The 72,089-nt window shown below is 41.8% G+C and overlaps 1 protein-coding gene across 6 annotated transcripts; it reads left to right on the top strand.

Moving 5' to 3' along the window:
* The first annotated feature begins 18,298 nt into the window (after nucleotides 1-18,298).
* Mab21l3 (mab-21 like 3) lies at nucleotides 18,299-43,011 on the top strand. 6 transcript variants are annotated; one of them, XR_007110144.1, is made up of 8 exons: nucleotides 19,221-19,368; nucleotides 19,708-19,953; nucleotides 28,170-28,310; nucleotides 31,428-31,719; nucleotides 35,500-35,678; nucleotides 36,108-36,302; nucleotides 39,929-41,206; nucleotides 42,097-43,011. XR_007110144.1 is itself a non-coding variant. In XM_047563591.1 (7 exons), exons 2-7 carry the CDS (start codon nucleotides 19,708-19,710, stop codon nucleotides 40,160-40,162), a joined length of 1,287 nt encoding a protein of 428 aa, XP_047419547.1. In that variant the 5' UTR covers nucleotides 18,299-18,353; the 3' UTR covers nucleotides 40,163-43,011. The 6 variants fall into 6 exon arrangements, 5 of the variants coding, with proteins under 5 accessions (XP_047419547.1, XP_047419458.1, XP_047419372.1 ...); XM_047563591.1 differs by lacking the exon at nucleotides 19,221-19,368 and adding an exon at nucleotides 18,299-18,353 and having other exon boundaries at nucleotides 39,929-43,011; XM_047563502.1 differs by lacking the exon at nucleotides 19,221-19,368 and adding an exon at nucleotides 18,747-18,820 and having other exon boundaries at nucleotides 39,929-43,011.
* The last annotated feature ends 29,078 nt before the right edge of the window (nucleotides 43,012-72,089 follow it).

Genomic DNA, 72,089 nt, shown 5'->3' with positions numbered 1-72,089 from the left:
TTGTACAGGGGAAGGGGGACAATGAATCAGGTAGAACATAGACAGCAAATGTGGGCCCCTGGGAGTTGACTAGCCAGGTTGATAATGGTAATTCTATGAAGAACCCAAGCCCCATTTTGCTCCTCTGGTGCTGCGAAGATGCTCGTTTTTACCATGAATAATCAAGGCTTTTGCAGAGCTGTAGAATGAAATATGGGACAAGTTAAAACACCACAAATGTCATTCTTCTTATCAAGATCCAGCTATATTTCTTGAACAAATGCTTCCTAGATTATTGTAAATCTTTAATTTCCCAATTTCTAAAAAAAATGATTCTGTCACTTCATGCCAGTTTGCTCATTACTTCTATAGATCAGGGACTTTTTGAAGGTCTTTCCTCTGCCATTCTTATTGACTTCTCTGGCCTCCATGCTTTTTAACCTGTTTTGTTTTCTGCAGCATCCTTCCCTTCCTAAGCTTGCTCATGAATTCTTGCACTGTGTCATGACTCAATCTACACGTTCCTTCTTCAGTGAGGTTTTAATTAATATTGCAGCCAATATTTCATTTATACTTACCATCACTTCCAGTTCATTCTCCCTTATCACTATGACAGCCTTCATACTTACCTAAGTGTCTGTGTCTTGCTTGACATTGAAATAGATTCTTTCTGTTGGAGCCCTTCAGAATGGAGCCACATTTATTCTAAAGAAGTGTTGCCAATTGTGATGGTGCATGCCTATGATCCTGGTAGCTTGGGAGGCTAAGGCAGGAGAATTGCAAGTTTAAGGCCAGTCTCAGGAATTTAGTGAGGCCTTAAGCAATGGAGCAAGACTCTGTCTCAAAATAAAAAATAGAAAGGGCTGGGGATGTGGCTCAGTGGTAAAGCACCTCTGGGTTAAATCCCTGGTAACAACAACAAAAAAAAAAAAAAAAAAAAAAAAAAGGAAGGAAAGAAAGAAGGAAAAGAAAAGTTTTATCCATGTTCTATATCTTCACTTAGATGCACACAGCTATCCTGAGAGACTTGACTTAAGACTTTAAAGAGGAAAATGTAAAATCACTTACCAAGAGAATAAAATCAAGTTATTGGTAGACCTCCAAATGGCAGACAGATATGTCAATTATGTATTCTTCTGTCCGTCTTACCTGTCTGGGAGCACTTGGTTCTTACCCAACTCTGGGTTATAACCTATGTGAAGAAGAATTGCTTCGTCCCCAGCTTGGAGAGAAGTGCTATTTTAATTTCTTAGTAATTCCAACCATGACTTGGTATATCTTTAACTGGGTCATCTTCATTAACCTGAAATGGTTTGAAAAGATATTTGGAAGCTTCTAGCAGTGGCTAATCAAAAGGAATTGTGTGAACTGTGCTGGTACCCAAGCTAAGGTACGGGAACTGCAGACTTGGTTGACCCATATGCCATTTTTTTTTCACTTCTTTTTGATAGGACCTACATCTGATTAGTTTGCTTCCCTCTGTCATTCAACATTGCATTTTATCTTAGATCATTCTAGTCTTACTTAATGATTGAGGCAGAGACTAAACAGGGAAGCTGAGGATTTTTGTAAGCTTGCTCTTAATTGAATGTTCAAAAAGGAACCAGAATTCAAGCAGGCCTTGGTGCCAAAAGTCCTGGAGCCCTTGGATCCCTCCAGGGCTAATAATTGGCTACCCAGTGTTATAGTGTGGCAACAATTCACCAAGAGACAGGGTCATTATTTGAAAGAAGGCCACATGAGCTGGAGATAATGACTTCCTTTTTATTTCTGATTGATAGTGGCCTCACTGCCTATGATTTATAAAGGTTGTCATAGTGATAAGGGAGAAGGAATTGGGAGGTGGCCGTGATAGGCATTGCATTATGGAAGAAGGGAACTTCACCTACATATTGTTTGTTAATAGGACTTTGTTAATAGCCTTTCTCTGATTAGGGCTTGGAATGTCCTATTGTCCCTCCTGATGGCAGTGAAAGTATTCTACAGTTCTCCAAATCAGACTTACCTTTGTCTCTACTTGTTTTCCCCTGACCCCAGAAAGTCTAGGTCCTGAGGGCACAGACTTAGTAGCAAGAAAAATTTTAGTGTTTTTATGACAAGTTGAAGAACTAAAGCCAAATGTAAAATGGCTATTTCAATGGGTACTAGTCATCAACACTGTGTTCTACTAGTTACTTTTATGAAATGTTTAAAAATAAAGACTAATTGGTGTTTAGGTATCAAACGTCATTCATTGCCTTTCTGTTCTTTCCTATCTTTGTTGTTGTTTTGTCTGAATGAGCTGATCCTGATCACTTTAATTGAAAGAGTCCCTGCCCAAAAGGCCAAATTTTATTTTTTTCAACATTGATTGTAGATTACACACTCCCTGAAGCCTATGGTTAGAAGCCACGTTTTCCTTGGCATTTGATTTCCTCAATCATGTTTCAAGAACAAACACTGTGGTTTCTGAGTGGTGAAACTGAGTGGGGTCTGAATGTTCCTTTTGGTGATGATGCCTCTGACATTCGGGTTAAGAGGTTTTATCTTTCTCAGAAAAGGGAGAGTATGATTTTCAGTGAAGTCTTTGTAGACTTTCTTAGCTTCCTGAAACCCTTGGAAGAAAGCTTTCACTTTAGTAGATGTTTAATTTGGATGCTATAGTAATTCACTTTTCATGACTGTAACAAATACCTGAGGCGAGGTAATTCGTAAAGCAAAGAAGTCATGGGAATGGACAGGGCTACTAGATGGGGTGTGAAGGTGAGCAAAAAGTAAAACCCCATCGTCAGGTAAGGAGGAACTGCAGCAAAGAGATTCAGTGGAGGAGGAAGAGACATTGAAAGTGAAAGAGATGGAGAAACCAGAAATGCCACAGAGACACAAGTGTTTCTGAGATGATGGGCACAAGTGTTTCTGAGTGGTCGGGGCTTAAGGTGGACCTCACTTTGGTAGCAGTGCATATTCCAGAAGCCTGATAGAGAAATAAGTCCCTCCCCCAATTTCCTTTCCACCACCAAAGGAAATGATTGCCAAAAAGCACCTGCAGCTTCTTTCTAGGACAACAGAGGACAGGTACTTATAAGAACTGTTAGCTCTCAGGCTCACACACCATCCAGTGGGAATGGAAGATGCTGAGATCAATCTATGGAGAAGCCATGCCATAGTTTTCTGTCAGAAGCATCACTAAGTAACTGAATGGAGTGGATCTATCAGAAAAGCCCTTGCTTGCGTAGACATTGCTCAGGATCTCTTAGAGCAGTTCATTCCGCGTAAAGTACAGAAGATGTGTTTCTTAGACCTCTTGTCTTCTTTTCAGCCCTGCCGACTTTGCTCAAAGATCAGTGTATAACGTGATCACCTCTGAACTAGCCCCCCAGCCTCTACCTGACATGCAGGCTGTGTCCTGCACACATACCTGAGTGAGGGGCAAGTTGGGCAGAAATCTCACAGGCTCTTCTCACTAATCCATGAGCACACGTGTGGTCAGCTTAGTGAACCTTGGCCCTGGGGGAGTAGGTTCACCCACAGAGGCTGCCTTTTCCTATTTGCACAGTGATGTTGGAGCAATGAGTCCCATGACAACATTGAGCTAGACACAGTCTCTGTTCTGAAGTTAACAGATTAGTAGAGGTGGATAATTCCATAGACAACTGCAAAGTAAACACTTCAAAGAGCAATTAATATCACATCAGTATACCGTTCAAAGTCCTCAAATGCTCCCTCTTGCTTACCTTAGCCTTGAATTCAGAGTCTTGTGCCATCTCTCCAAGCTAACCTGGTAGCCTCCAGGTATACTGCTTTGACCACTGTTGCTGAGCAAGCCTCTAAGTTGTTACCGCTGTACAGAAGTTGTCTCTGGCTGAGGACACCTTTCCACCTACCTCTCTTGGCCTTCACCTCTGTGTGCTCAGCCTTCTCTTCTAAGCTTGCTTGCAGCTTCTCTGGGGAATTTGGGACTTGGCCCACCAATACAAGGCTAAGGATGCCCCTCTTTATGCTTTGACCTTGACTCAAATTTCACCTAAGCAAGGAACCTATGAGATCAACAGGATCATTGCATTTTCAGCGCCCAACACAAAACTTGTACCAGGTAAAAGTACAATGAGTTTGGTTGTATTGTCTGAAAAGTATTTGAAAGTTTTCCAAAGTATTTTCAGGTATTTCTGTTAAATGCTTGTCCTTGAAATTGTATAGCAACCTAGAAAAGTTCGAAGTGTACTGAGAAATGATTTATGAATGTTCTATTACTGCCTCCTACCTACATATATTTTTGTTTCTTTTTTTATTTATGTCTTTCCTTCTTCCGCATGATACATCTTAAAAAGGAAAAGCAACACCAAAATACATACTTCACAGTCATGTTAATAATATTTTCTTACTTCACATATTTATATGTTGATTTGGTCTATTTTCTAATTATGCAGACTAAAGTTGGCAAAAAATGGAAAGCAAATTAAAAAGAAGCATCAAGAAACAAGTGCAATTTTGCTGTATTTTTAATAGCATTTGTAGCTTTCACATCTTGTTCTAATTATAAGTAGAACATGCTCATTATAGAAAATGTATAAAAATAAAGGAAAAAGGCCATAATTATTCCACTATCCAGAATTAACAACTTTGATCAGTCTGTGTTCTCTCTCCCTCTCTCTTGCTCTCTCTCTTCTCTCCTCAATCCCTAAGAATTTCCAGAATGCCTGTTTATTAAAATGTGTATTTAGAAAGGACACTGTTCCAGACAGTCTCAGTACATTTTTGTATCCAGATTGTTCCTCTTGGCTTTTCAGTTACAACATTAGACTTTCTTCTCTAAATATGTTAGCTGTCTGATTTAAAAAATCATCATTAACATTTATTTACTAGCAGTATTTGAGATCTAATGAAAATTAAAAATAGTGACTATTGTGTTGCTTCACACAGTACTGGTATTTCCCAACCAAATAACAAAGAAAACATTGTTTAAGGAAATTTATGAGTCAATTGTAGTTTCATTATAATCAATATCCTTAGGTAGCTTTATTTAAAATGTACCATATGGGAGCTGGGATTGTGGCTCAGGGGTACAATGCGCACCTAGCATGTGTGAGGCCCTGAGTTTGATCCTCAGCACCACATGAAAATAAAATAAAGGTATTGTGTCCACCCACAATGAAAACAAAATATTTAAATAAATAAATTAATTAATTAATTAAAATGTACCATATGGTAAAACTTACTTTTTTTTTTTTTTTTCGGTGAAAGGTTCTGAGTTGTGCCACAGGTATAGATTCGTGAACATCAGCAGGGTGCAGAACAGACTCCCTCATGTTTCCCTTGATAGTCAGACCTCATTCAGCCCTCACCTGGTAATCCTAGATCCGTTATCTATCATTGTAACCCTGTCTTTTTAGAACGCCAAGTAAATGAAATCCTTTAGTGTGTCACCTTCTGAGATTGGATTCTCCTACTTAGTATGTCTTAAAGATTAGTGTGAGTCATGTGGATTGGTTGTGTGCTCCTTTCCTTGTTGAGTAATATTGTGTGGGATGGAGGTACCACATTTTTTTATTCATTTGCTGTTTGAAGGACATTGAGGTAGTGCCTAGCTTATGACCATCAAAAATAAAACTGCCATCAGTGTTCATGTACAGGTTTCTGTGTAAACTAAGTTTTCATTCCCCTAAGTTATATATTTAAGAGTGGGGTTACTGGGGATCATATGTTAATTATATATTTCATTTTGTAAGAAATCACCAAACCATTCTCCAAAGTGGTTATATCATTTTGCAGGCCCATTAGAAATGTGTGGGCATTCCAGTTGTTCTGTATACTTTGTAGAACTTGGTATGGTCAGTATTTATTTTAGCCATGCAAATAGATATGTAACTAATTGTGTCTTATTGTGTTTTAATTTGCATTTTCCTAACGGCTAATGTTAACCATATTTTCATGTGCTTTTTTGTTATCCTACCCATTGAAGTCCCTTACCAATTTTTTATTATGATTGTTAACATATTAATTATACAAAATAATGGGTTTCTTTGTGACATTTTCATAAATGCATATCATGTACTTAGATCATATCTATCCCTTTACCCATTTTTAAATTGTGGTGTTGAGTTTGAGACTTCTTTCTATGTTCAGGAGACAAATCCTTTGTTGAATATGTAGTTTTCAAATATATTCTCCTAGTCTGTATCTTGTCTGTTTGTTCTCATGACTGTAAGAACAGAAGTGTTTTGTTTTGTTTTGTTTGTTTGTTTTTTAGGGTGTTTGAAGACTTGTATCCATCATCATGAAATTAACAATTTCTCAATAACTTTCTACTGATAAGATTGTTAGTAATATTAACAAATGTGATTTTTGATACAGTACATTTGTAAAATATGTATAACTTTGTGAACTATATTTTCCAGAAACTAAAGCATGACACACAATTATGCATAAGTAAAAGAGGCATTCAAATAGGACAATGAATTTTAATGTAATGGGTTACTAAAAGTTTATTGATATGGTTTTAGATTACATAATTAAACTAATCTTTAGGAAACTAACACTTTTTGAGATTTGGTTAGTATCAAAGAATTGCCAATGATCTGAAATAATTGAATGACTGAAGTGATATAAAGACTATTTAAATAACACTTTTTTTATTCTTTTAAAATTTTAATTGTTAATGTATATTAATTGGAGAAAATAATGGATTTCATTGTGACAGTTTCACATGTGCATAAAGTACTTTGATCACGTCCACCCTCTTCCTATTACCCTCTCCTACCATCCCTCTCTTTTCCTTCTGATCCGCTACCCCTTGCTTAATAGTCCCCCTTCTACTTTCATATCATCTTTTTCCCCCTACATTCTACATATGTAGTTTTGTTTGACATTCCCTGAATGTCTAAAGATGTGGTTTTTTTCATACATTTATTGGCTCTTTGTACATCTTTTTAGAAGTGTCTGTTCATCTCATTTACTCATTTATTCATTAGATTACTTATTCTTTGGTGTTAATTTTTTTGAGTTCTTTATATATTCTAGATAATAATCCTCTGTTAGATGAACAGGTGACAAAGATTTTCTTCCATTCTGTAGGTTTTCTTTTCATTTGTTGATAGTTTCCTGTGCTGTGCAGAAGTTTCTTAATTGATGCCATGCAATTTGTCAATTGTAGTTTTTATTTTCTTAGTTATTGGAGTCCTGCTCAAGAAATTGTTTCCTGTGCCAGTATCTTGAAGTGTTTTTCCTCTAGTTTTTTCAGTCTCAGGTCTTATGTTTAGGTATTTGATCCATTGTGACTTAATTTTTGCACAAGTTGAGAGAGAAGGATCTTCTACAAGTGGAGGTTCAGTTTTCCCATTACCATTTGCTGAGAAGACTGTTTTTTTTCCAATATACTTTTGGCTCTTTTGTCAAAAATCAGATGACTGTAGATGCATGGGTTTATTCCCAGGTCCTCTATTCTATTCTGTTTGTCTATATGTCTATTTATATGCCAATACCATGCTTTTTTGTTTGTTTGTTACAATGGCTCTATAGTGTATTTTGAAATTGGGTATTAAGAGGTGTCCACCAAAAGCTCATGTGTGAGACAATGTAAGAATTTTCAGAGGTGAGATGATTAGAATAGGGGCTGCAACTGAATTGGTGGATTAATCCACTGATAGGGGATTAGTGGGCAGTAACTGTAGGCCGGTATGGTATGACTTAAGGAAGTAGGTTATTGGGGGTGTGACTTTGGAGTTTATATTTTGTCCCTGGTGAGCAGAGCACTCTCTCTCTCTCTCTCTGTTTCCTGGCCATTTCCTGAGCCGCTTTCCTCTGTCCCACCCTTTTGCCTAACCTTAGGCCCAGAGCTATGGAGTTGCCGATTATTGACTGAACATTTGAAACCATGGGCCAAATAAACTTTATCTTCTCTATGTTGTTTTTGTCAGATCTTATGGTCATAGTGATGAAAAAGTAACTAAACGTTGGGTATTGTGATGCATCCAGCATTATTCCTTTTACTCAGAATTGCTTTGACAATTCAGGGTCTTTTGTGTTCCCATGTGAATTTTAGGATTTTTTTTTTTTTTTTTTTTTTTTTTTTTTTGCAGTTTTGTGAAGAATGTCACTGGTGTTTTGATAGGAATTGCATTGAATCTGTAGATCACTTTTGGTATGTGGCCATTTTAACAAATAATTAATTCTCTCAATCCATGAACTTGGGATATCTTTCCATCTTCTAGTATCTTGTAGTGTCAATTTCTTTCTTCTGTGTTTCGTAATTTGCATTGTAGAGGTCTTTTACCTCCTTGGTTAGGTGTATTCATAGGGTTTTGTTGTTATTGTTTTGGTTTTTTGTTTGTTTATTCTGTTGTCTGTTTTGAGGCTGTGAATGGGATTGTTTTCTGATTTCTTTCTCAATGAGTGCATTGTTGGTGTTTAGGAAAGCTAACAATTTTGGTATGCTCATTTTGTATCCTGTTACTTTGCTGAATTCTTTTATCAGTTCTAGAAGACTTGGTGGACTCTTTAGGATTTTCTAGGTATAGAATCATATCATCAGTAAACAGGGATAATTTGACTTTATTTTTCATATATATACCTTATATTTCTTTCCTGGCCTGACAACTAAAGTTTTTTCTAGTACTGTATTGAATCAGAGTGGTGAGAATAGACACTTTTGTCTAATTGCTGATTTTAGAGGAAATGTTTTCAGTGTCTCTCCATTCAGTATGATATTAGCAATGGGTTTGCTGTCTATAGCCTTGATTATGTTGAGGTATGATGCCTTTATATCATTTATATATTGCCATGACCAGCACAACCAAACTTTCATGTCCAGTGAGAGGCAAAGGGGGATTGGAAAATAAATATTCACAGACACACATCTTGAATATTAAACTGGGATCAGATGGAGCTCTGCACTCTGATGGAGATGCAGATCCAAAGAGTTACACCAGCAATTTTTATTTATATGTGTCTCATTATTAGGTTAAAGATTATGAAACCATTATTCTTTGTATTCAGGAAAGTTACAGAAACTAGGACATCTATGTAACTTTTCCACAGTTGCAATTCACAGTTTCAATGTGCAATGTTAGGAGCTTTGGGTACCTCTCAAGAAAGTCCATTGTTTAAAGTTACTGTAAAGCAGGCAGGTACTGGAGAAGTGGAGCTGGTAAAATATTATGGTTGTCTACATAAGAATCCCTTCCTTCCCAGGAGCTGTGTGCCTGAGATCAAGGTCAGAGCTGATAGGACTCTTGCACAGAGCCTTCTCATGAAGGGCATCGCCACAGCAGCCACAACAGCTAAGCATCCTGTGCCCTTGCCCAGGAACATTCCCAGGCACTGATCATGCCACAGCCATGAGGTCATCAGAGACCCCCAATTTTAGTCACTGCTCTCCCATCCTCTGTCACCACTCTCTGCAATATATGTTTTTTATCATGAAGCAGTGTTGAATTCTTTCTGCATTTATTGAGATAAGCATGTGGGTTATATGCTTGATTCTATTTAAAAGGTGAATTACATTTATTCACTTGCATATGTTGAACCAACCTTGCATCCCTGGAATAAAACCAACTTAATCACAGTGTATGATATTTTAAATGTGATGCTGAAATCAGTTTGTAAGCATTGTGTTGAGGATTTTTGTATCTGTGTTTATCAAGGATATTGGTCCTAGTTTTTCTTTTTTGTTGTGTCCTTATCAGGTTTCGGTTTTGGGGTAATCCTGGCTTTTTAAGATGAATTTGGAAGACTTCCTTCTCTTACTACTTTATAGAATAGCCTGAGAAGCACTGGCATTAGTTCTTCTTTAAATGTACAGTAAAATTCAGCTTTTCTTTCTTGGGATACTGTTAGTATTCAGGGCTATTAATGAAAAGAAATGAACTAGTTTTAGTCATTTTATTACTTCCTCAAATTTCATTGATTATTATTGACCTGTTTAGTTTTTTTTTTTTTTTTAATCCTCTTAGTTCAATTGTGTAGTTCTGTCTTATGGGTCTAGAAATTTGCCCATTTCTTCCAGATTTTCCTGTATATTGGCATATAATTTTTCAAGATATTCTCCAATGAGCCTTTGGACTTCAGTGGTATCTGTTGGAATATTTTATTTTTATCTCTAAGTTTATTTATTTGAGTCTTCTTTTCCTTTCTTTTGGCTAGTTTTTCTAAGTGTCTGTCAATTTTGTTTATCTTCTTGAAGAACCAACTCTAGTTCATTGATCATTTGTACTATTCCTTTAGTCTCCATTTCATTTATTTTTTTCTCTGATCTTTATTATCTCTTTTCTTCTAATTTTAGGTTTGCTTTGTTCTTGTTTATAAGGCTTTGACATGCATCATTAGGTTGTTTGTTTAAGATTTCTGTTTTTTCTAACATAGGCACTTATAGCTATAAACTTCTATCTTATAATTGCTTTTGCTATGTCCCATAGGTTCTGGTAGGTTGTCTTGTAATTTTCATTTGATTTTAGGAAATTTTAAAATTTGCCATCCCTGCCCCTGATATCATCAATGACTCACTGCTCTTCAAAGGTCTATTATTCAGTTTCCATGTGTTTATATAATTTCTGCAAATTCTCTTGTTGTTGATTTCTAGTTTCACTTGATTATGATCTGATAACATGCAAAATATTACTTCAGTGTTATTATAGTTGTTAATATTTGCTTTGTGGCCTAAAATTTGATCTATTTTGGAACAAAGTTCCATGTGCTGATGAAAGGAATGCACATTTTTTTAGCCATTGGATCAAATATTGTGTAATCTGTTAAACCCATTTGATCTATAGTGTAATTCAGCTCTGCTATTTCTTATTTTTTTCATCTGGAAGATCTATCTTTTGGTGAGAGTAGGGTATTAAATGACCCATTATTATTGTATTGGGATCTATCTTCCCCCTATGTTCAATAATCTTATAAAAGTGGGTGCTATGATGCTTAGTGCAAATATACTCACAATGACTATATTTTCATAAATTGTTCCCTTTATCAGTATGTAAAGACCTTCTTTGTCTCTTCTGACCAATTTTGGCTTGAAGTTTATTTTCTTGGATATGAATATAACTACCTCTATTTGTAATTGTATTCCATTTCATTGAAATATAATTCTCCATCTTTTTACTTTGGGTCTGTATAACTTGACTGGTGAAGTTTTTTCTTACAGACAGCAAATGGTTAGATCTTATCTTTTAATCCAAGTAGCTTGTTTTTTGATTGGAAAATTCAGACTGTTAATATTTAGGGCTATTATTGAAAGATGAACTAGTTTCTGTCACTTTATTGTTTTTCATTCAGTTGCTCTGAGAATTCTATATTCATTTTTTTCTTTTTAGAGGTTTGATGATTTACTAAATTAATCTGTTTAATTCTTTCTTATTTCTCATTTGTATAACTGTTCTTGTGATACCTATTCTTTACAGAACTCTTATGGTTATGTTTATTTTGCTTCCTCATCTGGGCGTAGGATTCCTTTGAGTAATACTGGGTTAGTGGTCTTGAATTCTTTTAGTTATCTTTGAAGTTCTTTATTTCTTCTTTGATTCTGAAGGATAACTTTGCTGGATATAGTAATTCAGGTTAGCAGTTATCTTCTTTCAGGAATTGAAATGTGTCGTTCTATACCCTCCTGACATTTTGAGTTTCTTCTGAGGAATCTGCTGCTACTATAATGGGTTTACATTGATAAGTGACTTGGCACTTCTGGCTTGCATTGTTTTCTTTCTTGTTCTGTACTTCAGGAAGTTTAGCTATAATATATCCTGAAGAAGATTCTTTTTCTGGGCATGTTCATTTGGGGTTCTAAAATGCCTCCAGTAGCCTGAAGTCATTCCCAGACTTTGGTAATTTTTCTGGTATTATTTCACTAAATAGGTTTTCTATGTCATTAGCCTCTAGATTTATTTTCTTCTCTATGAGTCAAATATTTGGTTTTTAAATGTTGCCCCAGAGCTCTTTTAAGTTCTTTTCATCATTTCTTTCTCTCCTTCTCCTCTTCCCCCTCCTCCATTATTGTCTTAATGTGCTAGTTCCTTCACCTTCTCTTAAATACCCTTCTGATATTCTTTTTTCCATTTGATCTAGTCTATTGGTGAGGCTTTCAATGAGTTTCTTATTTGATTTATTGAGCTTTTCATTCCCAAGATTTCTTTTTGGTTCTTTATCAGAAAGTCTATATTTTTACTGAATTACTCATTACATACTGCATTGTCTTCTTTAACTCATTCCACTGTTTATTTTTATCTTATTTGAATTCATTGATTATTTTAACAATTTTAAAAATTCTTTGTCTAACACTTTATGCAATTCAATGTCTTTGGGTTCAGTTACTAAGAACTTATGAACTTTTAGGGGAGTAATACCTTTTTATTCATGTTTCTTGTGTTTCGTTTTGAGATTTGCACGTTTGTTAGGATGTATATCTCTCCTACATTTGTGTGAGGGCCTTTGTAGTGAACAGTCTTCTACTCATGATGTGCCCAGGGATATTGGTTTGTTGTGGAGTGTTGAGTTTAATTCCAAATGGACTTTTTATTGTATTTTTCCCTGTGGCTCTTTAGACTGGGCTTGGTTTTGACTCTGTGTGCACTGTGTTGGAACCTGAGTTACCAACCCACTTTCTCTGTAGGAGTTGTGTGAGTAGGTGAGTAGGTTCATTCTGCTAGTTCAGGCAAGTATGACATAGACAGTGGAGTACATGAAATGTAATCTCTATGGTTACTCCTCTGGACTTCTCAGTACTGTGCAACCTCTGCGGGTTTGAGAACAACCTATGCTAGGGCTCCACATTGGTGGGATGGCCACAACAGTTGTGTTAATTTCTCTGTTGTTACTAAGGGGTGAACATCCAGTAGCAGGTCTTCAGGTCTCCTCACAATCTGTGTCTACTTGGGGATGAGTCATCAGCAGGGGTCTTATGTCTTCCTTATTCTTTATGTTGAGGTGTCCACCAAAGTTTGAGAAGGACTAGGTTATGGATAAAATAAAGTGTAATTTCTCTTAGCTGGACTGGGGATATAGCTCAACAGTAAGACATTCACCCAATATGTTCAAAGTGCTGGGTTCAGTCCCACTTTGAGAGGAGAAAACCACTAGTAACAACAATTAAAAGCAAATCGGATGTAGACATACAGTAAAAAATATTTAAATTTTTAAAAATATTAAAAACAACATCTACAACACCACTAACCAGAGAAGAAAGGAGCAATAATAATACAAAGTGAACTAAAAAGTGAAGTATTAATGAAAGTAAAAATAACAAAATAAAATTTTTTGAAAGGAAAAGTAGGAAATACAGAAGTGAAAAGAGAAAAGTAAAAGGATAAAATGAGTAAGAAGAAAAGAGGGGAAAATCTAAAAATTAAAACCTACATAAAGTTAGATAACAGTATGAAAAAATAGAGAAAAGAAATAATGCTGTCAGAAAAACAAAAACAAAAATCAAAGATTTCTTCTTGCCTAGGTATTTGGAATGGGTGCTACTTTCCACAACCTCTAATTTTGTAATCCTCCAATTTTGTAATTCTCTAATTTTGTAATCCTCTGGGTCTGAAGATGAAAGGTAGTTAGGTGGGGTTATTGAGCTATCGCTATAGTTGGTGTGTTACTGCTTAGTGCCAAACCAGCCAAACCTGTTAGGGCCACATGCAAAATGAGTCCCCTCCCTGCCCACTGGTTGTAGCCTAAGGCAAAGTTGTCTGCAGCAAGGCTGCAGAGGTCTTTGGATTGCACCAGGGATGAGGCCCCCCAAACAGTATAAGCTGCCTGTGAGCCAAGTTAACCTGCATATCCAGCAAACCAATAAGTTGCATCCCCTTGATCCAGAAACCCTCAGTCCATGTGCTGGGAGGTATGGCAAATGCCCAAGCCTCAGGTGCATATCATCTGCCTGAGAGCATGTAGCATCCAACCCAACCAAAGGGAAGCCATGGGAGGCAACCATTGCCTGGATCTGGGAAACGTGCTCCTTGCCTCATCCCCTGTGTGAATCTACACCGAGCTGGTCTGGCTCCTCTCCCTTCCCCTTGTAGACTGTTGTGTCCCACTGCCTGGAGTTCTCTGTGGATTTGTGTCACAGTCACTTTCTTGGGTCCAAAGTGTCTCTCCAGATAGGGCACCTACTGAGCCAATGAGAAGATGAGACTGTGGGTCCTGGAGATGTAAAAGGTTCAGGGACTCTGATCTTACAAGGAGCAAGTTAGACAATGGAACCCTTCCTATGATGGCTTTCCATTTAGGGGTACCATATGAATACGCTAGGAAGTACAGAGACCCTCTCTCCAACACAAGTTTGCTGCACAGATCCAAGGTCTCCTGTGTGCTCAGCGGGCACCGTACTCAGCACTGTCCTGGAGATCATGAGGGTGGGCTTTCTCTGTTCCATGGCCCCACTGAAGGGGTGCTTTTCCTCCCTGCAGATGAACATTGGGTATTGGAATGCTGTTTCTCTTATTATTCTAAAACCAATGTTCCTGGGTTCTGCGTGGTCATTGCTTCTCCACTGATGCACTGCAGCACTTTCCTATCCCTGTCCACACCTCAACATGCAACGATGCCTCTGTTGTTTTGGTTCAATCTCATGGAGCAGCAGGTGAGTGCTTGGTGCCTCTGATCCACCATATTCCTGTCTCTCAGAAGTGTCTTGATAACTGTCTTCTTTTATGAAAAATCTGTTTGATGTCATTTCTAAGAACTCTTTCTAATTCCAGGTTGCAGAGGTTGACTCTAAATTTTCCAAGATCTTTATAGTTTTACATTTTGCATTGAGATCTATGATCCATTTTGAATTGTTCTTTATGTTAGTTGTAAAACTTCTTTTTCTGTGGAAGACCAATTGTCCCAAAACCATCAGTTGAAAAGAAAATCTTTCTCTACTGAATTGTTTATACTTTATAAAAAATCAACTGACTATATTTGTGTAAATTTATTACTGAACTTTCTATTTTGCTTAATTGACATCTGTGTCTACATCTTTACTCTGGGTCTCTTTTGACTGAAAAAAAGATGGACAAATTTGCCATGTGTCATGAGTAATAGAGGGCAGAGCTGGAGATAGGGACTGTCCCTTTGTGCCCAAGAACTAGCAGCAATTAATTCCTTTAACTGGTTCTTTCCTTCCACCTCCTAACTCAGAAAACTCAGAAACTGAGGTGAACAATTCAACAGAGTTGCCAGTTAGCTTCAGATATAACAAGTAAATAAAATCAAATGTCTTCTTCCTTAAATGGTTTCCTTATTCTCACAATTTTTCTGGTGGTGACAACCTAAAAATAGACTGGCCTTGCATGATTCAGGACAGAGGGAAAGGGGTCACACCCTGACTTCAGGAAAAATTTTCAGATGATTTTTTTTTTTTTAACCAATCAGGAAGCTGTGGAAATAGAAGCAGCTTTTAGTATTTGATTTGAAAATAATGTGTCATTCTAACCGTAACAGGAGTTTCGTTACAATGACAACTGTTCTCTGTTAAAAATTTGTTTCTGGGTTGCCTTCTGGCATTAATTGATTGAACAAGAAAACTCTGAGGTGCACGAGATATAAATGGATGGACACATGGACACATGGAAACAAATCTAGATATTCTCCCTCCTCACAGCCCAAACTGGAATCATTTATTACATACTATTTTTGTAACTAAACCAGGCCATCTTTGCTGCATGGAAAGCTGGAGTTGACAGTTTTCCATCCTTCATCATCCATCACAGGCTGTAGAAGTGATAGGACTGTTGCTGTTCAGTAAACATTTGTTTTCTTCCTTTGGGCTGATGTAGGAGGGCTAACCCTCTCTCTGGATGTATTGGAATAATAATTGTTGCTAAGAAGTAATGTGCTTTTTTATTGAAATGACCAGATGGAGCTATGACTTTTACAAAGACATGTGGGGTTTTGGCTTCCAGGACCCACATGGCATGTTCTAATTATTGGGCAGTTTTTCAGCATTCCTGACAGCTTTAGTCTGTGAATAGCGGCTTCCTTCAGGTGCAAGCATATTTTATTTTGTTGCTTTGCTCTTTCTGAGTGGAAGTCGGCTTTTCCAAGACATTTCCTTATTCCCTTTCTATTTTTTAACTGTGTTTCCAGACGAACCAATGAAAGTCTACTCATTATTCATCTTTTATTTCTCTCACTTTTTTTTTTTAATGCCTATAGGTACAATGGGATTAGATTGTTGGTGTAAAAGGGGAGAGGGCATCTTAGTTATTCATTGGTTCATTTTTTTGAGCACTTGCTATATACCAAATACTGGTTTCAACAATGTAAATTGTTGCCTTCCATAATCTTATGGTACAACAAGGAATAAATGCAATTAAACCAGAAAAGTACAGTGTGGTAAGAGCTAGAGCAGAAATTTAGCACTGGACGACTCAGGAACATCATATAGAGATCCCTACTCAGTCTTCAGAATCAGACAAGGGCCCGAAAGATAGACCAATCTTGAAGGACCATCTTGGAGAACTTGGCCCAGTGAAGAGGGTGGGGAGACGGAGAAGGTGTTTAGGAAGAGAGAATTGACTTTGAGAAGACCTAGGGTCCCTGAGAAGACACTGGACTCACTCAGGGAACTGAATGTTTTAGTAGGAGCATACAGTGCAGGGAGGGGTGGGATAGTACAATGTCACTTTAAAAGAAGAAACAAACAAACAAAACTCTAATGACTTAGGCATATATTCTTGAAATCCACCCCTTTCCATTGTTCTACTTTATCCTGATTTATTTTATGACCTGCCTGACCCAAGTAAGTATTTGAATTTGGGAATCCCCTACCTCTGAACCTAAACAAAGATGGAGATCAAACTATTTCAGTGGTCATTTCTGGTATGAGAGAAGAGGACATCGGCTTTTTGATGGAACCATGATGAACTCATTGAAAGATCTCACCCACCAAGAAAGACCAGAATCATTTGCATACAGTAAAAGGAGTCTTTTCCCTCAGTGAACAAAGTGGATTATGAAGACAAATATTTGCTAAGGTCTGATCCTGTGCCAAGTTTTATGCTAAGTTCTGTTTTATCAGGCTTTCCTATAAAAGGAGATAGTAATTTAAGCAGTCATAGGTACATGTCTGTAATTTAATTTATAATTTATAAAGTGATTTTTATGCATCTTAAAACATTTTTATTAGAATGCCACTTTAATGCAATCAAACGAATATTCAGTAATATTTCCTGAGGTCAATTATATGTTAGGTTCTGAGGCTTCACTGAGATACAGACGAGACACCGCCCCTGCCTCAAATTGTTCACTACTGTGGGTTTCCTCATAGCACAGATGATTATCTCTGACTGGTCTTCTGAGCTGTGGGAGTTGAGTCACTCCAGGATTAAAGGAAATCCTTGAGGGAGTAAGTCAGAGTTTGAAACCCTGGAGAAGTTCAACACATTTGCACATTTAAGATTCAGGCTGGGTGCAGTGGCACAATCCTGTAATCCCAGCTACCTAGGAAGCTGAGGCTGGAGGATGGCAAGTTTGAGACCAACCTGGGCAACATAGTGAGGATGACTCAGAACAAAGGAACAAAAAGATGGATTTGGATCAAACCTAAAGTTCTTCTTGGCATGAAAATCTCAGCCATTCTGCTGGTGAACAAGAGTAAGCATGATCTTCCTAAGACTCTGCATGTTGAAGGTTTAGGTTCAACATAACACTTTGAATCTCTTGTTAAACTGACTTTTAAAAACAAGTTCTTGGTCCTCACAATAGAAATTGAGCCAAAGCCAGTTTACATTTTTATACTTGCATTTGGTGTGAATCATGAAAAACAAAGGTGTGTATTTCCTGAGGAAGGAGGAGAATCTAAATTAGCTTTGAATCCCCTTCGATGGCCTCAGGCACCCTGTTATGCAATCATTTTTTGCTGATCCATCACTCAATTAGCCAGAGATCTATATCTACCAAAAAAGTTTGTCTTCACCAACCTATCTAATAACTGCCAGAAAGTCTGTTTGCGGGAGACTGTCCTGCACTGTGGAAACTTTGCCTCTAAAGAGTAAATTACTAATGTGTATTCATGCAACACCTTTATTTCCTGGAAGTGCATCCTGTTGACACTATACTATAGTTACCTGCCCTGAGCACATGGTTCTTGGCTTTTTGCTCCTTGCTTCTTGTAGTCTCCTCGGATGGCCCAGTTCTTTGTTTTTTCCTTTGTACACCTGGCCAGGTGTCTTTGGTCAAGAGGTGGTTCCAGACATAATATTTTGATCAGCTGCAGAACTGGAGCAACCAAGATAGGGGAGTCACAGGTAAAGAAATGGTGAAAGTTTGTGCATCTGATGACAAGAACCCGGGGTAGCCTGAATTTGTTTGGAAAGTCCCCACCAGAAGAAAGGGACTCCCAAGTTAATGGTTCCAGTGAAAGCAGAAGGAAGAACAAAAACAGGAGCACATGGGAGAAATGACAAGACTTTGGTGAAGTTGAAAATGAGGTGGAGAGAGAATTCTGAAGGGTGGTTGGGAGGGGAAGTCTCTTGTTCCATCTGGGAGAAACTGATATGACAGTTTGGCATGATGACCTGTGGTTAGAGAAGCCCAGGGGAAAAGAAACTTAAATATTTGGGAGCATTTGATATAAAAAAAAAGGCGGGGGTCTATGATTACATAGAGATAAGAGGGAAATCAAGGCAGTTTTGAGGTGGGTAATGGAGGGTCATTGGAGAGGCTGTATGTAGCTTTTTAAGTTTTATATCAGACTACAGATTCATTGAAGATGTCTATAGAAGCCAGACTGAAAGCTGGGACCAGGGAGGTGGGTGGAGCACAGAGCAACCAGGAGTTCTGATGTGGCTTTCACCTGGGCAGAGTCTGGGAGGAAATGCAAATGCTGGGCCAGAGAAATCAAGTGACTGAGGCTCCAGCCAGTGTGGTGGCTGAGTCGTGGTGGCTGCGCTCAGAGGTAGGTTTGGAAAGACGCTTGCCTGAGAGGCATTGCTCAGAAGTGAGCTGGGCTCCCAGCCATGCTGTCAGTTCTTCAGATGGTCTGATAGCAGGCTGTGATGTTTACCAGCTGTACGGAGATCAAGTCATTGTGAAATTTTTCTTCCCTATAGTAAAACTAGTCCCAGCCAGTCAGACTGGGAACTTATTGCCTGAGCTGTTTTCCAACATGAATTTTACTGGCAAAACCAGACGCGAGTGTTTCCTGGACTTTCAGGGGACCTGTTTACACTGACTTCATTTTTAATGTCAGTTTTCAAGTGGGAAGAGGGAAATTATATTGAAAGGTCAGCAGGTGAGCAGAAGGATAGCTTCCCTGCCATTCCTCTGGATGTGTGGTGTGTGTAAGCATGCCTCTCTCTGTGTGCCTGTGTGCGTACGTGTGTGTGCCTGTGTGTATATGCTTTTCCAATGTCAACCCTTGAGCCCTGGTCACTTGTTTGTAGGCATAAGGATGAGTGCCAGGCTGTTTGTTTGGCAATTTTCTATTTGTTTATTGTAAAGAAGGTAAATCCATTTGTGGGATTTTCTGGATTGGAGGGCAAGGGCTATTTACTGTCAACAAAGTAAGGAAAAGGAGATAGAAAGATACTGAACTTCAACATGCATCTAGTGTCAGAACAAAAGCATAAAAAGGAGGGAGAAAGCCAACTACAGAGCTTTCTGTCTTGAGTGGAACTTTTAATTATCTGGGTGGGAAATACAACTTGGTAAACTATTCCCAGGTCGGAGCAGCAGCCAGTAGAACTGTAAGGTTGAAACAGTCACAGGTCAAATTAGATTGGATTCCAATTCAATTTCATCAACTCTCCTTTAAAAAAAGTTTTTTTTTTAATTCCTCAAAAGATGACAGACGAATTCTCACAATTTGGAAATAAGAACTTGAGAGACGAGTTGAAAAACCACATCTCTGGTCCATGTACACGTTTTCAGAGCAATTTCATCCAGAGACTACCATTCCTGGGCAAACTGCCCTCTGGTGTGGTCCTCCGCCGAAAAAAGCCCCAAGAAGTTGCTGCTCTACTCAGCATTGACCAAGAAGCCATGAAATCCTTTTCTGGGGGAGACTTAGAAGATTGCCTACTGAATAAGGTAAGAGCAGAGGCTATTCTTTCCCGTGCATGGGCTCCTCACCCTCCATCCCCACCTCCCACTAAGACTGATCCAGAGGCAATTTCAGGCAGCTTTAAAGATACATAAAATACTCCTCAGAAACCAAGGACCTTCACCCACAAGCATATTTAGGAACTTGACATTTTTCAGTCCTGTCTCTAAGGTTCTAGCACCCAGGGGCAAGTTGGGTATAAAGTAGGCAAGAGAACTCCATTGATACTTTTGTGGTCATGAAGCAAGTCACTTTACCTGCTTGAGCCTTAACTTTTTTCTCCATAAAATGGGAGTGATAATATTAAGGTTTTCATAGGGTCATTGAAAAAGAGCAAATAAAATTAACATAAAACTTTTCAAGAACTCTGAAACTGCTAGTTTAAAAAAAACCATTAAATTTTTTATCATATACCATTTAAGGACTAATTTCTTCTACATAGTGTCATCAGCTCTTAAAATACTAGGACTAGAAGGGATCTTAAATATACCCTAATTTAATTCTTGTACAGATAAAGCTACTAAGGAACAAAGTTAATATTTAAACTAAAATACTTCAATGAAATGTAAGGACCAATTTCAAGGTTTTGTCCCTTTACAAATAAACAAAGCAAAAAGCAGTATCATAGTGATGTTAGTGCATTTCTTAGGCAAAACCCTTAAGAGAGATAAATAGGAAAACTTAGGGTAATAAAAATTAGAGTAAAGGATTTCCCATTATTCCTCCTTTCAGGGAATCTGAATGGAAAGGGTACTAGCCGTCCTCTTCCCATGGATCCTGTATTTTCTTTAAAAAGAAAAAAAAAAAAAAAAAAACTCCAAATTTTTTTAGCCTGGCATTCAAGTACCCTCTGCTTCCCCAGCATTTCTAAAAGCAGAAATTCTAAATGGTTTCTCCATATGTAGAATCCAACCTGTGTACATGTTTCATTTGGTTTGCAGAACATTTTTTTGAATTTTTCAAAATTTTTATAAACATTTCAAAATGGTGAGATTTTGCCTAGAAATCCAGGTTTTTATCTTCTCTAGGGGGGAGGGGTAAGGGGTGGGAATCAGGATACCTGGCAAACTCAGGTCCCAATTTCTTGCCTGGAAGCCATGGGCTGAAGCTGAGTGTCTGTTAGACAGAACATGTGCTGGCCAGTTCTCAGGCCGCTGCCTCCTGGGTCTGACACCAGCCCCTGCTTACACTCTTTCTCTGTCCTGAGTGTCTTGTGCTCTGTCCTTGTAGGTGGTTGAGTCTCCTGTTTGTGCCCCCATGAGAACTGTACCCAAGCTGGTCTCAGGCCTCAGCTCCTCATTTCCACTTTACTGGTTTGCATGCATCCTTCAAATTCAGTTTGATTTGGGGATGTAGCTCAGTGATAGAACACTTACTAGTATGCTAGAGGCCCTGGATTTGAGCCACAGCCTGCAAGCATGCGAGCGCGCACGCACACACACACACGCACACACAAACAATGAAGAACAGTAACTCTTTTATATCTGTTCTATTAATAAACTGCTCTATGTTTTTGTTTTTTTAAAGAAGTTCAGCTCAGAGTCCACTTTCTCAAAAATAATTTCCCTGACACCCCAACCCCAACCATTTTTACCCTCCTAGGAGCTCCCATAATAACTGTTACTAATAGAGCTTATTGGGAAATTCATTGCACATTGACTCCTAACACGTTTCTTATTATGACTTTGGTTGGTGACTTCAATATTATGTCATTATGCTATTCATAAGTTTCTGGGGCCAAGAAAAGTATCCTCAACATTTTTCTTTTCTCAGACATTCCCTGCCTCAGCCTCCCAAGCTGCAGGGATTACAGGTGTGTGCCACCATGCCTGGTCATAACCTTCATTTTTACAGAAGAGGAAATAGTTTTATGGGGATGAAATAACTTGCCTCAAGTCTCAAGCTAGAATGTGAAGGTGCTGAGGCTTCAGCCCAATCCTTTACTAGGATATCTCACCTGCCAAACCCTCTGAATCTCTGTAGACACACAGTGAAGATGTGCTTTGTGCCAAACCCTGGGCTCTGGTTCAAGGGGAGCCCTAGGCCTGAGATAAGGGTGCTGAGAGAGAAATTCTAGGCCTCTTCCAAGGATGGGCCTGTCCTGCTGACAGAGTTCGCATCTATCTCCAAGGAGAAAGGAGGAAGCTCTTTGTGTAGACAGGCAAACCCTTCATCAACACATGGCAGATGCAGGGTCCCAGTGGAGGTCTTAACACAGCACCGGAGAACAGAGGGGCATTCGCTCTGGCAAGAGATGTGTGTTCAGAGAAAGGGGACAGAGACAAAAGTTTGGAGGATGGGCAGGGGGGTAAATAAGTGGGGAGGTACAGAAGAGATCCTCCAAGAGAAGGGAACCCCATTCATATATTTGAGGTGGCTTTCACTCTGAGTCTCCTTTGATTTTGGGTGACAGAACAGGGCAGTGGTTGCAGATACAGGCTTCAGAATGATACTACCTGGGTATGAATCCCTGTTCTGGAACTTACTAACTCTGGGACCCTGGGTGAATTACTTAGGTTTTCCAAGCTTCTAGCCCTCACCTGTCAAATGGGAACCATCCTGGTATCTAACATAAACAATTACTTGGAGGCTCAAATGAGACTGCTCTTTTAAACTGCCCTGCACCCAAGAAGGAGGCAATAATCCCAGTCCTCTAGTGCTGTTGCTGTAGAACTTCTGCTACATTTAGGAATTTTAAATACCCTGGGACCCAAGCATTCAACTCTTAGGAGAATCAGTCTGATAAGATAAGGCTAGGATGTCTCCTCTGTTTCTGTCACAGAATTGGTCTCCATCCCTTGAACAATTAGCTCCTGGAAAACAGAGAAGAGGTCTGGTTGTTTCATCTTTTAACCAATGGTTGGGTTGAAAGAGATTCCAGAACTAAAGAGCTGGCTTCTTCTTTCCTGGAAGGAAGTTCTCAGCTGTTTTCCCTTCCAAACACTCATCCCGGATGATGCTCTCAGAGACCGTCTGATTGTGACCAGTTCCCTGTGATATTTCGGCCTGGTGCTTAGCATTGCCCCTCCCCCTCCCTCAAGGAAGTGTGTTGCAATGTGAATGAGTCAGAGTGGTGTTATTATAGGGGACAATCTTGAATTCCCAATGATTTATATTTGAAACAGTAAATTGTTCATGAACTTGAGCTATGAATAGCAAATGACTTGTGGGACAACAGTAGGCCAGAGGCTGTGGTTGGCAAGGAGGAGGGCAGGCTAGCCCAGGATGGGATGTGTACATGTGTGCAGACACAGAGACTCGCCAGGAGAGAAGGCGGCCCACGCAAAGCGGATGGCGTCACATCCTAACTTTGCTGGGGTCAGTGCAGCAGAAGGCCTGGCATTGGTGACCTAAGAACATCTTGCATCGTGAGCCTGATTAGCTTAATACAATTCATTTCTGCCTTTGTCACTCTTCAAATGCAGTCTTTTAAGAAGGAAAACACACCTTTATTCCTTGATTTAATCAGCAGAGAGGAGAATGAAACTGCAACAGGCATCTGAGATCAAGTTTGGATTGAATATGCTTTTGAGTGCATTTTCTTAAATTATCCTATTTTCTCCGTAAGTTTATTTTAATTTTATTTTCCCTAAAATAATTTTGGTGATGAGACTGCCTCAAAACTGCAACTCATGTCATCATTGCTTCCTGAATTTTGAGAGGCAATAAAGGGATTCAGGTATGGAGGGGTCTCTACTTATGGTAGAATATCCTTCTTTTTACCAAAATCATGCTCTGTAAGCTACCTCAGGTCCCCACTCTGCTTTTTCACACCATCAAATGGAATCTTCTTGCTTTCTGGGCTGTGGTCAGGATAAGTGAAGAGAAGCAGTCTGGGAGTTCTAGATGAGGAGTGACAAGAGGTATGTGGACTGAGCCTGGGAACCCCCAGCACCAAGCATTTTGGGGGCTGCTGAGCTTAGAGATCTTGTAGAGGTAAGAACCTACGGCAGAACTGGGCATGGCGGTGCACACCTGTAATCTCAGCCACTTGGGAGGCTGAGAGGCAGGAGAATTAACATCTTAGTGGGAAAGTGTCTGCCACTCAGCTCCTGTGGCTTGGGCTCTGTGGGGACAGACTTGTCCAGGGCTGGGCTCTTCCTCCCAGCTGCGGTCCATACCTGGCATCCTTGTCCAGCCCCAGCTGCATTAGCCTGGTGTCCAATGACACCTAAACAAATTTTTTTTTGGTTCAGGAAGGTAAAGGGTAGGTATTATTTTCTGTACTTCTGAACTTGAGGATGTGACACAGTGTGGTGGAAAGAGGAGTTGGTGTACCTGGGCATTTGATATAGTCCTACTTCTGACAGCTGGTGTGACATTAGGGGAGCCAGTCATTGGTCTGATCCTCTGTTAAGTGACATCAGTGAGGTCTCTTACATTCGAAAATCATGAATCTAAGCTGTAGCAGAGGTGGTAAAAGAAAAATCAAACCAGAATTTGTGGTTTTAGATTCCTAAGAAACATTCCCTTATTCTGGCTTTTCCCCTTTGGAAATCAAAACAGATTATAAAGATGAGCTAATCACACTAATCATCGTGTATAATGAGTAAGAAATTATAGATGTCTTTCAGGATGTGTATGATCTTGTCCTGCCCAGTAAAAAGAAATTCCAACATCAAATGAGGGCACAGTTGGTAGAAGAGATTTGTACTGAAATTTTTTCTAATAGGCTAACTCATCAAATGTGTTATGTGCACACACACGTACGTTTTTATCAACTAGAAGTGATTTGATAGTGTCAGCGATGACTCCTCAACTGCTCAGTTTATTAACTCATGAACACGCACACACACACACACACACACACACACACACACAGTTGTGCTGTTCACATTTGTGTTCTGTCGAATCACAGCAGTTGACTTAGAGGATTTAGAAGCTAGCATTAGTTTCCAACACATCCTGAGACGTTAACTATTAGAAAATACTATTCCCCAGTCACTTCAATTGTGATGTTCTATCTAATTAGAATATCTTGTATTATTTTTATCTTGTGTTACTTGTAATTACCTTGCATGACTTTTTCTCATTATACCAAAATCAGACTTCCAGTCTCTGAACTCAAATTGAGCAACGTGCCTTTATCCATTTCCTATTCAGGCTGGAAAATGTAGCCCACTGCTGAAACCCTACCTTGCTTTTATTCCTCTCTAACTCTTGCCCAACAAACTCCAGTCTTAGCCCTTGAGCTCTCATACTTGGATCACTGAGAGGTGCAACACACAACTGAGACCACTTGTATCCCAGTGTCGTGGGCCTGGCCATAGTGAGTCTTCCTGCTGCCTAGCCATCTTTACACATGTACCCAAATAGCATCTCATTCCTTAGGGACCTATTTCAACAGTCTATCACCTGAAGCAGCCACCTCCCCACCTCACTTTCAAAACATCATCTCATCTCCTAATCTATAAAGAATATAGACTTCAGGCAGGAAATTTCTCTGATTCCACCATCTCCTACGCGTTTTCCTGTATCTGCACCCTTTCTTCTTTCTTTCCTTCTGATGCACAAAGGTGAATTCCTCATGCAGCCTTCTGGATTTGCATGACTTCTTCCTCCTGGGAAATCCCCAGTGGATGGTTTCACTCCACACTGCCTTTTCCTCCTCCCCTGATGCTTTTCTCTCCACATTTAAACATATTCCAGCCTGTACGTCATTTTGGAAAACTTGTTGGTGCTCCTTGGGTTTGATTTCAATTCTTTTTGCTCCTGTAGTCAAACTCCCTAACCTAGAGGTTCTTACTCTGTCCTCATGTCCGTTGTCTGGGTGCCTACAGCAGACAGCATGAACCTCTCCTGGTACAAGATTGCTGTGATTTTAATTTCCAGTTTGTTTGTCTTGCTTTGTCAGCACATCTGTAAATCTCTTGATAGGTAGCACAGAGCCCAGCAGGAAGTGGATGTTCAGTAATAATTGGTCAAATGGAGTTGAATCACAATTATGGAAGAGAAGTCTTATACCAGAAGGCACCTTCATCAAATCTTCTGAAAGCATCTGTCTTTATTTTTGGCATAGCAAATGAACTGACTGCCTCCCCAAATCACATTCTCTCTTCCACTTTCACAAGCTGGAAGATGCAGCTTACAAATGTTCAAGGAGGGTACCCTTGGTCCAGTCTCCATGATGAATGTAGTGCAGTGGACATTAAAGGTACAGAAAGTGTGAGTGGCTGCTGGTGGTGAAAGGAAGATGTTAGAAGCTAGTATAGACATGATCGTCATATTCAAGGTCAGGCAAGACACATGGATTGTTTTAAAACTATATTTTAGCTATATATGGACATGATATGATACCTTTATTTTATTTATTCATTTTTATGTGTTGCTGAGGATCAAATCCTGTGCCTCATGCATGCCAGGCAAGGGCTCTACCACTGAGCCAAAACCCCAGTCCTGACACATGGATTTTGAAAATACTATTTCACAAATATATTATATTTCCAATGAGATTATAAGCACCATGAGATTATATGATCAGGAGCCTCGTTTATAAGGTGTTAGCATCTGGAAGGGGTTAGCTTGTTTTTCAAAGACAATCCTCTCTGGAGATATGTGCATATAAAATGGGCCTCAGCCTGCAGATTAGGTCACCTGTCTCTGTGGTACTCGGGGGCACCCTACACTTCTCCTTTATGGCACCCCCCACACTTGTGTCCTGTGCTTATGTGTGACTTCCCACTACAGTTAAGTGTATGGTTATGACTATCTTAGTCACTGCTATGATCTAGCATGTAGCAGTGCCTAGCACATAGTAGGTGCTAAACAAACACTTATTGATGAACTGACTTTATAGAGGATATATAACGTGCAAATAGATGTATTCTCCTATTTGTAGTCTATGTGTGTGGAATGGCTTGTTGGTCAGTGAACAGAAATCTCTTTTATTTGGGTGCTTTTTCCTGGATGTTTTGAACAGTTTATGGGGTACCAAAACTACTCTAGAATAACTACTCTAGAAATGGCCAATAGACCAAAATCAGAAGGAATATAAAGATTCATCGTTCGGTATTATGTCTCAATGTATCAAATCAGTCCCTGGCTGAAGGAGACTCCCCCGTCCACAGGAGACTCCTGAGCAAATGAAGAACCCCCACCATTTCAGAAGAAACTTGCAAACTCTTTCCACTTCTTCCTTCATGTGGATTTTAAGGTGTCCCCTGCAGTTCACTAAAATTTCCTTTGTGTTTCCCACAAATGTCTATTTCCCTAAATATTAATTATCTTATTGATGTTCAGTTTTCTATGAGAGTTTTCCGGTTCTCGGTGACGCACTGTGCAGTCAGAGGAGTCATAAATGAGTGCTTCTTCTTAAGGGTCTAGTAGCAGAAGGAGGTGGTGCATACAGAGGTGAAGGGAGCCTCTGTTCACTGGTGACATAAGTGGGAAGCAATCTGCTGTGTGTTTACACACATTAAACTGTTTAATATTTACCAACCTGGAGAAAAGACATTATTATTCCATTCTGGTCTCACCATGGTTCACAGAGCCTTTTTATGATAATCTGGTTTGTGCAATCTTTCCCAAATTCATCTCTCATCCCTTTCTTCTTCCTTTCCCTGGCTCCAATCACAGTGGCCTCTCACAGGCCCTCCAGCATGGTCAAGCATGCTCCTATTTTAGGGGCCTTGGAACCTGCTTTCTCAAGCTGCCTTCATGACCCACTTGAATGTCACCCCTTTTAGGAAGCCTTGCCTGGCCACCCCCTATCTACATTAGCCACCCCTTTATTCACTAGTCTTATATCCTAATTTATTTTTCTTCATGACACTTATTATACCTGGTATTACATTATACACACGCACACACACACACACACACACACACACATGCACACAAACACAAACACACACAAATACCCTCTGTATTTTCAACTAGAGGACAAGTATCTCTATGCTGTTCACTATTGTCTTTATCACTGTTGTGTCCCCAGCAAGCGTCTGGGCACCTGCCACATAGTAGGTTCTGGATAGATATTGGATGAATGTTCCTATTTCCAAAGAAAACATAGAGGGACTGGCAAGTATAATTGCAGTTAGAGTCAGATCTAAGTTCATCTCCCCGGGATTCTTGGGAAGGCAGGATTTTTGCCCTGAATATCTTGCAGGTCACACACCACTAGGCCCTTGTCTCAACACTTTCTTTTGCCAGCACCTTGGGACCCACACAGGAAATAACCTCCTTGCTGATCCCTTCACCCCAGGTGGACTTGAGACGACAGCAGGTTTCCCAGGCTGTGGAGGAGGTACAGAGAGTCATCCACCGTTTGACCACAGAAATCAGCCACCAAGACATTCGATTCCAAGCTGTGCCTTACTCTGACATATACAATGGGAACATCAAGGTAAGCAATGTCACTTGTCTCTAAGTGCCACTAAGAGACCAGTGCCTTTGGGGGTGGAACTCGATATGCAGTAGGTGCTCACCCCACTAAGAGTACTTAACACTCTGTGTTTCCCCAGGTGCTCTTAGTACTTATCATTTATAATCACATGTCATAGATGTTATCTCGGTGGAGCCCCATGCTCCTGGACAATGCAGACAGGGCTTGGAGAAGCCCAACGACTCAATCAAGTCATATTTCGTGGAAAACCAGAGCTCCTACCAAGGCTTCTGATTCCAAAGCTTGTTCCACTGGGATGATTAAAGCTCATTAGACATGCATTCTTAATTAAGCACTCAGATTGGGGACTAGGTCAAGGGAACTGAGGCCATTGTTAGGAAGATAGTTGAAACTGAGAGTCTCTGGGGTGTAGGTGGAGAAAGGAAGAAGGTAGAAAAGGCGGCCCTTTGACTGCAGGAGTGCCTCACAGTCCCTCTGTTTGCTAAGGAATCCGGTGGAGTATAAGCCACCAGGACCCATGCACGACACTCAGCATTTGTGCAACACTGTCACATGGGCAGAGTTGTTTGACAGCAATGATCTCACTCTGACCTGTTAACAACCTGTGGAAAAGACAGGGTGCTTATTCCCATTTAAAATATGAGAGAAGTGACGTTCTGCATCATTCTGAATCTTCATCATTCTTTATTGCAATTTTCCTGATGCCACCTAAGAACCTCTTACATCTTGTACTAAATTGGTTTGAACTCATGTTCTGTTTTTCACACCAGAGTGTAAGCTCCTTGATTGTGGGGATCCTGTTTACTGGTTGCTTCATTCCCAACAGCCAGCATGGTGTGTGTGGCACATGCCAAACACTCAACTTATGTTGAATGAATGAGTGAATCGGTAAAAGAATTTGTACCTGAACAAAAGACCATTGCTGACCTAATGTATCTCAAGGTGGAGAGACACAAAGATAACCCACAAGATTCTGGGACTTGTAGATTTTGAGACAGAGTCAGATCTTAGGAAATTCATTCCAGGATGAAAATTGTAAAGCTAGATTAGACCCTGGAGTTTTAGAACCCACCTGCCCATCTCAACCTCCCCAGGTCAACCCTAAGTTGAACAAATACGGACCAGTGAGTGGGAATAGATATACTGCATCACTTTTCCTAGAACTATAGTGAGGAAATTTCCTTCTATGCTCCCATTTAGAATTCATAGCTCCAAAATATACCTTGTGTTTATATACTTCATGTCTTGCATATTAAATTTTGAAAATAGTTATATGTAGCATATAAAACTGCTTTAATTTTACCTGGGACTGACTTCAACAAGTATTGATTAAGCACCATTTATGGACTAGCAACATGATAGTTGTGCTCTTGAATTGACATGCAGGTGGATTCAAACAGCATGTACATTTTTAATTCCCTGGTTTAGATTTGACCCATCTTTTTTAGTCCGGCCCCCTTTCTATGGACACCGTAAGTCATGCGCAACCATCATCAAAACCTCAATCTGTTGTTCTCTGAGAGCAAGGCAGCTAATTTTGATGTTCGTTTCTGAAGTGGCCAGTGACCAGGCCCTGAGCAAGAGTTAACCACACTCCACTGTCAGAACTTTCCATGAAGAGGAGGTAGCTGACCTACAGGGAAGGTGTGGCATGGAGTGGGCTGCTGTGCGATATGGCCAAAGTTCAAGTTGCCTTTGGCAGTGCTGCACTCTTGACTAGCTTATTCTATCCTTTGGACTATTGGCCAATTTTCTTGCTGACCACTGTTGAACTGGTTTCTGGAGAATAGGAGTGGGTGGATCTGGATTGCTTGCTTTTTCCCATTAAACTTAGAATCATCTCAATAGCTCACATTGTCTAAACAAAGTCTTTCATTTCACCTTTGATTCTGTAAGGGTTAGTCATTAATAATGGGTATGGATCCTCAGTACAGGCAACAAAAAAGGTTGCATTTTGTAAAATTATGCCACCCCTTTTTCCATCCCTTCCCACCCTGTATTCATTATTCATATCAGAACTTTCACCCATTCCAGATCATTCATTCGTTCATTCATTCATTATTTTTTTGTCTGTTTGTTTTGCTTTTGTTCATATTTTGTTGTGGTTGTTTTGATACTGAGTATTGAACTCAGGGTCACTTTACTATTGAGCCACATCCCCAGCCCTTTTAATTTTTTGAGACAGGGTCTTGCTAAGTTGCTGAGGCTCTCACTAAGTTGCTGAAGTTGACCTCAAATTTGTAATCCTCCTGCCTCAGCCTCCAGAATCTCGGGGATTACAGGTATGTGCCGCTGTACCTGGCCAGGTCATTCATTCTTGAATGAAAACCAACCCAGGGCAAGAAAATGATCATTGAATGAGCTCCCAAAAGATCTAAACTTAGCTGGGCATGGCGGTACATGCCTGCAATGCTACCTACTCAGAAGGTTGAAGTAGCATGATTGTAAGTTTGAGGCCAGCCTGGACAATTTACCAAAACCCTGTCTTAAAATAAAAAATAAAAAGGGCTGGGAATGTAGCTCAATGGTAGGGCACTTGCCTAGCATGCATGAAGCTCTAGGTTCAATCCCCAGTACTGAAAATAAAAGACTTAAACTCAAATTCTGGCTCTTCCTGCTTCCTGACTGTGTGTCCCTGGGGAGATCTAAGCCCCTGTGAGCTGTTGAGGGCCCCCATTTGGGCAATGGCAACAAAGCCCACCTCACTGAGTGTCTGTGAAGATGGAAGGGGCAAATGTGTGAGAATTGCTATGCTTCGCATGTGTAGAAGTGAATGCATACTAGTTTCTTCCTCTCCTTTTTCTTCTCCTCTTGAACTAAGGTCCCTTCCAGAGTGCTAGGATTTTTTTTTTTTTTTTTTTTGGTTTTGTACTTGTGGATTCATGAAACCAAAAACTCAGTGAGTTAATTTATCTGCCGCAGACTCAGTGGATCAGTGGCAAGACAAAGACGTAAGCCTCTTGCAATGCCCAGGTCTAGTTTGCTGTCTCCCTGTCACACTGCTGTGGGCTGAGTGGTTAACTGCGCTGCCTGCCTCGACAGGTCAGCTCTCCGGGGACTCTGTTCCCTCCCCCGTCTGTGAACTCACACTCGTTTTCTCAACTTTCCTGACCCCAGGTTTTGGCCCCCAGCCAGTTCCTTGTCACAGTGCCAGTGAAAGGCCTGGCTGGGTACCGGGACACCAGGGAGCGGCGCTGGCGGTACTACACCCTGCAGGGCACCCGGATCCCCTGTCCTCTGCGGAACCCGGAGGGCCTGCAGCAGTGGCTGGAGGTGGAGCAGTTCATGAAGAGCCTGTGGCAGTGGCATGAGGCAGACGTGAACATTGAGGGGGACATTGTGCCCGCCAAGGTCCTCCTGGTGTTCCGGAAGCTGGTAGAAAATGCCATTAGAACCTGTCACCTCTCAGGTACAAGGGAAATTGTTGGTTTTCTTCTTTTTCTCTAAAAACCTCTGCCTGGGTGTTACCTGAGGTGATAATCATGTGTTCTTTGCAGTGTGGAGTTTCTCTTTTTCTGTTGTGACACACAGAAGATTGGAATTTGTACAGACAAACACTCCCATGGATTTAAGCAGATCACTGTCCCAGCATTTGCATAAGCTGTGGGCTATGCACCTTTCCAGGACCTCAGTGTATTTGTTTAAAAAACAAATGATTCACAAACCCCAGGTCTTTGTTCACACGTTCCCACTGCGACAGCCTCCCCTGGACTGCAGAGCCCCCACATGTTGCGATACCACACTTGAAAACCGCCCAATTGTACCAGAACACAGAACCTTGAAGCCATAAGAACTAATTAAGTTTGACAACTCCAATATTTTAAGCTATTGTATAGTATGGCCTATGTAGATGTATATACACACAGGTATACACACTGTTTTTAAAATTTTTTTATTGGTTATTTTTAGATATACATGGCAGTAGAGTATTTTGATGCATTATACAAAGTTATTCTAATTAGGACCCCATTCTTGCAGTTGTACTGATGTGGAGTTACACTGGTAGTATATTCATGTATGTGCATAGGAAACTTATGTCCAATTCATTCTATTGCCTTTCCTATTCCCATCCACCTTCCCTTCCCTTCATCCCCTTATGTCTAATCCAATGAACATCTGTTCTTCCCTCCCCACTCCCCTTATTGTGTGTTAACATTTGCATATCAGAAAGAACATTCTGCCTTTGGTTTTCTGGGATTGGCTTATTTCACTTAGCATGAGAGTCTCCAGTTCTATCCATTTACTGGCAAATGCCATACTTTCATTCTTCTTTATGGCTGAGTAATATTCCACTGAAACACCTTTTGTTCATGTGAAGCACACAGGTGAATTTCATACTAAAAAAAAAATGACTGATTTCCTTAATTATAAGAGTGTTTATAAGCCATTAAGAAAAAAAGAGTTGACTGGTTGAATAATAACCCAAAGAATAAGTAAATCACGGAAAGGAATATAAGTGGATTATAAATGAATGGTAAAAATAAGAAAAGATTATTCCACTTAATGTGTATTTCAAGAAATGTGCATTCAAATCTCTAACAGATTGAGAGATGAGAGTGTGAACCCCATTCAGCATGGGGTGGGCATGGTCAACTGGGTATATTCATGGATTAAAGTTGGAAGTGCACTGGTGCCTCCTTTTTAAAAGGCAATGTGTCCATTTTTTAATTTTAATTTTAACTTTTAATTTTTAATTTTATGTTGGCAAATGAATGCAATCCATTGAATTTTAATGACCATTTTTACATAAAAGCATAGTATACCACACCCAAATATTTTTTATTTCAACATATTCATAAATGCATATAACATAATTGACTCCATTTCAATCCCCAGTACTACTCTGCTTCCCTCCCCTCTTCTGTCCTCCTCATGTCCCTTCTTCTACTCTATGGGTCTTCCTTCTGTTCATTAATTTTTAAATTGGTGCATTATAGTCATCCATGTAAGTGGAGTTCATTGTGATATACTCATATGTGCACATGGCATAGCTGGGTCAATTTCATTTTCCCCTTCCTCCCCTTTCCATCCCTCTTCCTCCCCGCTCAGTCCCCTTTCACTACTCTACTGTTCTCCCTTCTATTTTCATGAGAAACTCTCCCCGTTTTTAAAATTTCTTATTTCTGTCTATCTTCCACTCATAAGAGAAAACATGTAACACCCGACTTTCTGAGTCTGGCTTATTTCACTTAGCATGATAGTCACTAGACTCAAAAACTCAAGGGTCAAAAGTTTCCATTTTTTATTTTTATAACACACTTACTTGGCAATTCAGCAGTTCCAGTTCTACAAATATGTTTCTTCAAATACACGAAGGAATATGCACAAGGATATCCCCTACCAGAGGCTTTGTAAGAGTAACTAGAAATAATCTCAATGGCTAACAAAGGAAAATTGCCTAAGTAAATTCTGCTACCTCTGCCTTTTAAAGGAAGGAGGCACACACATGCAGATATTATGAAAAATGCACATTCAGGGTAATGAAATGAAGAACCACACTGCTGAGCTCTGTGAGTTCCATTAGTTTAGAAAGAAAAGGATACATTTGTGGATATGTTTACTTATCGAAACAGAATTGCTCTGAACAGTTCCCTAATTGTCATAGCTTGTGTTTAATGGTTTTTACTGTATAGAACATGCTTTCATGGATTATTTAATCCCCATAACAATCCTAGAGAGTAAGAATTCTCTTTTGAACTATTTTACAGATGAGAAAATTGAGACTTGAGAGACTAAGTAGCTAGCTGAAGGTCACACCAAGTAAGCAGAGCAAACTGCAGAAGCAGGCTGTGGGCCAGTCAGGCTGCCTTCTGCTCGCCTCTTATACTTTGCCGTATTGTTACTAGTGAAAGTGCAAATCAGAGACTCGGGCTGGACCAGGTTGGCCAGGTGCTTTTAGTAATTGATGCTGAAGTGCCAGACATCATCTCGTTCCTGCCTGGGCAGCTCTGACGAGATGCAGACAATGTGCCCCTCATCGCACCCAGTCAAGGAGGGAATGTTTTCCTTCTGAGCAGCCTAATAATTAATAAGCTTCCATTTTCTTCTTTGAGCAGGGAAAAAAATAATAGATCCTGATTCAAGACATTCATCTGCAGTGAGGGCAGGACTGGGGATATAGCTCAGTTAGTAGAGTGCTTCCCTCACAAGCACAAGGCCCTGGGTTCAAATCCCCAGCACCGCCAAAGAACAACAACAAAACTCATCTGTAGTGAGGGCAAACAAACAAAAACTGCTATCTTTTGAAAGAAATGAGAGAAAAGTAGCAATGAGGAGAGTCTAGTCTGTGAGCTGGAGAACTTTCTTCCTTTTTTTCTCTGCCTGACCAGGAAACAGGCAGTGGGGGCTTCTTTCCACTCACCTGGCCTCTTGAAACAGTGGCTGTGACATGCTTTGAAGGATTTTATAATTACAGGGGCTGATGAGGACAAATACATCTGAGAGTGGGCTGACTTGGCAGAAGGATGGTGGAAACAAATACCATCTAAGAGATTTTAACTCTGATCAAAGCAGGTTAGCAGAATTCCACCACAGGCATATGAATAAGTAAGGGGCTGAGGCTGTCCTTGAACAATGTCAGAGTGTCCAGGTGAAGAGTGAAAAACAATGGTACTGTCCTTCCTTATGTTTGAATTACTCTGAAACCAATATCTCAGTGCTTGGATAGAATGGAGAAGGAATGAGAAAATGGTTGGATTTCGTTTGACAGCAGCAAAAACTGTTGTTTTCCATTTTATTCTATGATTTTCCTTCAGTTGAACCTTCTGAAGAGAATCCACTAATTTAAATGAAAGGAGGCTGGATTGAGGATGTAACTCAGCGTTTAGCATGTTCAAGGCCCTGAGTTCAATCTCCAACATCACACACACACACCTACACACACAAACACACACCTACACACACACACATGAACAGATGTGCTAAAGTAAATTTAACTGAAGAATTAAAGATAGCATAAAGTTTTGGGGCCAAAGCAAAAAAGAAGAACCCCTGCCAGCAATGAGATTTCCTAGTAATGTTCTAACAGTGGTTATTTGGCTGGTTTTGATGTAAATGCCCCTCCTGCCTTTGAACCTGTCCCACACTTTGCCAGGGGTTGCTTGGAGTAGCTGCTCACAGATTCCTTCTCTCAGCGCTCGTGTCGTGCAACCTTTCTCGTCTCATTCTCTGTCTGGTCACTTCCCATCAGGTAAGGTCAGCATGCTAGCAAACTGCGAAGCTGTTTGGGTTGCCATGGAAACATCCGCATGTCAGGTGGAGATAGAGCTGGTCCCCACGGTGGAGATCCCCACCGCCTGGTCTGAGAAAGCACAGTGGCCTCGATGTCTGAAGCGCTGGCCTTCCCCAGAGAAAGTGGAGTGCATCAAGGTATCGGTGACACTAACCATCAGGACACTAGCAGCTTATCCATTCCAGTATGACTGACGGTCAACCAGTTTGCAAAGGGAAGTTGGGGGTTCACTAGATCTGCAGTTCTCAAAGTGTAGGTCCCAGCCCAGACCAGCGTCACCCGAAAACTTGTTAGAAACACAAAACCCCAGGCCCCAGTCTGAACCTGCAGCATGAGGATCTGCGCCCTCCAGGGGTCTCTGATGCGCACTGACGTTGGAGAACAGTTGCCGCAGAGAAAGCAGACAGAGCCCTCTCCTGCTCACTGTCCACATCCTCCGTGGCAGGTGCTGTCCCGTGCTGCCCTTCCGGTCCCCGTGTAGGATGCAGCAGCAGGTCCCCAGGACGGCTTTCTACCTCGGCAGGCATCCTCCTTCTCATTTTGCCAATATTCTCCTCTCCCTCCAGTCATTTGGGTTCAACCTGTCGGCCCGCTCAAGCTATCACTGGCAGCTCGGCTTCTCCCAGGCCGAGCAGGTGCTGCTGGAGCAGCTGGATGAGGATGGGGGCTGCCGCAGACAGTGCTTTCAGATCATGAGGCAGCTCAAGGAGGACGTCTGGTGTCCTGGGAAGAGGCCAGTCATCACCTCCCACCATCTGCAGGTGAGCCGGGGTGGCAGTGGAGTGACCAGGGGCAGCTGTGGTTAGGTGGGCCCCCTCTGGCCTCGTATAGCCTGGCCAGGGCCACTCAGAAGAGGGCGGTGTGTGTGATCAATCTAGGAAGGGGCCGTAGGAGCCACAATTGCCTTTCCGCTGACTGTTACTCATCATGGAAATGGAACAAACTTGGGCTCTGTGTGTGTCCACAATGCCCTGCCCGGTGTAAAATACCCTCTGTCCCCCGGCCTTTTCCAAGTTCCTTTTCTTTCCTTCTTTATTTTTCTTCCTTTCCTTCCCTCCCTCCCCTTCTTTGTTCAGTATATCAGGGATAATTTATTTATCTTTAAATTGACACATACTCTTTGTACATATTTATCAGATATCAATAATTTGATTCATGTATACAATGCATAATGATCAACTAGGGTAATTATCATTTTCCTCTCCTCATGCATCTATCATTTCTACGTGTTGGGAACTTTTGAACTCTTCTAGTTATTTTGCAAAATATAGTAAATCATCTAACTTACAGTCACTCTACAACAGAATGTCTGCCTCCTATCCTGCTATATTTTGGAATCATTAGCCACCTCCCTCTCTACCCTTCCTAAGCTCTAGTGAACACTATTCTATGCTCCACTGCCACAAAGTCAACTGTGTCAGCTGTCACAAATCCATGTGTGAGTGAGAATGTGCAGTATTTGTCTTATTATAATAAGTGGTTTATTATTTCACTTGACATAATGTCCTCCAGTTCCATCCAGGTTACAGCAGATCACAGGATTTTGTTCTTTTTTATGACTGAATAATATTCCATTATGTACATAGATACATCACATTTTCTTTATCCATTCATCTGTTGATGGGCACCTAGGTTGGTTCCATATCTTGGCGACTGTGAACAGTCCTGCAATAAACTCAGGAGTGCAGGTCACTCTTTGATAAGCTGATTTCATTTCCTTTGAATATACACCCAGTAGTGGGATAGCTGGATCATGTGGTAGTTCTATTTTAAGTTTTTGGAGGAACGTCCAGACTGTTTTTCATAATAGTTGTACAAATTTACATTCCTACCACCAATGTACAAGTTCTCCTTACTCTGAATCCTCACCCTATTTACGCTTTGTCTTTTTGAAATTAGCCATTCTACCTGGGATGAGATGAGTATCTCACTGTGGTTTTGATTTGTATTTCCTTGATGTCTAGAGACCTGGAGCATCTTTTATATATTTGTTGGCCATTTGTATTTCTTCTTTTGAGAAATGTCAATTCAAATCATTTGCCCACATTTTCATCAGATTATTTATTCTTTTGGGGTCAAGTTCTGTATATATTCTGAATATAAATCCCTGTCTGCTGTATGGTTTATGGATGCTTTCCATCATTCTGCAGTTGTAACTTCATTCTGTTGACTGTTTCCTTTGCTCTGCAGAAGCTTCTTAGTTTGATACAATTCCATTGTCTGTTTTCACTCTTATTACCTATGCTTTTGGTCTTATCCAAAAAAATCTTTGCCCATATCAATATCTTGAACTGTTTCCCCTGTTTTAGTATTTCCACAGTTTCAGGTCTTACATTTAGGTCTTTGATCCATTTTGAGTTGATTTTGGTATAAGGTAACAGAAATCTAGTTTTATATATATATACACACAAACACGAATATATGCAAATATACATATATAAAATTTATATTCATATACACTACACATGTATATTCATTCATCTATTCACACACATATGTATCCAGTTTTCCTAGAATGACTTATTAAAGAGATTGTCTCTAATGTTCTTCTTAAAATACTTATTTTACGTTTGATTAACTTGTATTAATTGTGCATATTTGTGAGTTTCAGTGTGCTATTTTCCCTCATGCATCTGACATGAGCTGATCAAATCCACCCCACGCTTACACCCTTCCCATCTTCTAGTGACCACCATTCTGTATTCAGATCAACCTCTTTTTTAGCTTCCACATATGAGAGAGAACATGCAGTACTTGCCTTTCTGTGTCTGACTTATTTCACGTAACATCATGTCCCTCGATTCCATCCATGTTCCTGCAGGTGGCAGGATTCCATTCTTTATGGTTGAATGACACTCCATTGTCCATAGGTACCATGTATTCTTTATCCATTGCTCGGTTGGTGGGCATTTCCACTGATTCTGTATCTCTCTTGACACCTTTGTCAAAAGGCTGGAAAGGAAGGCTAATGCCAAGCCTCATAGACCAAATCATGTAAGAATTGCACTTTTAGTTAACGAACAGTGGGAACAATTTGCAGCATTTAAACAAGAAGGAACACAGATTTATATTTCATAAAGGTCATGTGGACTGCAGTGCGGATGGTGTCAGGTTAGACAGTGAATGAAGTCAACGGTTGTTGACAAGGTCCAGGTGAAATGTTGTGCGGTATGGAAGAGGATGTTATCACTGGAGATGAAGTAAGTGGGCAGAGTTGAGAACTGCTTAGGCAGGAGGATTGGCAGGACGTGACTGTGCATGGTGGGGAGAAGGATGACGCCTAGGTTTGTGTCTTGCATAACTGACTGAATAAGCAACTCTGTGTGGAAAGGCCACGAGTTCAGTTTGGACATGTTGAGACTGAGATAACTTTTAGATATCCAAGAGAAACAGGTAAGGAGGTCAGAGAAAAAGTCTGGGCTGGAGCAAACGATTTACAGGTCACCCATATTCATGGGAACTAAAACCTCTGTGGTGGAAGGAACACAGAGTTGGGGAACAAATATAAAGTAAGAGAAGAGGTGCAGGAAGGGAACCCCCAGAAACTCCAACATTTAGAGGTGATTGAAGGATGATTTGCCTGCCAAGGAGTAGCTATAATGCTAGGAGAACACCCAGAGATTAGATTAGCTTGGAAGCTGAGTGAAGAATGGCTCAAAGAGGAGGGTGTAGATGAGGATCTAATCAGCTGAAAGTCAGATAAAGCGAAGTCTGAAGAAGGCTCACTGGATGCAGAAACTGGAGATCACTGGGCCATAGCAAGAGCAGTTTTTAGGATTAAAGGAAGGAGACACCTTATTGGAGGGGATGGGAGGCAGGGAATGAATGAAAGGGAAGAAAATGATGACAAGTGATAGAACTGACTGTTTGGGAAGCCTGGATTTGCAGAGAGGCAAGAGTCAGGGTTAGGAGGGAAGTGTGGGATCAGGGAACAGGAGAGCTGGAACAGGTTGAAAAGTCATGGAAGAAGAGGGAAAGCAATCATATACAGTTTCCGGAAGGCAGGATCTTGAGGATCTTGAGCCAGGGGGTCAGCCCTGGCTTGAAGGAGTGGTGGATGCAGAGGGGAACTCTGGTTTACAAGGATGAGGGGTTCCATGTGGCCTTTAAAGTAGGAGGCAAAGGCATGGTGTGGGTCACTATAGACCTGAGGAGAGTGGCGAGAAATGTCAGAGGAGCCTGAGGGGATAAATCAACAAAGATAGTCAGAGGACCAACTGGCTAAGACTGGGGGCCCATCTGAGACTGGGGATCATGAATTCAGGGCAGGTCTCATTTTCCTGGGCAGCTCCTTTCTCCCTCCTTCCAAGACCACACAGACTCAGTACTTGTTTGTGACGATACTCTGCTCAGTGACCACAGCTGACACCACCTCTTCCTTCTGCAGACAGTGCTCTTTTGGACTTGTGAAAAGTATCCCCACTTGAAGGACTGGCAGGTCTTCAGCAAAGCTCTCCTTCGCCTGGTGCGGAAGCTGCACAAGTGTGTGAGCCAGCACTTCCTGAAGCACTACTTCGTCCCAAAGAGCAACCTCCTCCAATATGCTAACTCCAGCGAGCTGGATTCTGTGGCCCAAAAACTGGCCTTCTTCCTGAAGAATCCCCAGATCAACCTGCCCTGAAGGCCGGCCCTGCCCGGGAGACCCTTGCACACTCCATTCCGCCTTGACCTCCTTGTCCAGGTGGTTCCTCCATCCGGTACCAGGATCCTACCCAGGAGAGAGACAGGAATGGCAGAGGAAATAGCATCAGGACTCCAGAGAGGGAAAACTGTGTCCTGAGATGTCTGATCCAGGCCTCTCTGGAGCTAGGCAAGCATTTCACCCCAGCTACCTCTCTTGAGAATGGCTCCCATCGAGTTTTCCAAGCCACCGATTCTGAACTGATGACAGTTCTGATTTATTTTCTCTTACTCCAGCTCTGATTGTCTGACAGGGAGAACCCCCAGAAGGCCAGACTTTAGCCTGCTGCCCAGAAGTGTTCTCTAGCCCACTGAACATGGGCTCATTATCTTTCCATTTGTAAAATGGAGATGTTAATATGCCTCCTTTGGAGCAGAGCTGTGAACCTGTGGCACATGCTGGGGACTTTTCCACAGGAAGACACTGGAGCAACACAAAGTGCTACTAGCTGGTTTAGGAGCTGGTGTTTGCCTCCGGGTACCCCCACATTGATGGAATGGGCATGCCGGAGCATCTGCACACCCGTACTGCTCGCAGCCCTCCCACACTGTGGTCGGGTGGCCTGTGGTTCTCTCTGCTCCCCTGGTGTTCTCTAAATACAGAAGGAGTGGTCCTAGTGGCTAGTGTGAGTCCACGATCCCCCTGCTGCCAGCCACAGTCCTCTGCTTCCCATGCCAGCATGCAGGAATGGAACTTCTTTCTACTTCTGGAATGAGCTCCATACCATGAACTTGCTTGGGATGATCTTGGTGACATTCACCTAATATATTCCTTTGCTCAAATCATTCAGACACTCATTCATTCATTGATACATAAATGTTCGTTAGGCACTGGGAAAACCACAGAGAGTGAGATGGACCAACTGAACAGGGTAACACCTAGTGGTGAAGACAAGAAATGAACAGATAAATAAAACGTTACTACAGATGAAGCAATTGAGATACACAAAGGATGAAAATGAAAACTGCGGAAGAAGGAGGAAAGGTGACTAAGAACAGGCTTGGAGGGGTGAACATGAGTCAGATCATGTGGTTTTGCAATGCTGGTAAGGGGTCGATATTATAGTCTAAGATCAAAGGTGTAATACTGACTTCTCCCAAAGCAGAAGGGTATCATGATCTGACTTGCATTTTAAATCATTGCTCTGGTGACTGCATCCAGAAGTCTGGGGCTCAAGAGAATCAGGGTACTGACAGCTGGCATGCCTACCTATTTTAAGGGGCATTGAATCCCACAAAGCAGCACATCCTGCACAGCACAGCTGACCAGGAATTCTAGGAGTTCTTGGTAAGAACAGTGGTTTCTCTGGCATTTACTTAATGCTTCTCAACTCAAAGGGCTCCTTTATTACTTTCGAACATCCCTCTCCGCAAATACAAATGACAAAGTGAAATTCCTAAAAGAATAAACTACTGATTTTGTTTTGATGAAAATTCACCTTTGAAAATGAAAAATGATTATTTTTAAAAAGTACTACAACCAAATGATGGAATCCCTAGATTATCACACAGGAAATTGTAATTTCAAAATATCAAAACAAGTCGTAACAGGCATACAAGAAATTTAAGAGTCTTGAAAACATGAAATTACAAACAAAACAGTGCTTTGTTAAATCCTCAAGATTTGCATTCTAATTCTTATATTCTTGAATCTTGAAAAACATCATCTTTGAAGAAGTAGCCCATGTAATGAATTTTTTGCTTTTGTTTATATGATGCAAACATCTTGATCTAGTTTTTAAACAGTATGCAGGCACGGTATGCCAAAAGTGAAAAGTGACTGTGTTGTTGATCAACGTGTGTGTGTGTGGAGAGGGTGGGATTGACATACACAATCACAGTCTGATTCCAGTAGATTCTTCCCCTCTTTCCCAGTAGAGCTGTGGTTTGTGGAGGAAGTAGGACTCTCGGCCGATTCCTGAGTGTTCCACTACTGGCCAGCAGAGGGCAGCAGAAGATCACATATGAAAAGAGTCACGTCCTTGCCCATCCCATTCCCAGAGCCCAGCAGGTGTCACCTACTCAGCCCATCGCCTACACCTGACTACTCCAACCAAGGGACCCAGGAACTGTGGATTTCAGCTCATGCTGAATTGTTGAATATTTCTGCTATTTTAGCAAAAATTCTACTTGAAGCTGAAATCTAAAAGGAGCACCTGTGTGAGGAAGGTCCATCCAGGCACTGTGCAGCTTCCAGCTCCTTTCTGTTTCCAGGGAAAGACTGCACAACTTAGAAATGTCTGACAACATTTCTCCTTTATTCTGGTCAGTTTTTGTTTTTGATTTCTCCAAAACAGCTTTTCCATCATTCTTTCCTTTCCTAGGCACAGGACTACGTTTTATCTTGGACAGGTTGGCTTTCAGCTACTGTGATGAACCCACTTGTATTTGCATCTCAGCTCTGATGCTGCATGGCTGAAACAACTGGAGAGCTGTTGGTTCTCTGAATCTGTAAAACTCTCCAAAAACGGGTGGTGCTGTGGCCTGAACTGCGTCCCTCCTGCCCTCCACCGCAGTTCCTATGCTGGAGCCCTGATCTCCAGCATCTCAGAAAGTGACTGTGTTTAAAGAGATGATCAAGTTAAAAATGCCACCTTTCTGGCTGAGCCCCTAATCTGATCTGACTGTATCCTTATAAAAAGATGGGATTAAAGCACACAGACAGACCCGAGGAATGACCACATGAAGAGGAAGAAAAAGGACAGCCATCTACAAGCCAAGGAGAGAGACCACAGAGGAGACCCAACCTGCTGCACTTCTGTCTTGGACTTGTGGCCTCCAGCACCATCAGAAAATAAATGTCTTTGTTTAAGGCACTATGACTGTGGTATTTTGTTATGGCAGTTCTAGCAAATTAAGACAGGCATCAAATCTCATTGCTTTGATAACAGCAATAAAGGGAAAAATAGATATTAAGAACTCTCTTAGTTTAGGACCTGGCAAGGAACAAACTACTCAGTAAATATTTGCCATTTTAGATGCCTGTCCCTTATGGTCACTTGTCCATTCTTGATAATTACACCTTCCTACACATGTTCTTCATACAGGAGGCAGAAACCCCCACAAGGAAAGCATGTAGAAAATTCCACTGCAAATTCCATGAGCCCAGCTCCCACTTTGTTTCTCTTGTTAAAATGAAGGAAGTTTCACTCCTCAAAAGCCGGTGTCTCTGTGTGCTGTGGTTCTGATACCCCCAGTCCCACATCTTCCCACTATTCTGCAGTGCTCTCCTGCCACTGTGTCCTGCCTCCCCCAAACCACCACTACATAGCTTCCTGATGTGCATGTGCATCTCTGTGTTATGGTTTAGATATGAGGTGTCCCCCAAAACTCATGTGTGAGACAATGCAAGAGAATTTGGAGGTAAAATGGTTGGGTTATTAGAGTCCTAACCTAACCAGTGCAGTAATCCACTTGAATGGGTTAACTGGGTAGTAACTAGGCAGGTAGGATGTTACTGGAGGAGGTGGGGCACTGGGAGTGTGCCTTTGGGTATATATTTTATCCCCGGTGAGCCAGGCTTAGTCTCTCTCTGCTTCCTGATTGTCCTGTCCTGAACTGCCTTCCTGAATCATGCCCTTCTACCCTGATGTTCTACTTTACCTTGGGCCCAGACTGAGTTGGCCATCTATGGACTGAGACTTCTGAAACTGAGTGCCAGCTAAGCTTTTCCTCTTCTGAAATTGTTCTTTTATAGGTTTTTTTTGGTCACAGTGGGGGAAAAGCTCACAAAAACATGATACTTCCTCAACTCTTACACACCCTTTTTCTTGAATTGTGAAAGATAGTCATACGTGCAAAAGTCTTCATACAAGCAAAAATCTAATATGTTCAAAGAATAAAAACAAAACAAACACCAGTACATTTGACCTAAGCAAAAAAAAAAAAAAAAAAAAAAGCACCAGCACTTTAGAATGCTTCTAGGCACCCCTCCTTCCCTTGGCCTCCTCCCTCCTGGACACAGGTAATCACTGGTGTACCAAATTTTGTGTTAGTCATTGTGTAAATTTTTTAAATAGTTTTGTCACCTACTATTTTTCATTGCACAGAGGTGCCTAAGAAAAGAGAAAAGTGTTAAATATAATTGTCAGACACCACTGGGGTTATAAGATGCATGCCATTTTAGAGAGATTAGAATATTAAATTAAAAGGTATATCTCAGAATCAACAAAATATGACCTGCTGCATTTATCCCAAACAAAATGTTTTTAGTTTTGCCTGTTTTTGAGCTTTATGTAAATGGGATCAAACTGAACAAAGTCTTCTGTGATTGCCTCTTATGTTGCTCAGAATCCTTCTGAGACACCCAAGGGGATGCAGGAGAGAGTGGGTTGCTCCTTTCCACCGTGGTATCATCTTCCGCTGTAGGACTCTGCTGCACTCGATGTATCTATGTTGCTGTACTTGGGAGTGGGTTTTTTTTTTTTTCTCTTAGTTTTAGTGATTTGCATATTCTTACATGTCCTCTGATGCAGTTTTAAAAGAGTATATACATAGGATTAAGATTCAGGTCCACAGAAAAATGCATGCTTAAATTTACTAAGTAATACCAAAGTATTTCCTATAGTGATTATACTGGCCTAAATTCTCCATTTTAAAGTAGATGAGTTTTCAGTGACTTCTTTCATTGTAACAAAACACATGTAGCATCTTATTTTAAAAATCACCTTCTTAAGATCTTGAGGATGTGCTCCAGTATTGTTCTCTAGAACTTTACAGTCGTACCTTTCACCAGTATTAGGAAATGCTCTCTATATTTTCTATCTTATTCTAGTAATATTGGAATAATTTTTTTTTTTTAACTTGAAGGCTTGTTATCACACGGGCTGGGCCTTGTGTTTTCTTAGAAGGTTTCATTTACTTTTACTTATAAAGGATATTCAGACTTTCTGTTTCTTCTTGCAAGTTAAGTATTACTTTCTTAGAAATTTCTTCATCTGAGCTTTGAAATTTACCAGCACAAAATTATTCATCATATTTTGCTACCTAGGTTTTGATGCATCGTATCATCTTTCTTGATAAAACTGCCAGAGATTTGTCAAAGAATAATTACAGTTTTGTTGATCTTTTCTATTGTATGCTTGTTTTCTGTTTCATTAACTTCTGCTCATGTCTTTCTTTCTTTTTACTTTCTTTAGATTTATTGTGATGTTCTTTTTAAAAACTTATTGAATTAAGATGCTTAGCTCAGAAGTTCTCAGCACTTCTTTTTTTCTAAGTATATAGGTTTCCTGTTAAGACCATTTAAGTGAAATTTCACAGGTTTGGGCATATTGTTAAGTTCATCTTTGTTCAGTACTACTTATATTGTAATTTCTACAGTGATAAACGCTTTAACCCATGAGGTGCTCAGAAGTTCTTAAAAAGCATTATTCCCAAGCACATTGGATTTTTCTAATTATATTTCTTTAGAATCAGGGAAAGTAGTCTGAAATACCCCACTCCGTTAATGTTCCCAGACCAACTCTTAGTCGATCACTCCTTCCTTATCTTGTGTACATATGAAGATGGAATAGTCAAGAAATATCAGTTAGATCATATGCTGTTCAAATTTTCTGTATTTCACAGATTTTTTTTTTTTTGCATCGTCTAACATTTATTGAAAGAGTTCAGCAAACGATCGTAGGTTTTTGTTTCTCCTTATAGTTTTGTCAAACTTTCTGCTTTTTACTTTGATGCTATGTTACTAGAGACATAGAAGTTTAGGCCTTTTATGTTTTTCCAATTAATTGAAACATTTATCACTATAAAGTGATCTTTTTAGCTCACGCAATCATTTTGTCTAAATACTCTTTGTCTTATATTAAGATTAGCCATGCCACTTAATTTTGGTCATAGCTGCCTCGTTTAACCTTCAATCTATGTTCAGTCTATTTACATTTGATTCATTGTTACTCTCATTATTTACATTCATTTGATTCATTGTATAAATCTTCATATGCCTCCTGCTCCACCTTCTTGCCTTTTTTAAAACTGAGAAGTTTTTTTTTTTTTTTTCCTTGTTTTTTTTTCATTTTCTTATCTTGCTCCTTTGGAAATTTCATACCCTATCTCTGTCCTCATAGTGATTACCAAGGCTATTGATACCTATGAACTAAATGCTCGGAATTAAAGTTGGAAGTTAATCAATGTCTTTATTCTAATGGGGACCTTAGAAGACTTTGGTTCTTAACACTCCCTTCCCCACTGATCTGCTATCATCATCCAAAATCTTGGTTCAAGCCCATCTGCCACCACCTACACACCAACACATTAAAAAGTAGCTATTTTTGTTGCCATTATTTCATAAAGTCCTATTTTCTTACTTGATTCAACACATTTGCCACCATCTTCACTTAAAGCTCTTCTTGCATCTCAGACTTTCAGTAAGGGAGGTTTTCCCTCTTCACTAGAGTAGTGCTCCAGCATTTCCTGCAGTGAGAGTGGATGCTTTTCATTTGAATGCGTCCTTATACACTTTCATTCTTGAAATTAAGTTTCTATTTTGGGTTCACAACAATTGTTCTCATCATAGAGATACTTTTCCCACTGTCTCCAGTTTCCATGGTTGCTATTCAGAAGGTGCTCATTAAACTATTTGTTGTCTCTTTGCAGGGTATCTGCTTTTTTCTCTCTGGTTGCTTCTAAAATCCTGCCCTCCCCACCGTATCTCTCTGTCTCTCAATTCTTAACTTTCCTGGATTTTTTTTTAGCAATTCCGGGAAATGTTCAGCATTTAACTCTAAGTACTGGCACTGCCTTATTCTCTCAAAAAAGAAAGTCTAACTTAGACATAGAGTAGTTTCAAATCATTTTATCTTCTGTATCTTTTAACTTATCTTTTAGAATTTATACTGTTTTATCTCTGAGAACTGCATTCTGAATAAATTTGGAGATCTGTCTTCCAGCTGACCAATTCTCTCTTCACCCGCATCTCATCTAATGTGTAGTGTATCCACTGATTATATTAGTTCCAGTGTTTTGCATCTCATTTTCAGGAGGTCTAATTAGATATTTTTCAAACCTGCCAGATTGTGCCTTAAGGTCTCTTGTTCCTGCTCTTGTTTTTAAGCTTCTATTTTGTGTTTAACATAATAAACATAATTATATTTTAATCAACACATGAAAGTTCTAATATCTAAAATATTTGATGGGTTGTTTCTGTTGTCTGTTCTTTTTTTTGTTTTGCTTTTGATTATCAATAATAGTGCTTGTTTCTTCTGTGCTTTATAAATTTTTAATGTGAACTGTTTATTTTTCCTTTAAATTTTAGCTGTGGGAGTTTCTTTGAGGTCTGGGTTGAAGTTGAGGTACATAAAAGGATTTACTTTTAATTTTGTCAGTTACTCAACCCAAGACCATTTAAATTAAATTTGATGTGTGTGGTTTTTTCATGCCAGCATATATATGAATCCAGATTGAAAATATTTGGGGGACTGGGGTTGTGGCTTAGTGGTAGAGTGCTTGCCTAGCACATGTGAGGCACTGGATTTGATCCTCGGCACCACATAAAAATAAATAAATAAAATAAAGGAATTGTGTCCATCTACAACTAAAAAAACTAAAAAAAAAAAAAAAAAAAAAAAAAAAAAGAGAAAAGAAAAGAAAATATTTGAGGACATTTTTTTGTAACAAATCCTTAGGTGATGCCTATGTTTTCCTTCCACTTGGTGCCAAGAAGTGTTTTTGTCAGCTTTTTTAATGCTGTGACTAAAAGATTGACAAGAGCAACATAGAGGAGGGAAAGTTATTTGGGGGGCTCAGGGTTTCAGAGGTCTCAGTACATAGACAGCTGACTCCATTGCTCTGGGTCCAAGGTGAGGCAGCACATCATATCAGAAGGATGTGGAGGAGGAAAGCAGCTCAGGACATGACAATCAGGAAGCAGAGAGAGACTAAGCCTGGCTCACCTGGGATAAAATACAGACCCAAAGTCACTCCCAGTGACCCACCTCCTTCAGCCACATCCTACCTGCCTAGTTACCACCCAGTTAACCCATTCAAGTGGATTACTGCACTAATTAGGTTAATGCTCTCATAACCCAATCATTTCACCCTAAACTTTGTTGCATTGTCTCACACAAGTTTGGGGGTACACCTCATATCTAAACTCTAACAGTAAGCAAGTCCCCTTCCTCATGAAGGTTTATTCCTTATTCACCCCTATCATGAGAGTGTGGCCTTTGAGCCCAACTTTATGCAGAAGACTCCTGCTAGATTTCCCTCTTGGGCCAGCCATGGACTAGTGCAGCTGCCCATGGAAAGCTCCAGATGTCTAGAGTCAGCAAAGTCCTCAGGGAAATCTTTGCTATCCACTCACCTATCAGAGGTCCTGGCTTCACTTTATTTTGGAGTCTATAGGCTCCTTACTTTCCTTCTACCTAGCAAAGCACTCATAGAGGTATAGGCTGAAGCCAGAATTCTAGTACTGTCAGTGGGAAGGTAACATTAAGTGCTTAATCTGCTCTACGGCTGGTTATATAGCCTGACCTAAACTGGAAACTTCAGCAATATCTTTGGCTCATGTTCTACATGTACTCCAAGTATGACTCCTCACACCCTCCAAGCTACCCCACCCCAGGCCAAGTCATCACCTTGGCCTCTAGCAGTCTTGCCCCATCATCCCATCCCACTTCAGCCTTCCCTACACAAGAGCCAAGGAGGTCTTTGTAACATGCATATCAATTGTGCTTTTTTTTTCCCCTCTGCTCTTATCCTTCAAATAGCTTCTTATCACTCAGAAAAAATTCAGAACTCCCTTCCCTGACCCCCAAGGTTTGGCTCCTGCCATTCTCTCTTCCCTTGCCCACAACCACTTTCCTGAACTCTGTTCCAGTCACATGACACCTTGCTTCAACCATGTCAAGATCATTCTTGTACACCTTTGTACCTGCTTGCCTTGGCTCATAACTCCTTTTCCCATATGTTGACCTGACCCACTCCTCCCTGGCCAGCCTCCTCAGCAAGCCTCTCTACCCTGCTCTCATAGTGATTTGCCTATTCCCTGGAACATAAGCTTTCTGCAAGTAGAGCTTGTCTTATTCACTACTGTATCCCTGCACCTAAAACCACACTTAGTGCATAGTAGGTGCTCTATGGATATTTGCTAAATGAATAGTTGAAGCAACTAATGAGTAAATGGATGAATGAATGATTTTGTTCCATGACATGTATCTGTTTGTGCATGGACTAGATTTGAACTCAGTTTTCTTGATGCTCAAGCCAGACTCTTCCCTCTAGAGAATAGTATTGAAAAACCACAATGAGAAAGAAAAATTACCTCTGGCTGCAGAAGTCTGTTTTCCAGGAAGGTCCTGGCTCTTCTTGCTGTGCAGAATGCAGCTCGATACAGCAGGGCCTGACAGCACACACCAATGCTGCAGAGGGCCAGTGTTGCACTGTAGCTCCCAGGCAGCCACTGCCTAATGCAGACGCTGGTGCACAGTTGTTGTTGCAGGTGTCCCCTTGACACCACTACCCTAACTGGGATCCAGCATGCATTTTGTAGACAGTGTGAGCAACACCAATCCTTTGTACTTAAACAAAACATGTCAGAAGAGAGTTCAGGCCTTCATCTTCCCTTCCTGCCAAGCACAGGGACAAATGGAGTGGTCTTGGCAGAAGCCCTCTGTCCATTCTTTGTCTCTGAGCCTAGATAATTTATTTCCTCTCATTCACCCAGCTTTAATTTTCGCAGAGTGACTTTCTTTTGTGAGTTTATATCTTATGTTCACAGACTTTGTACCACATGAATCTTCTGTCAGGACCCAACCCACGAGCGCCTGAATACAAAGGACCCAGTGAATAAATGCACTGTGTGAAAGAATGTCATTGCCAGTAAATAAAACACCTTCAGAACCTAATGCAGAATCTTGCTTATGATATAAAATGCAACCTTTCTCTTCCAGGCATAGAGGAATATGAGAACATAGGTCTGACACCCAACACATTGGGGTGCCCAGTAAAAAGAACCCCAACCTGTCGTTTCCAGCCTGAGCAATCAGATGATCAAGGGAGCACAATTTGGGTCATTTGCTGGGTGCCAGGTACAAAGGGAGCCGAGCTCCAAGTTCCAAGCCTTCCCTGCTCATCATACCCTTTAGCGCCGGTCTGCTCTTCCTCTCGTGAGCTCTTTCCTCTTCAGCCTCCTACCAAAATGTTCTTCTCTGTTCGCACTGTGTGATATCAGGGTCATCAAGAAAGCTCCCCACCCTCGGCTTTCTCTGGCCAGGGGCCACCATTTGCTTTGTGACCAGGACCTGGAGTAAGGAGGAGCTCCCATTCTGAGTAGGGCTGTGATCCTCCCTCGGAGCAGCAGGGGGCGCCCGCGGCTTCTCCGCGTGGACCCAGAGATCCAAAACCATTGGGGAAATTCCGTCTGCAGCAAAAGGCGCCCGTGGACCGCACGCGGGCCGGGACACTGAGGACCTCGCTAGGCGCGGCAGCTGGCCGCGTACCTGTGCGGCTCCCTGGAACTAGGCCAAGACAGCCCACGCCGGCTCTGGGGAGACCGAGAACACGCTGACAGCTGCCCCCATGGAACTCTGCACCCTTGAAGCGACCCTTTAGCTCTTTCAGTGCCGAGAGAGGCTTCCTGATCCACAGGTTCACCAAGGGTCCCTCTTTTCAGGGGAAAGTATTTGTTGCCCGGAGGGAGGCACAGCAACCTCATCCCAGATGGTGGCTCATCTGGACATTTGTGTGCTGCTGTGGGGTGCAGGAGAGAGAGGAGCCTGTAGTGTTCCTTTGGACTCCGTTTTCTTAGATAATCCCCATGGGAAAGCAAAGGGGAAAGTAGAAGATCCGGCAGGCGTCATGGTAGGAGAGGCGAGAATGGGTGGGTGAGTGAGAATGCTCTGGAAGAGGAAAGGACGGAGCGCCAAGATTTGCAGACACTTTCTATGTGCCCAGCACATTTTGGGGTTGCCTGATGTTCTATCTCATTCAATCCCTTCAGTAATTCTTTGAGGTAGGTCGGTACCCATGAGCATTTGGAGGCTCACAGAGAAAAAAGTACTTGCCCAAGGTCACGAGAAGGACATGGGCAGTCATGTTCTTCTGCCATTCGTCATAATAAATTACAGTGCAGGTGTCAGGAGAGACACGTAGAGACAAAGCAGTCCAGGATCCAGGTTCCAGGTGGAAGCCTTGGCCCTTCTGCTGGGCCCTGAAGCCAGATGAGCCTGGCAGAAACCGAAGGACAGGGGACCGCCGGGTTGGGAGGGACCCACACATACTCTTTCCTGTCCTTGCCATGACAGACACTCCACACCTGGACATGGGTCAGTGTCCTCTGAGGAAGGGGACTTGGGTAAAGCTCTAAGCTAAAATTTTCTAGTTGTACCTTTGAACACTGTAAAAATCCTCAAAAATCACTTTTACAGAAGTTAATCATTCACTCTCTCCACAGGTCAGATGACCTTTGCAATGCGGTTGGAGTTTTATTTGCTTTTCTTAAAAGTCCTGAAGTTTGTATTTGGAACAATGTACTGTTGGTGAGGAAGAAAGGAATTTGGGGTCTAGTAAAGGGCTTGGTTTTCTTCCTGCCCTCTGTGTCCCAGGAGTTCAATAATATTTCCTTGGTGAGAGGTTATGAATTGAGGACTAAAGAAAAGTCAGTCTTCTATAGCTGGGAACCTCATGGATTGCTATATATGGGAGACCCTAGCAGAAAAACATATTCCAAAAACAAAATGAAAATAAAATGAAATCCAATCTACTACTATCTTTTATCTGATTCCCTAGGATCCTGCTCATGCATGGTTGGCAGCCTAAGTTTACAAACTGAAAGCATTATCATCATTTCATTAGTACAGGGTCTTAATCAACTTTGCCCTTAAGAAAGATGCAAATTAGGAGCTTTTTCATTAAAATAGAAAATATTATAAAAATACTAAAATTTCAATCACTTAAAAGTTAACTGAGGGCTGGGGTGTAGTGCAGTGGTACAGCACTTGCCTGGTATAAGCAAGGCCATGGTTTCCATCCCTAGCCTTCACACACATGTGCACACACAGTTAAAAGAAAAGAAAGTTAACTGGCCTCCTCTAAGAATTACGGAGGACACATTGTGTGAACTCAGACCAGTCAATGGACCTCCTTATACTTCAGATTCCCCTTCTGTAAGGAGGTGGAGGAATGAGTCCCAGCCCTTTCTGAGATCAATGCTCTGCAGCTTATCATCTTGCAGGCTGCCATAAAGGCCTTCTCTAACTCTGTTCCACTCACTGTTTTTGATTCAGTGATCAAATGGGCTCTCTGGACCACACCCCTCTCTCTGACATTCTGACAACTGGCTGGACAGTTTCATTAGGCATCTCATGGGACACTCAAACATGAGATGCACTAATGGAACATGTCATTTCTCCCTTCTCTAACTTCTCCTCTAGGCACTTGATCTGATCTGGGAACCTCAATATCATCTTCAGCCTCCATGCTGAGTTGTTTCTGAGACCTGAATGTTCTCTCTGTGAAGTGCCCTTCTTCCTTACAGTCCCACTGCTTCCACCAGGCTCAGGCCCTTATCGGCTCTTCTCTGGCTCCTGCTACCACCAACCTCCTGCATGCTCAGCAGTCACCCTTCCTTTCACCCCCGTCTAAGGCATATGAAGTGTCCTTATCAGATCCATTACACTAATGCACAGCTCTGGCCAGCCTCTCCTCTGTGACAGGAACTCAAACGGCTTCCTATTGCCAACTGAATAAATGCCACTTGGGGTCTTCCATGAAGTAGCCCCAACCTAACTTCCCTTCCACATGTTCCTCACACTTCTGCCAAACTCAGTCTCACTCACACAATCCTTGCTTTTCTTTCTTTCTTTTTTATTGATTGATTGATTGATCGTACTAGGGATTGAACCCAGGGGTGCTTAACCACTGAGCCACAGTCCAGTCCTTTAAAATTTTTATTTTGAGCCAGGATCTTGCCAAGGTGCTTAGGGTCTTACTAAGTTGCTGAGACTGTTTTTTTTTTTTTTTTTTTTTTTTTTTTTAATTGTAAACACATGGGATACATGTTGTTTCTCTGTACATGGAGTCAAGGGAGAGAGACGATGGAAGGTTGGGAGGCTCAGAGTCGGTTTCGTTTGTGTGTTATTTCCACAATCCCACAGTGCTGGGGAGTCGAACTTGGGCCTCGAGCATGCGAGGCAGGCACTCTACCAGATAGGCTATGTGGCCTGCACTGCTGAGACTGGTTTTGACCTTGCAATCATCCTGTCTCAGCCTCCAGAGTTGCTGGGATTACAGCAGATGTGAGCCACCTCACCCAGCACAGCCCTGCTTTTCTTATCTGCTCACTCATCACATTCTGTCTGGAACAAGAGCAGCTCTCATACCAGTAAAAACTCAACCTCTCAATGAAGGACCAGCCCAAAGACTCCTTTTCCTTGAAACTTTCTAGGAGGCCCACACTTTCATTTGTTTATTCAGCCAACAGATATGCATTAAGTATCAATTATGTGCCAGATTCTGTTCCAGGTATGGAAATTCAATGGTGAATAAGAGGGATGAGTTCCTAATCATAGGGAGCTGGCTGTTGCTGGGCGACAGAACCTAAACCAACAAATAAGAAGACAGCAGATTCCCAAGAGAGCAGGGGAGGAGCGCTTGGATTTGTTGGCCTTTGTGACAGTCTACTTGTAATTTGCTTTTTTGTGATCAAATATTATCTTACAAACCCCTGGAGGCCAGACCCAAGTCTCATTTACCTTTGTAACTTCCACAGTGCCTGACATCATCACATCTGCCATCTGCACAGTGGCCCTCAGTGTGTATTTGTGGAAGGACACAGACCTTGGATTTAGTCCCTGCCCCACCACATAGTTGTTAAGAGGTTTAAAACAGGTTCCTTGATCTCTTCAAGGCTTAAGGTCCTCATGTGTAAAATGGGGACCATAAAACCTGCCTCACTGACTTGGAAAACCAAATGAAACAGGGTGTGAGAAGTTACTTAGTAAACTACACAATGAAGCATCCCATAATCATAATCATGAAACCATGGTTACCCTAGGTCCTTGTACTGGCTTCCTTTGGATAATAAAGTGGGCGATCTGCTCCAAATACAGAAACCCTTTGGATACAAGGATATTTAGAAATCCAATTTCTAAGTCTAACTTTCTGGGTTCTTAAGGAAGAAAGAATTCTGGGCTCAGGATAATCTCAAACTGCCTGAGAAGCAACTGGGTTTTTTACTCTCCCCTAAAATATATCCTCCCAGGGTTGTGCATTTTCCAACCATTAGGATTTGTTGCTGCAAGCATAGGAGCCATACAATCTTCTCAATTAAAAAGCATGCCTCTCTGTTTGGTGCTCTCAGAAAATATGACCTAAGATGAAGTCCTCTCTTGCTCTTGGCTATGATTCTCTAGAGCCAGTGTGCGAACTGTGGCTCACCCATACCGCTACTCAGCAAACACAGATGGCCAAGAACCTGAACACTTCTGTTCTCTTCCCACACGGTCTCAGACTCAGTTTTCCATATTCTGTGCTTTCCAGGATCCACTCATCCCTGCAAACCCTGTCAGCCCTATTCCTGCAGGGTTGGGATGGCAGCAGATGGCTCAGGATGTACCAGCCAGAATGAAGCCTCGTGGAGCACAGTGTTGCTCCAACAAGATGTTGGGTCACTGGAAAATAAGTGTACCCCCTTGCTCATCCAAAGTTTCTGAATGGGTTCCAAAGTTTAGACAAAAGTTCCCAAAGCATCTTCAGCTGTTATTTTATAATAAAGTCCCCTAAAAATGACTCTTGGTCATTGAGATCTACTTCTCTGAAAGGTGAATAAGCAGTGCTTGGACAAATATCCCTGTGGGTATTTGATAGATATTAATTGAATTGAAAGAAGTAGAGAGATACCCAAATGTGCAGCAGTGTTGGTTGACACATTCCTCCTTCCCACTTCTTCCAACCTCGATTAATCGGGACTATGGGAAGTATGTTCCCAGTTTCTTACTCTAGTGAGGCCTGGAGCCTGGACCTTGGAAAACTTTGCTCTTATGTTTTCTATCTGGGGACTCAGAATTTCACTTCCAGCACCACCTGGGGAGATAAACACGAAGCCAGGGGACAGTTAGTGGGAGCCTCTGCTGACAGGGCCCTTCACTGAGGGCCTGGGCCTGTGGTTCAGCTCTGCACATGAGCACTTCTCTGAGTCTCAGTCTCCCCTCTGTACAAATGGGACCAATTCTACATACCCCACATCACATACCTTCAATCTAGAAAATTAAGCCTTATGAAATAAATAATCTGAGTAATTTTATAATTAAGAAATTTTAATTCATTGCTAAAAACACTTTAAAAAACTGGGGAAAAAGTTCACTGAGTGCATTAAATTATTTGAAAGGATAATACAAAATGCTAGTTACTGTCATCTCAGAGATAACACCCATCACGCACAAAATATAAATTTTTGACCATCATTTAAAAATCATCATACAATAAAATTGATTGGAGAATATGTGCATTTGTGTGTATGATTCTGTGAATTGCAGTACATGTATAGGTTTGTGTAACCATCACAACAATGAGAATATAGGAGGTTCATTGCTCTATTCATTTACTAAAGGACATTTAGTAATAGTGTATTATTATTTTAATATATTGCTGGATTCAATTTGCCTTTGTGTAGGGGGTAAAAGACAATATGAGACCTACCCTTTCAACAAAATTTTTACTATATAATACAGCATTGTTAACTATGGACACTGTGTTGTACACTAGATCTCTGGAACTTATTCATCTTGCATAAACTATATACCTGTTGACTAGCAATGAACTCCTTCCTTTGAGGGACATTGTTCTGAAATTATTTCCCTTGTGCTATCTTGTCTGGTTTTGATATGAAGGTAGTGCCAGCCTCATACAGTAACTGAGAAGTACGCCCTCCTATGTTCTGGAAGGATTGGTGGTATTATTATTACTTTTTAATGTTTGGTAGAAGTTATCAGTGAGACCATCTGGGTGTAGAGATTTTTTTCTAAAGGATTTTTAATTATGAATTCTGTTTTTTAACCATTACAAGGCTACTCAAATTATCTATTTCATCTTAGCTGAATTTTCTAGATTGATGTTTTCAGGAAATTGGTGTGCTTCATCTAAGGTGTCAGATTTATGTGTGTGAAGCTGTTCATAATGTTGTTATCTTTTTAATGTCTGTAGGATCTCTAGTGATGTCCCTCTCATTTCTGAGAGTGGTTTGTGTCTTCTCTCCTTTTTAAACTAATGTGTTTCGATTTCTTAATCTTTTCAAAGAACCAATTTCTGGTTTCAATTTTATTGATCTTTTCAAAGAACTTTTAGTTTCATTGATTTTCTCTATTGTTTTTGTATTTTCAGTTTCATCAATATCTGCACTTACTTTATTATTCCCATCCTCCTGCTTGCTTTGGATTGATTTTGCTCTTCCTGTTCTAGTTGTATAAAATGAAAGCTTAGATGATTGATTTGACACCTTGCTTCTTTTATAATACAAGCTTTTATTTCTATAAATTTCTCTCTAAGCACTGCCTTTGGTACATCCTATAAATTTTGATATGCTATATTTTTATTTATATTCAGTTAAAAATATTTTCTACTTTCAAGCTTTCCACTCTGACAAGAAATTACTTACACATGTTTCATTTAATCTCCAAGTGTTTTGAGATTTCCCCATATATACTTTTATAATCATTAAACCTAAAAGCTGCAGAAATATAAAGAAGCCATTATGTAAAAAACTGAATAATTTACTGAGCACCTTCTGTGTGCAAACCACTAACTAGGCTGCTTGAGATTCAATTCCAGCCTTCAAGGAGCTGATCTAGGAGGGAGCCCGAGATACCCATGCAGACAAGTGGAATGCGTGGTGGGGGTTGACACATGGTGCTTCCATGGTGTGTGTGCAGAGCAGTACTGTGACCGGGGTCTCTTCCAGTAGAGTAGTCAAGGTCAAGGGGGTGAAGAAGGCCTTAAATAGTAGGAACTCTGTAAGGAAGGCCTTGGGGAGGTCCATTTCTAGAGAGAGGAACTTTGCCTGCCGCCACTTTGCACTTTGGTCTGCTCAATTCACACACACCTGGAGAGAGAACTAATCAGACTCTTAGACTGAGGCTCTTCTAAAAGTTGAAAGCAGCACCTGCACCCAGGGAAACAGGATGCTCATTGCTTTCTGGACCAGCAAAGGTGAAGGTAGAGAGGGACGGCACAAATAAAGCTAATACTGAAAAAGCTTTCTACTTCTTTCACATTGTACAACCTCAAGATGTAGTCTTTCTGCTTTGTCAGAAATTGAGCTAAGCCACTGGCAGTCAAGGACTTCACACAGTAAAGTGACTTCTTGGTGAAACCTGGAGCAGGCTGCTGGTGTCATGGGAGTGAACCAAATTAGCTTTTGAATTTCACTCTCTGTATTAGTCTTTCTGTAACAAAATACCTGAAAATGGGTACCTTTTTTTGGAAAGAGGCTTATTTAGGTCACAGGTTTGGACACTGAAAGTCCAAGATCAGGTAGCCCCACCTGTTTGTCCTTCAGTGAGGGCCATTTTGGCTACTGGTGGTGAGGTAGGAGCGCAGGGGAGTGGGAGAGACCACTGGTGATCACAAGAGATTCGATGGCCAGGCTTGCTCTTTTCATGATAACTCGCATTTGCAGAAACTAAGGAATTAACCAGGTTCCCACAAGAACTTCAGCACTTGCTTCCAAGGGAAATGATGATCTCAAAGACCTAATCAACTTCCACTAGATCCCACTTCAAAAAGGTTCCACCACCTTTCAAATATATCCACACTGGGGACCAAGCTTCCAGGACACAAAACTTCGAGGGATACACTCAAACCATCTGAAGACCAGAGCAGGCTCTCTAGTGTCTGAGGACCGGAAAAAGGCCAGAGTCAACGTAGCTAAAGAGAAGAACGCATGCAGTGGGAGTAGAAGCTTCAGCTGGGCGGGCTTTGCTTACTGCAAAAGAAAAAGGGAAATATGAGGAAAAATAAATCCTATCCCTCAAGGTACATGGTAGAATCACCAACAAGAAAGAATTCAGGGGAAGGAGAATTGGTGAATCTTCACCCTTCATGAAGTTTCCAGTCATATTTCACTTTCTTTCCCATTTTTCTTCAAAAACTGACCTGTAGGATCTGCTTTTGTTATTTAGGAAGAATGGATTAAGACCAATACTCCTGAAACTTTTGCAATTTCCATGATTTTTTTCCCTTCAATTTATTTTTCACTTGCATATTTTGGTTTTTAACTGAAGAAGGATTGTGCATATGTTGGTGATTTGACAGGAAAAATATTTGTTTTAAAGAGTCTTCTAGCAAAGATTCAAATGACTAGCTTTAACAGAAAATTTTTTTTTATTTTAAAGAACATGATTTATTTCTCATTGACTTTTCTCCAGCTAGTTACTTAAACGCTCTTAGTTTTCTTATCTGGAAAACAGATAACAATACCTACATTGTGGACTTGCCGTGACATGGGAAAGACAACAATCCCAAGACCACCTCCTACAGTTGGGAAAATGTAGAATCACTGATATGGACATGTACTGCCTGAATAAATCAGCCTAGTGCTTTATGAAATTCTATCATGGAACTTCCAAGTAATTCTATGAAATCCAAACTAATTCTTCTACCTTAGCATCTGAACCAAAAATGAAAGGTTGATATGACCTGTTTTCTCATGCAAATAACTAGTTTGTTCTAAGGAGGAATAATTCTAAAGCAGAAGGAAATTTTACGAAGACCCAGATTCTGATTTATGTAAAAACAAGATATCCTAAGGGATTTTGTATTTTTTATGATGCTTTTTAGCTAAGAAAGGACTTCTACATGCTTCATCTCTTTTGGAATCCCAAAATCACCCCAGAAAAAAATGCTAGAAAGGGATTGACCACTTTGGTTTTACAAATAGGAAATTAAAGCCTCTAAGAGGGTAAAGAACTCATTCATGGCTAATAAGGGCCTGAAGAAGTCTCAGACTCAGTGTCCTGTGTTCAAATCTAAAACCAAGATGTCTTTGGCTTAGTGAACTGTAGTTAAAAGCTATTTAAAAGGATGATTTAACCTTTCATTTTACATGTGCCTTTTTAGGTTTTCCCATATACAAAGTGCCTACTAGCACTTAAGAAAGGATAGATCTGATTAGTTGTCTTGTTGAGAGTATTACCTATCTTACTGAATTACCTACATGTGACTAAAGTGCAGATATATAATTGTGTTGAATGGAAAGAGAAAAAGGGAGTCCAGGGGGCTGCTTTGAGTTATTGGATAGAATGCTGCTATAATCTGATTATCTCCCCTTCCCCCCAAATTAATGTTAGAATCTAATACCCAATGAATAGTATTGAGAGGTGGGACCAGTCAGGTATGGTGACACATGCAAGTTCAAGGCTAGTTGCAATTTAGAAATGCCTTTGGCAACTTACAGACTCTGTCTCAAAATTAAAAAATAAAATACAAAATGAAACTTGACAACATGCAGCTTCAGGCTCCCAGGACTCACCATGGGACAGGTCTGTGAGATGTCTCTGGCCTCTTAAGATAGATGGTGATTCATTTATAGGGAGCCCTGTTGCAGTTCTGGGTCCTCAGGTGATCTTCTAGTCCCTCGTTCACTTCTGGCTCTTTAGGGCTAGCTCAGAAGATGCAGCTAGCCACAGTCAACCCTAAGGCACTTCCCCTGCCAAGCCTCAGAAGTGTCAGTAGGCAAGATTCAGGGAAATGGAGGCCTACCTGGGGCTCTGAGCCTGAGATCCCAGGAGGAACCTAAGAGGGTCCTTACCTCAAGTGTCCAGGCCTGTGATCTCATTTCTCTTTCTCAACACTGCTTGAACAATTCCTGAGAAGGAATTGATTCTCTAATGTCTTTTCTTTCAGAAGATTCCCAGGCAGTTGCACTGCTATCAGACACCAGGTACATTGCTGAATCCTTAACACCCCTGGTTAATGGACACTGAGTGTTGCTCAGCTTCCCCTAGTGCTTGTGACAACCAAAATCATCTGCCCACCCTGGACCCCCTCCATTTTGAAATTCCTTTTGGCCCTCATATGAAAATCACTGAATCAGAAAGATTTTTGTTTAGAAATATCTTACCCAATGACAGCAGAGACAGTAAACTGAACTTCAGGTCCATAGCTGGTTTTCTTAGCACTCTTGAACTTAGAATGGTCTTCACATTTTTAAAGGGATTAGGAAGCAGGGGGAGAAAGAAGAGGAAGAAGGAGAAAAGGAGAGCCTGCCTGTGGTCTGCAGAGCCTAAAAGACTTATCCTCTGTTCTTCATAGGAAAAGTTACACTCAACAAGCAATGACTGAGTGCCAACCACACTGCCAGGAGCTAGGGTTCTGCAACAGGTAAGACACTGCTCTGTCCTAAGGGGCCATAGTCATGTATGGGAGAAAATAAACACACTCTAATCATTGAGAGACCATAGAAGAACAAAAGAGGGACACCCACCTCTACCTTGGGGACTTAGGGTACACAGATCAGGGGAACCCTCCAAGGGGAGGTCACAGGCAAAATGAATCTGGAAAGGTCAGAAGACATTAGCTAGGAGAAGGGTGTAGTACAGCTGGGGAGAGGATGGTGAGGTAGAAAAAGTAGGAGAGAGAGAGAGAGAGAGAGAGAGGGAGGGAGGGAGGGAGGAGGTGCAGAGACTACTAGGGGAGCACAAGATAAGAGTGTCAAGAACTAAGTTAGAGAGGAGGCGGAGGCTGGTGCCAGAATTTGTGTCTGACAGTTAGTCTTGGTCTTTATCCAGGTTCAAACGCTGGCCCTGCCACTTAGCAGCTGTGTGGCCTTAAGGAAAGCAAGCAGCTTTTCTGGGCCTCAGCAAATGTTGGTCCTTGTTGTTTACTGTCCATGCTCCTATTATACTGTAAGCAACAGGAAGGCATTGGAGAGCTGTGAGCAGCGACTGTGTACATGTGTCTGCATTAAACACTGGGAAGACAGTGGTTTTACTTATCTTACGATATGTGTATGTGACCTAGACCTTGCAGAAGCATAGGTAAAAAGTGTGACTATGGAGTTTCCAGGTACCTTAGTGTTCAAAGTGCTGTGCTGAAGGTGCGTAGAAGTCAGCCCTGGAGCACAGAGAGTTGATTTGAGAGCCAGGAAGGCAGGAGCTCAGCATTAATGGCATTAAGAACCCATGTGAATCCCTGTTTCTTCTAAATGGAGAATTTTGAATGTGGCCTAACGGTGGAGAATAGATCAAGTCTCCTCATCAGCCTCTTGATCCTGGGCAGCTTTTCTTCCCCTCGTGGCCCGATGGAGCCATCAACTCTCTGAAATCTCCTAGGACACATACAGTTCTTCACTGGGTGGCTCCTTCACAAGCAAGAGAAGACCTCTCTCCTTCCGGTGTAGTGTGATCCCAGAGCAGAAGCCACTCTGGAAACAGAATCCATCATGTGGTGGTGGCTTGTTTTGGACAGAAGAGGAGTCAATTCCTGCTCTCCCCTGTGAGTTCTCCTTCTTGTTGCTCTGCCACCAACATGGAACTTTCTCACAGAGCCTACAAAGGAAGCAGGGAAGCCAGCACCAATTTGGAGCACAGAGGCCTGCAACTTGCCCCTCTTCCTCTCTCCTTTTACCAGGGAAATGAGCAGGAGGGCTCTCCTCTTTCTGTGGAGCCCCTCCAAACTGACTTCTAAGCGGGGAGGGGGTCTCCCAAGTGGGTGACCTCTCTGTGTGGGTCACTGAGGACGGAGCTCTGTGGCTGAGTGTGATGACTCTGCATGGTGCCCTTGGCCTGGGTTCTGCTTTCCCCACTGCAGGAGAAGCTGGAGCAGGCTGCTGGCAGCCTGAGCCGCCCAGGCCAGGGCTATGAAGCTGGGCACTGAATATGCAATCTCTAAGTGCTCTGGACTCCTTCGACAAGGAGGACATTATTTTTGATATTATTATATAGTAATGAGAAAATGTTCCTGTGGGCTGTGGCTTTCTGGCAGAGCACACTGTGCTCTGTGAGGAAATATGGTTACAGGAATTATGCTCTTATTTATCTTCCCTCCAGAATATCCAAGTTGACAGCCCAGACACAGGTCTGTGGTCATTTCCAGATCATCCACCTGCTCCTGCCCCTCTCCCTCTATCTCCTGCTGTGGGCCTCCTGCTCTCACCTGTCTTCCTTCCACCTTGGTGCTTATGACATACATCTGCTTAAGCACTTTGCTCAAATTATGTCATTCAATTCTTAAGAAAGCCTAGGAGTTAAGCATGATATTGCTCTTACCTTGCAGGTGAGGAAACTGAGGACTAGAGAGGTTAAGAAACTAGCCTAGGATCATACAACTGTACATGGCAGAACATGCATTTGAACCCAGGTGGTCTGGCTCCATAACTTTAAACCTTGCACTATGAAGCTTCCAGTTCTGGTGTTTTTCTGTGTGGTTCTAGGTATAGAGCAAACTGTGGGCACTGTGGATACTTGGCATCCACAGCAGGGGACACCATGGAACCAAGAAATGCTATTGATTAGCACCAATTACCCACCCATATGAGAAGAGGTGCCCCTACAGAAGCTTCAAGTCATTCAGAGTGAACAAAATCGTCCTTTCCCCAGGGTGTTCCCTGGGTAATCCCACAGCTTGGGTGTGTGTAATCCCATGGGGCAGCCCAGCACCTCCAGAGCAAATCCTGGGATTCTCGGAGCTTCCCACAACCAGTCTCAGTTTGAGCAGCTGACTTCTGAATGACCAGCTGCTGGATACCTGGGCTCTAGGCCTGCTCTCTGAGTGTGGCCATCAATGGGCCACGGGGACCCTCTGCAGGAACACTGGTCAACACATGCTGGAGTGTGCCACTGTGTATATCTGGGTGTGGACCTGCCTGGGGGTGTAAGTGGACAAACATGTATCTCACCAGGGTGCCCCACACCATGCTGTCATGTGGTGTCTTCTCTGTTGCCCATTAGAGTGTGTGTAGGTGTAATGTCCAAATATGTGCATGTACTAATAAGGGCACAGAGTGTGTTAAAGTATATGTGTGTGTACACACACCCTGACAGGGGTGTGGGCTGACGTATATGGCTCTATATGTGTGTGCCTGTGGGTATCCTCCTTAGTGGTTCTCAACACAGTTGCAACTGACAGCTGCCTTCATATTGTCCCTTCTGTTTTCAGACTCCAACAATATTCTGAGGTAATATGGACCCTGCCTTGCAAAGACAGGCAGCTTGATTTTGTCCCTGTAGGGTATGGACCCTCCCAGCTCTCCTGTCCTCCCACTGGTTTCTGCTCTCCCCTCTTACTCTGTCCCAGTCTTGCTGACACCCCCGGGACACATTAGAAAGGAGCTGGAAACCATTTGGTTGAAACATAGTTCTTGAGCCAATGAAAGCACAGTGCGCAGGAGCCCCAGAGGCCATGGCAGGGCTGTATCCATGAACTTCTGCGCCCTACACCTCCATCTCCTGGGGTGAGTCTTTCTTCCTAGCCTGGATAGGCACAACCCATGAATGAGAGTCCTTTCTTCCCTAGTCATTCTGTCCCTGGGTGGTTCCCAGTGGAAGTAGCATTACTCTGGGACATGGCCAGTCGCCTCTCCAGGCCTACTGGAATTTCAGTCATAGCCTCTACATTGCCATGCAAAGCTGGGAACACTGGGGACTGTGGGGGCCATTAAATGTGTACATTTTCAGTCAGCTGGAGAGTGGGACACTAAGCCACTGGTGGGCTCTCAGGAGAGGAAACATGTTCAAAGAGGCAGATGCCAATGATGGTTTCTGCAGTTTGGCAGGGACAGCAGCTCTTGGCACTTGTTCTAGAAGGCCTGACGTACTGTCTGTCCCACTGCAGCAGTTCTCCTTGCACATGACCTCATGTTCCCCAGCCCTAGTGCCCAGGTCTAGGTCTCCCCAGTGTGTAGTAGCCCTCAGTGCTGCTCCTTGGCCAGGAGGGCTCACCCAGGCCTCTAGGTGGGGATTTTCTTATGATGGGGAAAATAATCAGAAAGCTCTATGGTGTTGGACAAATTGCTTAAGCCCTTTGTGCCTTGGTTTATTAACCTATCAAATGGGGATAGTACCAACATGTACCTCACAGGTGTGGTGAGAATTAAACAAGTCACGCTATCCTTAGAGTATACTGAGAGACACTCAGAATACTCTCTGGAACGTATGTAGGAAGCATTCGATGATTGCTTACTGTAAGATCACCCCACAGGCCATCTGACCTTTCCCTGGTCTGCAGGAAGGGGAAAGGAGATACTTGACTTTTGCAGGGTTTAAGGTTGGAAGCAGGGAGGGACAATGCCCTTTCACACCTGGAAAAGATCCCTGTTGTCCGGCATTATTGGGGACAGCCACAGTACTTGGGGGATGTAGCCCTGTGTAGGAAGGTAAGGATGTTAGCAGGACAAAACTTCCCTTCCTGGATAGACAGCCCACCTGGCCCTGCTTCCCTGCTTCTGTCTTCTCAGTCTTTATTAAAGGTCAGCAGAGCAGAGAGACCCTCTAGAATTTGTCTCTGTTGACAGGGCCAGCAGACATAAGCTCTAAAAATAAACCTTAATAAGATCTTAAGTAAACACTTTTTCAACAACAATTCAGATCACGATTCTTTTTCTCCTACTGCACAGTGTGACCTGTGGTGAAGCCCACTGCACAGAGAAGAAAATGTCAGAGGCTTCAGAGCCCTGGTAGACTTATAAGCCTGTGGCTGCCTGTGGCCTGCCTTCCCAGAAGGATCCTGAAGCGAGAGCTGCAAATCCACCGCAGGAGGCACCAGAACTACTGTTTCCTTCCCCCCATGGAGTGTCTGCACCCAGAGTGTCCTGGCTTTGTTTTCATTTCAGCATGGGGCTCTCATAGGTGAGGTCTAGGGGCCACCAATCTGTCAAGTTCACTGGGGGTGCTTGCGGGGTGCTCCACAGTGCAGTGCAGGGCTTAAGGCATATGGGGAAAGGGCTCAGAATGGGAATGGGGTCTCCCGGGCAGCACAGGTAGGAGGCGGGGGAGACATGCAGCCAGGGATGTCTGTGGAGACATCATTCCTGCTCCTTCTTCCTGAGAGGCGAGAAAAGATCAGAGGGCCACTGGGACCGCAGTCAGCCGCACTAGCTTTCTGGGGCATTCCATAAAGCGGGAAGTGCAGTGGGTGGGGAGAGAAGGAAGAGGAGGGGTGTGAACGGAGACCAGGAAAAGGAGAGAGGACAGAGAGGAAGGAGGAGCCAAAGAAGGGGCGGGGAGGGGGCTACCAAGGCTGCGCCTGCTGAGACTCCCTCCTGCGCCCTCGGTCGCCCAACACGTGAGTCAGGACCCGCTGTCCCCGGATTGGGGCAACTGGAGAGGGGGCGCAGGAGCGCCGGGCAAGGCGATCTGCGGGGCTGGGGTGGGAAGAGAAAATCGAGAGGCGGGAGCATCTCGCAGCGTGAAAGCGCCGGGCAAGCGGCCGCCGAGTCCGCAGGGTTCAATGACGCCCGGGCGGGAGGGGCTTGGCGCTCCCACCTGCGCCCGGGGCGCCCCCTGCCGGCCGCCCCCCGCACCCACCCGCATTTTCTCCAGGCTTTCAATTGAATGGTGGAATGGCCTGTTTCCTTCCTGGAACTGTGGTCTGGAATGAAATATTGTGCTTTCGCCTCTTTCTGGTTTGGAACTGAGGATAGAAAAGATGCATTCCCTCATAATTAATTTAGGTGGCTGTCAACTGTGGCCACAGCTGGCCTCAGGCAAAGAGCACAGCATGAGAAATTGAGATGAGGGAGAGGAAATACTAACCACAGCCTAGATGGGCTGCAAATAAAACCTTGCTGCATCTACAGCTGAGTGTGGAACCAGGGGGCACTGACCATGTGGTCATCTCTCCATTGCCCAGTGCCTCCTGACCATAAGCACCAGTCATCTCCGAAGCATTGGGATTACCTCTCTTAATTCCCAGAATCACCCCATACACTAGCTGATATTACAATTTACAGATTTATAAAAACCAAAGAGATAATTCAGAGAGGTAATTAAGTAGCTCCTTTTTAGCCTTACAGCTAGCACAAGCGGAGGACGGCTTTGAACCCGAATCTATCTGAATTTGCGATGTTATCTCATGTATGCAGGAGGCAGCCTAGCTTACACACAGCCCCTCATGATTCTTTTGTGAAGGAGTCCCATCCTTCTCACTTTTCTCTTCACCCTCTCACCTACCTGAAACCTGCCTCAGGCACTTATTTGCCTTCTCTACCTCACTATTCCATGCTAATGTGTTCTATGAGAAGGATCTGGAACTAGTTCATCCTAAGGTTTCAGTGACTGGTAACAACTTGAAGTGTTCTATCCCCCACTCCACCTCCAAGATTTGCCTTTAAAGTAGAATCTAAACTTCAGATTAAAGAATGGAAATTCTTAGAGTGATTGATTTGACTGTCAGGAATGTGGAGCAGTATTGTGGGCCTAGCAAGCCCTGCACATACCCACGTAGCACATAGGTAAGGCCCATTCTCCATTCTGATTATGGGCATGACTTTGGAAGGTGAGTGTGGAAAAGCAAACCGACAGGCCCTTAGCTGAGAATCTACCAAGTCCTAACTTGCTCAAGGAAATGCAGCTAGTAAGTGCCTGAGTTGGAATTCAAACCCATTCATTCAGTCAATCATTCATTAAGCATAATTTTTATTTATTAAATATTATTTTGACATGGAGACAAACTAGAATCCTTCTCTCCCTCACTGCTTACGTTCCCACAGGGGTGAATGAACACGTAAACCTGTCACGATAGTCAAGTGTCGTGTGATGGATGCTACATAGGGCATCATGGGTGAGCCCCAAATGCCGAACATGGCTGGTTGTGCCCAAAGACGAGAGGTGAAGAGGAAGAAAACAAACCTTGAAGGAGAACTGTGGATCCAGGCCTCCTCGTCTCCTCCAGAAGCACTGCCACGTGCCGGAGGAGGTCAAAGAGGCTTCAGATGGAGCCTCTTAAAATGTCCCCAGATTCTCCTGTGTGGGCCACCTGACTGCACTGCAGCATTCTGAGAATTACTGGATCATTATAAAGTACCTTACATCTCTTGGTACATTTGGGAGGCCTAAATGTACAGGAATCATCATTTTTCGTTGCTTTCCCAGCTCAACAGAGGATGATTTAAAAATATGCTTGACTTGAAGAATAAGGAGAAAAAATAAATAAACGTGGGAGCCCAAGGTAAAAATGGAAAACAGATGAAATCCAAAGTATTTTCAAGGTGTCTTTTTCTCTGTGTTTCTATTTTGCAGGTTTTAAAAGCAGAATTAAAGTGTAAAGCAGAGGGAAATTTCTCTGATGCAGCATTTACATAAGAAACACATTCAGAAAAAGAGGCTGTGATTCTGAAAGTGTCCTTATTATACTGCACTAAAAATTTCCCTGGGGATGGGGGAGGTTTAAATTAGTTGGAGAGAGGAGGAAATAAACCCCCCTCTTCAAAATTCGAGTCTCTCCCAAACCAAAAATTCCACCTTAGGAAATGGCCACATGGTGTTCAAGGGCAGACAGAGCCCTCATTGTGTAAGGGCTCCACCTTCTCAAGCCTTCATTACAATTCACTGGCTCCTCCTACATCCGCTTGACAAGTCCCAACATTGAACTTGATGCTAAATCATAGACCTCAGCACAATTCACAAGGAGGTCCTTGTTTTTAGTGGTTGTGCATCTTGCTGAAGAAATGTATCCACAAGCCATTTAATAGGCTTGAGGAATTAAAGTTAGCATGAATAGCACAAAAATGCCACAATCCAGCATTATTTATATCTATTTCCTTGGACATCTGTCACATATTTACCTGCAAAACTGAATTCACATACAAAGAAAATGCTATGAACACAGTATTTTAGTTATTGCATACTGAACTACCCTAATCTTAGTGACTTCAAGAGTAACCATTTTATTATGCAGAGTGATTTTGTGGATCAGGAATTAGGACAGGGTCCAGCTGGGTGATTCTCCCTCTCCTTGGATGTATGAACTGGGTCACTTGGTGATGAAAGTGGTCAGACTTCTTAGCAAGACAGTTTAGGGCTCTAAGACCAAGTGTTCCAGGACACACAGAGTCCACACTGCAGACCCCATGAAAGGCCTTTCACTGGAAACCCAACACCTCCAACTTCCTCATACTGCCTTTTCAGTGATGAAATTGCCACAGAGATAGCTCTAGATATGTAACTGGCTAAGTCATTTGTGTAGTACCCTAGTTCTCAAAGTTTGGTCCAGGGACTAAGAATGTGGGCATCATGTGGCATCACCTGAGAACTTGCTAGAAATTCTAATTCTTGAATTCCAGAAACTGGGGTGGGACCTAGTAAGCTGTATTTTGATAAACCCTCCAGGTGACTTGATGCATATTAGAGTTTCAGAACAACTATTCCGGCACATGAAAATCAATTACAAACAAGTAAAGGAACTGGATCTCACCCCATAGAATCTATTGGTTATTCTGCAGTGCCCCAAACATTCATGGAGATTCTATTATACAGGCAGTATTGAGAACATCTGGGCTAGAACACAAAACTAATCCAGCTCAGGTAGACAAGTTAACTATAAAACAATTTAGTAAACTACCACAGGCCATTGCAGATTCTGGACAGATAATCAGAATGATGTGCACCCTGGGGCTCTGGGATTGCAGAGAGTGGATGATACAGAAGTTAAATCCTTCCTCCTCACCCTGACATTCAAACCCAGCACCACAGGGCTCAGGTTTATATTCCACTGTCTCCCTACACACATCCTAGTTGCAGACTGCATAGTTCAAAACTTGCTATTCAAAGTGAGGTCCTTGGACCAGCAGCATTGGCATCAACAATGAGCTTGTCACACAGAGTCCAGACTATACCTACCCCTACCGAATCAGAATCGGCCTTTTAACAAGATCGCCCAGGAGACTGAAGACACAGCACAGTTTGAAAAGCTTGGTTGTTGAGCAAGTATCATTCTTCCTGGGCATTTCCTGAGTTTTGACAATATCTCTAGGTTCCCCAGATGGATCAGGTCCCTAGGCACTGCAGCTATAATGACTTAACTGAGACAGGCTATTACCTGAGAGTCTGGAACACACACATTCTCCTCATGCTTTTAATAACTATGAATTTGGTGATAAATAACAAAATACAAGTTTGTTTTTGGTTCTTAGCCTTTTGATGATTACGAAGAACTAGGATTAGACCTACATCTATTTAAAAAAAATACTGAAATACCCAACTCAAGCCCCAAAAAGGGAAACAAACTAATTGCCTAACTATTGGGAGTATCTAATACTTTGAATTTCTTTACCTCGTGCCCACTAATAGATGACCCTATGCCATTTTCACAGCTTTGGACTCAGTTCCCACTAGGGTGAAGCACTATTTTGAATTCAGGTGCTGATTACCCTCTTCAAGCTGTTTCTTTGTTGTTCAAAACTAAATGTCCCCAACCAGCTCCTTCTATCTTGCCTAAGGGAATTTTTTTTTTCCTGTTTGACTATATGGAGAGTTAATGGTCCATTCCACTAAGGTTTTATGTAGCGGGTTTGGAATTCACCTTTTGGTATGGTTAAACCCAGGGACTCGAACATACCTGAACTACATCTCCAGCCTTGGTGTGTTTTACTAAACTAACTAAACTTAGTGTTGGTTATACCATTGATGTCAACCATGGTAAGAAAATGAAAGTCTTCCAGACCCCTTCCAATATGCAGGACCCCTTGCCTTAGCCTTTTATCAGTTAGTCCAATTTGATCCCTTTTGATGGAGGGTTTCAGAAAGTGTCAGGCTGCCAACTGATCCCATTTCCAGTTGGGTCCCTCTGTCCCCTTTTGCCATTCTCATGGTCTATTGTTGTTGCTAAACATGAAGTATGATCTTTCCCAGAAGAGGAAAAGCTCATCCAAGGAGTCTTCGGCAGGTTTTTAGGAGTGCAGGCATGTGTTCAGTGCCATGCTGGCCAGGCGCCAAGCAAGACGATTCCTCATGGAAATTCTTGCCATTTTCACAGGATGCTGTGTTTTTCTATTTTTAACAAAAGAACACCATTGTCTGGGGATGAGAAAAGTTTTTGGCTTACATGAAAGAAGAAAGTCATGTTGATGCCAATAGAAGAGTGAATTATACTGATAGAATAATCAATTTTCTTTCAAGTGCAGGTTGTCATGCTGTGACTAGACAGAGACATCAAAATGATCTTCCTCCAGCTGACCAGACTGTTTTAATTGAGTATATCATCTTGTGGGAAGAAAAGAGAGGCTATGACAGGTAAGATTTTTCTGGGTGCCTACCTATGTGGCCAGGATTGAGCAAAATAATATACAAAAATTAGTAGTTGTGAATGTGTTCAACCAGGGAAGGATTGTCTGTATTGCTGAAGGAATTTGCCACAGATTTCTTTAAATACTAAGGACCCAGAATTTGGGGAGTCTGAAGGAGATGGGGATGCTTTGAAGGAAGCTGGTTGTCCAGGTGTCTCAGGATAGCAGCACCTACATGGGTATTATGTAGTCCATAGCCTGTTTCTTAGCCTTGTAGACTAAGTTCAGTCTCGATGTACAAATTTAATGGGGCTCTATGGGACTGACTACCTCTAAGCTAACTCATAAGAGTCCAAGGTATAACTTAGTTGCCAATTGTTTGGTTTACTATGGGAATTCTCCTTTCTATTAATTAATTCAACACATTTTTGAATGCATACTATGGGATCAAATTTCCTTCCCTCATGCTGCATACATTCTGGGGTGGTGGAGATAATTGATAAACAAGTAGAGAATGTCAGGTGTTAGTAGATAGCATGAGAAAAATAAGGACGGTTAAAGGGCAGAGAAAGTATTGGATGGGAATGAAGGTAGGAGGTTGTTCCTGTTTCACTTAAAAATATCAGGTAAAGCCTTTCTGATAAGGTCACATCTGAGAAGAAACCTGAAGGAGCTAGACCCAGAGATATTTATCTGCAGGAGAATACTTCCAGCACAGTCTGAGCGCCTAGAAGTCAAGTATGTGCTTAGTGTGTTCAGGGAATTGAAAAGAGGTTATTGTGGTTGCAGAGAAGTGAGAGGGAAGGAAGGGGATGGAGTCAAAGTGGTAGCCCTAAGAACCCCTTGCTGGCTTTCGTAAGGATTTAAACTTTTGCTCTGAATGAGCTGAAGAGTGGTATAATCTGACTTAACGCTTTGAAAAGCTGTAAGAAGGATCAGATTCTGGCAACATTTTGAAAGTAGACTAAAGGAACTGGACGGGCCTGTAATCTCAGCTGTTCAGGAGCCTGAGGCAGGAGGGTTACAAGGTGGAGGCCAGTCTGGGCAACTTAGCAAGACCCTGGCTCAAAAAAAAAAAAAAAAAAAAAAAAAGATCTAGGGCTGTAACTCAGTGGTAGAGCACTTGCCTAGCATGAGCGAGGCCCTGGGTTCAATCCCTGATTCCCAGTACTGAAAAAAAAAAAAGAAAGAAAGAAAGACAAGAAAAGAAAGAAAGTAGATCAGAGGGTTTTGCTGATGTTTTGGATGTGTTGAGAGAGTAGAGTCAAGAATGATTTCAAGATTCTTGCCCTGAGGAACTGGAAGAGTAGAGTTTCCATTGCTGAAAGTAGGGGGAGAGATAGAGAGAGAGAGAGAGAGAGAGAGAGAGAGACCACGTGTGTGCCACATGGTGTTGATATTCATTCTGATATATGCCCACCATTTACCTGGAGTGACAGTTCTGGAGGCTACATGTGTCAGGAATTCTGTGGAGAGCTCTGGGAATCACAACATGTAGGTGGTAGAAAGAGAGAGAATTTAGAGGGGTGTGAGCTCTAAGATGTTCCAACCTGAGGAGGTCAGTGAAATTATGGGAACCCAGTGAAGAAGACGGAGAAGAAGCAGTCATGGAGGACGGAGGGGAACTCAGAGAAAGCAGTGGCAGGGACCCAGAGAGAAGTGACAAGCTGTGTCACATGTTGCTAACAGGTTAAGAACTGAGATTGACTACTGGATTAAG

This window comes from Sciurus carolinensis, chromosome 1, assembly GCF_902686445.1.
Source record: "Sciurus carolinensis chromosome 1, mSciCar1.2, whole genome shotgun sequence".
NCBI classification, from domain to species: Eukaryota; Metazoa; Chordata; class Mammalia; order Rodentia; family Sciuridae; genus Sciurus; species Sciurus carolinensis.
This window is presented reverse-complemented; position numbering and strand designations above follow the sequence as displayed.

What these genes read in the sequence shown, in the direction of transcription:
- Mab21l3 (XM_047563285.1), top strand. Translation starts at nt 19,273, where the DNA reads ATGTCAACCCTTGAGCCCTGGTCACTTGTTTGTAGGCATAAGGATGAG. An exon ending in TAGAACCTGTCACCTCTCAG is followed by an intron (nt 31,720 to 35,499) that starts GTACAAGGGAAA and finishes ACTTCCCATCAG; the next exon opens with GTAAGGTCAGCATGCTAGCA. An exon ending in AGAAAGTGGAGTGCATCAAG is followed by an intron (nt 35,679 to 36,107) that starts GTATCGGTGACA and finishes CTCTCCCTCCAG; the next exon opens with TCATTTGGGTTCAACCTGTC.